The 72,089-nt window shown below is 34.1% G+C and overlaps 3 protein-coding genes, 1 long non-coding RNA gene, 1 other non-coding gene and 2 pseudogenes across 7 annotated transcripts; 5 read left to right on the top strand and 2 right to left on the bottom strand.

The window, feature by feature from the left end:
• Positions 1-3,953: 3,953 nt before the first annotated feature.
• On the top strand, positions 3,954-5,936 carry LOC106437956. 2 transcript variants are annotated; one of them, XR_001287363.3, is made up of 4 exons: positions 3,954-4,264; positions 4,343-4,421; positions 4,508-4,582; positions 4,915-5,936. It is a non-coding gene; the product is annotated as an uncharacterized LOC106437956 (long non-coding RNA). The 2 variants fall into 2 exon arrangements; XR_001287362.3 differs by lacking the exon at positions 4,508-4,582 and having other exon boundaries at positions 3,960-4,264.
• Positions 5,937-7,417: 1,481 nt separating this feature from the next.
• LOC106443552 (allene oxide cyclase 2, chloroplastic) lies at positions 7,418-8,500 on the top strand. The gene is made up of 2 exons (XM_013885106.3): positions 7,418-7,785; positions 7,885-8,500. Exons 1-2 carry the CDS (start codon positions 7,551-7,553, stop codon positions 8,409-8,411), a joined length of 762 nt encoding a protein of 253 aa, XP_013740560.1. The 5' UTR covers positions 7,418-7,550; the 3' UTR covers positions 8,412-8,500.
• A 197-nt stretch (positions 8,501-8,697) lies between these two features.
• Positions 8,698-15,207, bottom strand: LOC106441855 (annotated as a pseudogene).
• Positions 15,208-17,315: 2,108 nt separating this feature from the next.
• On the top strand, positions 17,316-18,408 carry LOC106437957 (allene oxide cyclase 3, chloroplastic-like). The gene is made up of 2 exons (NM_001315844.2): positions 17,316-17,664; positions 17,762-18,408. Exons 1-2 carry the CDS (start codon positions 17,427-17,429, stop codon positions 18,283-18,285), a joined length of 762 nt encoding a protein of 253 aa, NP_001302773.1. The 5' UTR covers positions 17,316-17,426; the 3' UTR covers positions 18,286-18,408.
• Positions 18,409-27,159: 8,751 nt separating this feature from the next.
• On the top strand, positions 27,160-30,126 carry LOC106443554 (transcription factor HHO1-like). Of its 2 annotated transcripts, none has more exons than XM_048740739.1 (5): positions 27,160-28,032; positions 28,307-28,596; positions 28,987-29,263; positions 29,369-29,442; positions 29,739-30,126. In XM_048740739.1, the coding sequence occupies exons 1-5, from the start codon at positions 27,888-27,890 to the stop codon at positions 30,024-30,026; spliced, it is 1,074 nt and encodes a 357-aa protein (XP_048596696.1). In that variant the 5' UTR covers positions 27,160-27,887; the 3' UTR covers positions 30,027-30,126. The 2 variants fall into 2 exon arrangements, with proteins under 2 accessions (XP_048596696.1, XP_022547696.1); XM_022691975.2 differs by having other exon boundaries at positions 27,214-28,032; positions 29,366-29,442.
• Positions 30,127-34,792: 4,666 nt separating this feature from the next.
• LOC125578681 lies at positions 34,793-34,899 on the top strand. The gene has a single exon (XR_007316763.1). It is a non-coding gene; the product is annotated as a small nucleolar RNA R71 (small nucleolar RNA).
• A 34,622-nt stretch (positions 34,900-69,521) lies between these two features.
• The window catches only part of LOC106437958, a 3,858-nt pseudogene continuing 1,290 nt past the window's right edge, over positions 69,522-72,089 (bottom strand).

A 72,089-nucleotide genomic window follows, 5' to 3' on the forward strand; every position in this document is an offset into this window, starting at 1 on the left:
TTGTCAAAGTATGTGGTTGAGAATGCAACTCTGACAGGTCACATATACCGAGGTATGTACCTTGCAGTATCACCTAACGGACAAATGATTGAAATATGAGCAGGAGATGAAACCTTAAAGTTCTGAAATGTCTTCCTGTCACTGGAAGCGGAGGTAAAACTGACCAGCAACTTGGTCCTTTCGTCTCTATACGCAGAATACAGCACTGAAATCAGTGAGAATATTAAGGCTGGCTGATATTTAGACCAAAACAACATGCACTGTTTTAGTGGACTCGACATAGCTGAGGACAGCAGTCACAGCACCAGTGTTCTCATCAGCTCCGCTAGGCATTCCCGCTGTTGATCAGTGAACTAGGGTCCCGGTCTGGGTCGGAAGTTTGGGATGATGTGTTTCAGCGTGTGAATCAGTTGAAAACTCATATATATACTCTGGCTATGGTAGAGAAACATGAGCTTCTATTGGGTTTTTGCGGGAGACTGAATATAGATCAGAGTTCTTACTAAATACATACAATTGTATTGTATGTAGCAACAGACCTATGAATCAAATATCTAAGTTACGATTTAAGTGATCGTACCCCACCAGTGTACCATAAGGGGAGCAGATGTTGAAGGCGCTGCAACAAGCAAGTGCTGTTGATGAACAATGTTTTGATGCTTGGGTAAGGATCATGACTATGACGATGACTATGACCATGATCGGGACAGATGCAGAGACAGCGACTACAATTGTGAAGCAGCTACGTAACTAAGAGAAACATATATTATTGTTATCACTTTTTAAGTTTAATGAATGGAGAAAGTTATGAATTTTTAAATCTGTTTGCTAAGTGATTTAAAAGTAAAAATAAAACGTTATATTTTATTAACATACTAAAATATATACATCAATTACATATGTAAGTGTTTATTGTATTATGAAGTCTAAAATTGATAAATTAACAACAATGTATAAAAATAAAAATTCAAAGCATATTTTAGCCATTCTATCTTTCAAACATCACATAAGTAACATAATCCATAAATTTGAGTTTGAGATTTTCCCTTAGTACACATAGAAAATTAATATGTAAGTATATAAAAATAAAGTAAGAAGCATTGTGAAAATTATATTATCAAATGATATAAAAAATAGGCTTTGTATTAATTTTTTCTATTCTAAAGTAAAATATACATTCTATATATTTTATATCGATTATGCAAATAGTACTTACAGTTACCTGTTACTATATTATATAAACATAAGGTTGTTTTTAAAAGCACAAAAGCACAAAAATTACTATAGAACTATTTTTTTTGTCAACGTTATAGAACTATTTTCTAAAATTTAAATAGCAGTACTTGGAAAGAAAAGTATTCAAAACTCAAAAAAAAAAACACGAGGTCCACATATTAAAAAATCCTAAAAAGTACAACGTTAACTTATTATGACATTAACACTGGCCTAGCAAACAATCCTAAGCAACTATGAAGGCAATATAATCATCCATCAACAGCCCAATTCGTAACCAATCTAAGGGCAAACAAACCTCCGCCTACTTACTACATAAAGGAGAATAAAAACAAATGTTGTCATTCAGAGAGAATGAGAAAAGGATATCGGTGCTACAACTACTGTTCTTTTTTTTTTTTGATACCACTTCTAATTATACGTTTCTTTTCAAACTTTTCCACCGCATATCCAACCACACAGTTACAATACTCACATATTCCCCTCTTAAAACTCTGATAATCCTGCCAATCTCAAAATTTTCATTGCTCATAGCGATAAATGAAAATTAAAGATTAAGTGGTCGAAAATATAAAATGTCAGTTTTTCAAATTTGTACCAAATAACACAGAAAATAACGTAAGAGTGAAATGAGAACATATCCAAAATACCTCACAAACTTTTACACACGTGGTGAAGGAATGCTGAATTACAAATTCTACATATACCAATACAATAAATTACAACTTTATTTGATATTGCTGATAATTTCACATTCTTTGACAAGCACAAAAAAATCTTCCAGTCACCAACAATTTTTATAAAGCCATTATAGAATTATATAAGATGAGCATTTAAATACAATCTCAAACTCCCACACACAATTATCCTAAATAAACATAAACCATTTGACATTTAACCTCACATGTTAACAATCAATTATCACAAAAAGACCAACGTCCATGGAAATACAAATCCTCTTACCCAAAATAAGCCTATATACAATTACATAACAAAATATTTTTGTCTCACATAAAACAACATACACAAACACAACTCACAAAAGACATTCCACATACGAAAATAAGCAACTTCAAAACAAATTAATACACTACGGTCGCTAATCACTATCAAATGGATCAGAAAAAATATCATTCTCTTTCAACATATTTTCATCTTCAAATTTTTGAACACATTTTTTTATTAAAACCACAAAATAAATTATAAATTCATTTAATAATAAAACATACGAACCTGGCGCATAGCGCCTGAAAACCACTAGTACTAGATAAAGCGAAAAAATTGTTTGGGTCTAATGCAATAATAAGACAAATGAAGCCCTTTTCTTATTTAAATGACAAATTCCATAAATAACATGTCATTCAACCTCTTAGCATTTTACTTCCATGAGCCCAGTTACTGTTGTCATTTTCAGTTTCAGACTTTATAGGCCCAAGAAGTAGTTTAGCTTACGGCTGCCCATATGATGTAATAGACGGCACTAACTCTACTGGTGTTGATCAACTTCTGATGTGCAACTTAAACATATACAAAATGCTTCTAATGATATGCATATAAAAAAATGCAGATCAAACATAAAATGCAAACACAAAATGCATATCAAGCAAAATAAATGCAGATCTAACTGGTTAAACTAATATATCTAACTATATATATGTGTGTGTGTGTTTATGAAATTTTAGAGAACTTTAATATATATATATATATATGTAAATATTAGATGATTATTAATTACATGCATGAACTTAATAATCTAATTTACGTAAAAATAAAAATTAATTAATTAGAACATAAAAATACTTATGTGTCATAATATAATTGTAGAGAATTTGTAAAGTTTATATTAGTATTATTGAATATAAATTCTAGTGTTTTAAAGAAAATAAATTTTTCATAATTCATTGAAGATGAAAGAGTTAAAATTTACTTTGATTCCAATTTTTAATACATGTTGATATATAAGAAACCTGAAAATATATTAGAAACAATTAATCACAAGATAAAAATATCATTTTAACATATTATAAAAAAATGGATAATGATTTATATATAAAACAAAAAAACCAAAAAACTTACATATTAGGGATATTTCTTAACTTGTGATTATGAAAAATGAAAAGTGTTTTGAATATAGAGACAAGACTGTGTTATAAGAAAATAAAAAGAAGTCAATCCAAAAGGTGTGGGCTGAGTGAGGCAACAGCTTACGTCCGTTTAGTGACCTGGCCCTGAGTATAGAGAAATGAAACATTGGACTTGAGCCCCTAAACTTTTTAAAAAAATTACATTGAAAAGGCTTCCAAATTTGTAAAAAAAAAATAAACTTAAATACATTACTAAAATGTTTATGCCCCAACATTTCAGGGACGTCCTACATTTATAATAATACTAGTTTATGTCTCGCACCTTGTGCGGATTAATAATCTATATATATATATATATGGTTGTCTCCTTCCTGGGCTCTCCACGTCAGAAACTCGAGTCTTGAGGAGTCGCCATGTGTCCAGCCGAGCAAAACACACCGTATCATTTAAACTCTACCATCGTGGGCTTCCATCGCGGAACTGGGCTCTGAAATAGGAAGATTTATCAAAAGAAATTGTGATACGGGGCTAGGTGAGATTTCTTTTTCCCGTTCAGTTCTTGATGGATCATTATTGGGCTTTGATTAATGTTTATCAAATCGGCTTTAGTAAATCAGGCTTTGTATATTGATTAAATGAAGCCCACATATACGTCTCCCTTCTCCAAAACTCCGTTGCAGCCGCGAAGAACCAACTCAGACCAGCCTCAGTTGGAGGAAGCTGTCTGTGACTAATCGATTTGAACTCTTTTCATTGGCAAACAAAATCATTTGGCTAATCGATTGGAGTTGTTTTACTGGCGACGAGATCCGGCACCGTTACGTAAGTCGACCACATTCAAGAATCACAATTAAGGCTCACATTAACACCATTTCTCTACTCCTCCCATGATTCTCATTCAATGATGCCCTCATTAATCCATTGTGTGAATCCAATGCTATAAATATGTGAGTTTCTTTTCGTAAAATTCCGCAGCTCTTCCTCTTAGGTTTTTGAGAGATTAGGGTTTGTTATGTGTTGTGTAGGTCCGACTGCAGATGATCTTTATCCTCTATTCGCAATGTATGGAAAGGTCGTGGATTTCTTTATTCCCAGAGATTGAAGGTTAGTGAGAAACTATGGTCTCATGTCTTTGTGATTGAATCATTTATTGTTTCTCTTCTTTGATGCGTGTTGTTTTGTTGTTTTAGACTGGTGATTCACATGGTTTTGCATTTGTTCTCTTTAAGTACACAAAGCTTACAAAGAAGTGGAAAGGCTTGATGGTAATATCAGTTTATGCACATGGTCATTGTTTCAGGAAGAGTTGTTTTAAGTTTTTTTTTTTTTTTAAGTTTTAATTTTCGTTTTTTGCACTAACCAAATTTTTAATCGATTCATGTTTCTGCTTTTATATTACGTTAATCCAGAACGGTATTTAGTGTTATTTCTAATTATTCATCGTGTTTTCGGTTACTGCTACATCTTCGCATGTTTAGTGTTTTCAATGTGATAAATGTAGATCGTTGAAATTCATTTATGGGGGATGATGAGTACGTTTTGGAAGTGGTTTGATCATTGAGTAATATTTTTGGTTCTTGGTTTTTCAAAATCGTAGAATGCAGTGGTCGAGTTTGTGTGGTGGTGAACTCGAAAGAAAAAGTTGTAGCAGAGAAGATGCATCATCTCACCCTGGAGATCATTGTGGTTGGGAAGAAGAAGCTTTATGAAGCGTAAGTGAACTTCAAGGAGTCGCAAGAGTTCAAGTCTGCCAATGACGATTCCCCTACCATTACTCCCTCCTATCTTGGCTGCAAATAAGATATGACTACAAACGTTACATATATTTATGCAAAACATAGATTAATCTTAATAAAAAATTTGATCGTGAAAATTTGGTTATTGTGGACAGATGAGCATGAATATTGATGGAGATAAAGTTTCATGAAATGATCATTTCTCTTTGCAAAACTTGCTCCATTTCTCACATTGGCATTGTTGGTTTTCTCAGGCCTGTGTGTTGATCCAATGGAGGATTAGAATCTGTTACGCGCAAGCTATCTATGGAATTCCGAGAGAACAAAATCATGGAGCATCAAGGATCAGATTTGATGTGGGGATGAAATGAGCTTATGAATAAGAACTCTGTTCTTCTTCTCACCAACTCATTAACACGAATCTGGACAGTTGTTTCATGTCTGATCTTTGAGTCATTGATGAGATTCAACATGGTGGTAATAGATCCGTCATCGCTCGGTTTTTTGTTATCAGCAACAACAACATCAACAGAGGTCTGAAACGGAGAGATCATGACAGAGACAACAACAACAAAAACCCAAGTCTTTGAAGATAAACAGAGACAAGACAGGAAGTCACTTATTGTTTCACCATCCTCAAGATGATTCTGAAAAAGGAAGTTCAAGCTCACATACGATGAGAATCAGTGGAAGTCTAAGAAACCAAGAACAGAGAAAGAAATAGTTGGTTCTTCAAACATTAGTTTCCAACATTTAACTTCTTCGTATGATAGTGTCGAGCCAGATGCAGAGGCGATTGGACGGATGAAAGAGATTAAGTGAAATGAAACATTTTTACAATTCAACGAATCAAACACATAACTAAAATTTAATTTTTTTTCTATTTGACTCTTCACCTTATATATAATTTTCAATAACAAAAATATCAGATATTTGGATATTAAAATTTTTGAAATTGGTAAGACAAAAAAATAACTGAAAATAATTTTATAATTTTCTAGAAACTTATATTTTTATAATATATTATATACGTACAGAATATATAATAAGAAAAACTAAGATTTAAACCAAAAACTCGGGCGTAGCCTGGGCCGACCCTAGTATATTATAAAACAAAATTATTTTCTAAAAATATTTAATTTGATACATTTTAAATTAATATTATATGTTATAATACTTCAATATTCATATTTGTTTCATAGTTTTATTATGTGATGTAGATTTTGGATCAAAATCTTTTCTATAGTGATAATGAAATTAAAACTTTTGGATTTGGAACTAAACATTTATTGTATTTGGGACTCAAAAAAGAAATCCAGTGGCATATATTAACTGATCCAACCTAATAAACCGAAGAAATCGATTAAAATATAATAGTATACTTATATATAAAGTTATAATAGTTTTTATTTGAATCAATATTTCTAATAAGAATCAGAGAAATTGGTTATAATATTAGTCATTAAAATCATAAAATAAATATAAGATAAACGTGATTATGATATTATACGTAGATATTGTTAATATCAATTGTTAATATCCATTTATTAATTAAATATCTTAAATATTATGATAATTATGTATTAAATATATTTTTAAAATAATAGTGTATATATATATTTATGTTAAAGTTTATTAATTATTTTAAATATCATGATATATATATATATAAATTAAATAATAATATTATTTAAAATAATGAATTATCCTAAATTCATGTAGGATATGTCAAGTAAACAAATTTACTAAAATTATGGAAAATATCACAAGTAAGCAAATTCACTTCTCAAATAATAGTATAGAGAACTAAATATTCATTATAATTATGTATTAAATATAGTTTTTAAAATAATATATATATATATATTTAGGTTAATGTTTAAATAATAGTATATATATTTAGGTTAATGTTTATTAATTATTTTAAATATCATGATATATATATATTAAATAAACTTTTAAATAATAATATTAATTAGACTAATGACTTATCTTAAAATCATGGAGAATATGATAGATAAACAAATTTACTAAAATTATAAAGGAAAAGATGATAAAATAAACAAATTCACTTTTCAAATAATAGTATAGATTTAGAATAACGTTAATAGTTGCTCAAAAAAAAAGAACGTTTATAATAATATTTTCTGTAGTTAGAATAGTGAATTCAAACTCAAAAGCAACACAAGTCGCACGTTTTTCATTTTTCTCCATTGTAATTTAGGGACCGTCCATAAGTAATCAAAGATCCGAAAACCTGGACCAACAATTTCCTACGTTTCCACGTGCCGGCCATGGAAACCAAATCCAAATTCCTCAATCCTTTATATCATTTTTGGTTCACTTTGGGAAATTACGCACGTCTTCATTACCATTCATCATCCAAATATGTATATATACATTCGTAGAACTCAACTCACTCACATATAAACCAAAGTTCCATCTTTTCTTCAAAATATAATCCTTTCAACCAAATCTCAAAAGTCTCTTTTGATCAATGGCTTCTCATGCTATGTCTCTCCAATCCATCTCTACGACAACTCTCAACGACCTCTCCTGTAATCACCAATCTCATCGTAGCTCTCTTCTCAGTTTCTATAAACCTTTCCAGAATCTTGGGATCTCATCCAACGTTCAAGATTTCTCCTCTCGTTCAACTTCCACTCCCAAGAACCTCTCACTATCTCAAGCTCTCTCCAAGAACTCTGGAGACACCGAACATTTCAGACCAAGTAAGTTAACTGATCAGTTTTTCTTCTTATTATTATCTAATCATGACCTCAAAGCACACAAATCGATTTTATTTTCCTCGCTTCTTATCAAATATTCAGGTAAAGTGCAAGAACTGAACGTGTACGAGATCAACGAACTAGACCGACACAGCCCAAAAATCCTAAAAAACGTAATGAGCCTAAAGTTCCGTCTCGGCGATCTCGTCCCATTCACCAACAAACTCTACACCGCAGACCTCAAGAAGCGCGTGGGAATCACCGCTGGTCTCTGTGTCGTGATCCAACACGTCCCGGAGAAGAAAGGTGATCGGTTCGAAGCTACTTACAGCTTCTACTTCGGCGACTACGGTCACTTGTCCGTACAAGGACCGTACCTGACCTACGAGGAATCGTTCCTCGCCATTACTGGTGGCACTGGAATCTTTGAAGGTGCCTACGGACAGGTCAAACTTCAACAGCTCGTTTATCCGACAAAACTCTTCTACACTTTCTACCTTAAGGGTCTTGCTTGTGATTTACCGGTGGAGCTCACCGGAACTCCTGTTCCTCCGTCGAAGGACGTGAAGCCTGCTCCGGAAGCTAAGGCTTTGAAACCTAGCGGAATTATTAGTAACTTTACCAATTAAATTCAGTAAAATTAGTCATATGTGCTTCTTGTGTCTTTGTACGATGATATATATTATTTTTAAATAAAGAAATAGAAATTTAAAATCTATTGTTGGTAACATTAGAGCATGAATATCGGTCGACTTTTAAATGTTTTTTAGCCTCTAGGGCCCACAAAAAGTTAAAAGGCAGTCCCAAAAAGTGTAAGATAAGGATCAATTGTGATGGTTTTTTTCGCAGACTTCACTGATACGTGACGGCTCGCGATTGATACATTTTCTAATTTTTTTTATCTAGATAAAAAAATAAAAAATGTAAAAAACTCTTAGGGATAATCATGGTCTTAGAGCATCTTTAGTGGTAGAGTATCTGCATTAAATGTTTTACAGATATTATATTATTATCATTAAGTAATTTAAATAAAGTTTAAATTTAAATAAAAATGAACCATTATAGCATGATTAACCATGGCGACCCATTAAAGTCTTTTAATGAATATTTAAGTATTAAAGTTAAATTAAGAATTCTTGTTAAGAGACATTTACTTTTTGTACTCCAATGCAAGAACTCAATTAAGGGTTCTTAAAAAAAAGCAGTTAGCTCACCTTGTTATAGCAGCAAATCATGCTTGGCACCAAGGATGAAAGCAAGAAGAGTGTCCTCACGGGTCTGACCACACTTGGAGATACCAGCCTCAAAACCACCAGTGCTCACCTTGTTATAGCAGAAAATCGTTCGCTTGGCACCAAGGGTGAAAGCAAGAAGAGCGTGCTCACGGGTCTGACCATCCTTGGAGATAACAGCCTCAAAACCACCAGTGCTCACGGGTCTGACCATCCTCTCTTTGCCCTATCTTCCATACTACCATCTTCCATACAATCACAGTAGCAAGTATTCATCCAAGCCTACAACAGAGCATGTACGGTTTGTCAACAGTGTAAATACGACACTGCAACATCTCCTGGTCTATTGAAGCCGTTACCTATACCTAAAGGTGTTTGGATGGATATATCTATGGATTTCATAGATGGTCCTCTCGGGTGGGAAGTCAGTAATACTAGTGGTGGTGGATCGTTTGAGTAAAGCAGCACATTTCATTGCCTTGAAACACCCTTACTCGACAGCTTCAGTGGCTCAAGCTTTTCTGGACAATGTGTTTAAGCTGCATGGTATGCCGCGTTCTATAGTCAGTGATCGAGATGCAGTCTTCACAAGTGACTTTTGGCAGGAGTTATTCAAGCTACAAGGATGCACTTTAAAACTTTCAACGGCTTATCATCCGCAGAGTGATGCTCAGACATAAGTAATAAATCGTTGCTTGGAGACTTATTTGAGATGCATGACGAGTGATAAGCCACAGTTATGGAGTAAATGGCTGTCTCTTGCGGAGTATTGGTAAATACAAGCTATCACTCAGCTACTAAGACTACCAATTCATCTCCCTTACTTGCCGAGAGAAGCTAGAGTTCAAGTAGTGGCTAAAAGTTTACAGGAGCAAGAAGATATGTTAATGATTCTTAAGTTTCATTTACTACGACCACAACACAGGATGAAGCAGGTGGCTGATAGGCATCGCAGTGAGAGATTTTTTGAGTTGGGAGATTGGGTGTTTTTGAAGCTTCAACCTTACAGACAACAATCAGTGGTTCAACGCTTTTCCCAAAATATAACACCGAAGGACTATGGTTCTTATAGGATCTTGGATAAGGTGGGAGTCGTGGCGTATAAGTTGCAGCTACCTACGTCCTTTCAAATCCACCCGGTGTTCCATGTATCTCAGTTCAAGCGTTTGGTGGGGAATGCAACTACATCTAATCAGTTGCCTTCGGTCTTATATGATGTGTCTCTCAAGGAACCTACGTTTTGCTTAGCTCGCAAGATGGTTCAACGCCAAGCAGCTACGATGGTATTGGTGCAATGGTCTAACCAAACAGCAGAGGAAGTGACATGGGAGTATATGTTTGATATGAAGAAGAAGTTTCCAGCATTTGAGTTCTAACCTTGTGTTCAAGGTTGTCAAAGGAGGGAAGTTGTGTTATAGGGAAAACGGAGGAGTAGAGAAAGACAGGTGTCAAATAAGGAGTGGAGGAAAGGGAGGAAGTCGTTAACCGCGTCATAGAAAGGAGGAGCTAATCAGAGTGTGACACGCGTCTCGTTTTGATTAGTCGAGTCCGTTTGTTCTGTTACGGGTATAAACAAAGTCATCGTCTCTTTCTTTTAGATTCATTCAGAAAAGTAGAGTTGTAATTTCTCAAATCTTGATACAATTCTGTAATTCGTTTCATAGTTCATTGTGGGAAAGATCGTTCTATCTTCGGGATCTTTTGTACTTGAGCTTCGATTTGGTGTTTCTCGGAACGGCGAATCGATCTTCATAACGGAATCACAATCTCCATTGGCAACTATATACTATCATTGGCAACTACGAGATCTGGATATACTATTGTTTCTTTTGATTATCGACACCTATATCAGTCAGTGATATGAAGAAATCTCTCGATCGTTTCTTTGCGAGGATACAATAGCGACTGAATACGAAAAATATACGAGAAGTAAGTCAATACTGAAGAAACGGTTCAGAATGGTGAACCTAGCGAGACTGAGAAGAGACGAGGAGGGAAGCACGTAACGAGACGATCCTTCGGCAACCAACGATGGCTACACGCACTGCAGCTCCGACTACCATTGATTTCAATCGAACAAGACGATGACGAGTGTACAGATCAGATTAGTATAAAATATCTTCTTCGATCAGATGAGTATAAAATAGCCAAGAGAGGAAGCATATCGGAGATGATTTGTCTCAGTCGAGAAGCGGACTCCGATTCTCTCGTCGCCGAAAACGATTCGATGGAAAGCAAGAGAGAGCGACGCGTGTCCTACAAGAGCTGTCTATTCTGTCGTTTGATTAAGAGAGGTTGCTTAAGGTAATTGGTGTTTTCCTTTTTTTAATCCTAATAACACTAAGAGACAAGTTTAAGCAACCGCGTTAATGATGCTCTTAAGATGATAACACATATGAGAAAAATTTCTCAAACTACTGTTGAACATTTCTTCATAGAGGTACATCCCTCTTCTTTTTCATGCTTCTCTCTTCTTTTTCTATTCTTTTTATTATTTTTAAGATGAGAGATAAGGTGAGAGACTCTCATTGCTCATGCCCTTAGAACATCATTAGTGGTAGATTTCTTTAGTATCATTTCTCAACATTTATATATTAATATGTTCAGGTAAACCAATTATCAGAATTAATTTAATGTTTCGTAATTTGTTGTGTCCAACACGTGTAGAACAATTTTCAAAAAGGGTAAGAAAATCTCTTCACAAGCATATGTTTCTTCTCTTTTCTTGTTTCTCTTTCCTTCTTTTCATTATTTTATTAATTTTGAAATTGAATTACTCTTATCAAATGTTACCACTGCTGGTGCTTTTACTAATTAAACTAGGTAATAACTCGTGCTTACTAATTAAAATGAAATTATTTAAATGAAATTATTTAAAAAGAAAAATATTGTAAAATTTATATAAACTATTACTATAGTATATAACTTATATTTAGTTCTTTAAATATATGTATATATATATATATGCATATAACGAATCAAATTGGATATCCGTTCCTATAAATATTGATATTTGTGATCTGCTTTTTTTTACGGATATTGCATTTCAGTATTTGATTTGCTTCGTAGAGTAACGGATATCCAGATATTTCGGTTTGAATCAAAACGGATAACGAATCAAATCAGAATTTATGAATAATTTGTCCAGTTCTATTTGTAAACAGTAAAATAACGCAAAAAAGAACCATGCATGTGAGTTTTATATTTAAAAAAAACGTAAAGTACATAGTATGAACATATTTATGTAGAATTTGGTTGGCTGGGAAGCTTTCTACATGTGAGATGTGTCACTTTTAGTGTAAACGCATTTATTACAATGCTTCTACACATGACATGTGTCCAGTTTAATGTGAACGCCTTTATTACAATGTTTCTCCTTTAATATATAAGGGATTCACAAAACTAGCTTATTTGCTTCTTGTGTCTTTGTCTAATGATCTTTTAAAATATTAAAAAAATAAATAGGAAATAACAATCTAATATATTGGCTATTCTAGTGGTATGTGCATGCTAGCGTCGTTGATATATCATTAGACAGATTCAAAGCTGCATAATGTATACTATTATTAATAAAATAAAAATAAACAAGTGCAATAGATATGTTTTGAAATAGAGTGAAACTGGAATTCACAAATAGAGAGGATCTACAAAGTGGAAGGCAAAGGATTTAGGTTATGAGGAAGAGGAGTACAATTAAGAGGATAGCCAAAGCCAAGAAAGCTCTTCCACTAGCCTCTTCCGTGTTAACTTTTCCTCCTGCAGTTTCCCAGTCAAAACACTGCACCATTACCCCAATTGCCATTCCTATTAAGGTATAACCTAGATTTGATCCAGGACATCACTGCATAAGCATTGATAACAATTGGTGTGCCCTTAGGTATGTAGAACCCTCTGATCTTACACCCTTGTTAAAACTCCCTTGGAAAGATTGCCCCCGGTGGGTGTAATATTAGGGACTCCTTGATGACCGCTTGCAAGTAAGGGAGTTTTGGTAGATCAGTTTCTTGGATCAACCTTCTTTTCCCTACTACGGAGTCGATTTTTCTCTCAATGTCTCAAGAATCTTATGGTTGTTGAGGATTTCAGCCATTGCCCATTTTGTTGATTTTGAAGAGGTGTCACCGGCTCCAAAGAAAAGCTCGTTTCGATTAGGATGAGATAAATACGCAAATCAACATAACATATTAATAATAAACTAAAATTTATTAAATTAGTTATGTTAATTATATATATATATATTCAAATTTGCTAAAATTTTGTTATTTATTAATTTTATACTAATTTTCTTATCCAAAACAAAACTAACTAAACTAAGCAACACTTAATGCTCTAAGCCTAGTTTGGATTCTCAATGAAATATCACACTCATCAACAAGGGGACTACACATTTACCGCTAGTAACGCCTTGATATGGTTCCTAGTGATTGTATAGTCTGCATTTCCATCTCGATAAGCTGCTAACAATGTGTCCATAATTTCACTACTTTGATGGTCATCCACTTTCCCTTAGTAATTCAGAATAATCTTTTCCAGGAGCTCGTCAAATCTGTATGAAACATTCATTACCTCCTTTTTAAATGGTGAGAACTCGAGCTTCTCAAGCGGCTTACGCAATACTTGTTGCAAGAAAATCTTCTGAGTCAATGCTCCGAGCTCTAGACTAAGCTCAGAGACTTTCACATCATTGTTCTCCTCAGAAAAACTCCTTCCCAGTGTCATCTTACCAAGGATACTGTTAACGAGTCTCAATGCTATTTTTCTTCATCGCCTTATCGAGCAGATTTCCGTATTCTCTCTCGACTGCACAAACCCCTCGTGACTGCTCCATGGCCTGGGGTCCGAGCATATTAGTGGTGATGCCCTTCTTCATGAACTTCCAGTAATCTCCATAGGGAACTTTGATGAAGCCGTAGGCTCCAAACACGAGGCACTCATCAATCCCAATAGGACCATGGGAGGAGACACTTATGTTGTGGTGTTTGAAGATCTCCTAGGCCACTGAGGCAGAGGAGACGAGAACGAAGGGGGCGTTGAATATGCGGAGATGGAGGAAAGGTCCATACCTTGATGATTTTTTTTGAAACAACGTATGGATTGATGCAGAGAAGAGAAGGTGAAGATGACCAATGATGGGAAGATAAGGAGGGCTCGGATATAAACCAAAGACATTCTTTTGTTTCTTGAAGAAGAATAAGAAGAAAAAGAGAAAGAAGGTCGAGAAGAAGACAAAGATGAAGCTATTTTCAAAGTCAACGCTGGTCATTGCTTCCATAGTTGCTCAAAAGTGAAGAAGAAGGAGATGAAACAGAGGACTTCTTAAGTTACATTTAGGTAAGATGGTGAATTTTTAGATATATGGTAGAGTAATAAGTGTATGCCCAGATGATAACTTGCGCGCATGCGCGGAGTGAGTTTTTATAATAATGTTTGTTTATTAAATAGTTTTAACATTTTGCAACACTACAATCTTTATCGATTATAAAATGACGAATACAAATGTTGGTCTCTTAAATATATCATCGTTGTTGAAGAGTTAACATATTACATTTCATTTTAATTATTTTTAAGACTTCATATGCACAAAAGAAAATTAAGTTTTGCGGCAGGCACAAATCACCAAAACCAAATAGACAACATTGATTGTATAATGACAAGAGGGAATTAGGTTTTCTGCTCTCGATTTGTTTACTATTGACTCTCCATAAGTGAGTTCATTTCTACATCTACAAAATTGTGCTTTCATTCTTGTCTTTGTTTTATTGATATGAGTTAAGCTTCTTTTTTTAACTTCTTCTATGAATTCGGTGAATTAAATAAGTGTCAATTTAAAAAAAAAATGGACATCTGTAAAAATTAGTTTTACTCCAGATACATATCTAAGAATCAAAATTTTGAGAAAAAAAATCACCGTCGAACTATATTAACAGATTAGTGTTCAAATCTAATATATCAAATTGTTATAGAATATATAAGTGCAGACTCAAAATATAAATGTCTGTCAAGTATATATTCACTAGCTCATTCTAAAAATCATCTAATTCTAGAACAACAAAGCAAATTATTTATTTCACTAGTTGGGGTAATATTTGAATCCAAACGGGTAATATCAGAACCCGAATGGATATCCGAAGATAACCAAACATAAGTATACTTAAACCTATATTTTTAGTTTACTTCTCTCATTTTATTCAAAATATTTATATTAGTGATGCTTATTGCTCAAAATTAGATAATTTACATATAATTATGGACAAAATTATTTGCTACTCACTTCATATATATATCAAGCTCTTGTTTCTTGCATTAACAAAAGTTGCATCTAAAATTTCAAAACAACAACTAAATTAGTGTCGTTATATTTTAAAAGTTTTATCTCCAAACCTATTAAATTAAAAATTAAAAAACCAGTTAAAATATATTTTAAATACAAAAAAGTTAAACAATGAATCATTTATTTATTTTTTCTTCAAAATTTAAATATCCGAACCCGGCCCAAAATATCTGAACCCGAACATAAAATACCTGAATCCGACTCGAAGTGTAGAAATATCTGAATGGGTTTTATACCTTTACACTGAAATACCCAGTACCAACCCAAACGTGTACGCGAACACCCACTCCTACGATATATTATCATCATTTGTATCTTGTTTGAACAAAAAAAGAGTAAATCATTGATGACAAAATTTTCAATGTGAGACTTTTACCATTTTTAGTAATTTATAGTCGTTTTTGAACATTCAAAATATAATATATAAGAAAAATTTTAATTTTTTTTATTATATGCTTAATGTGATTGTTTTATTTCATTTAATAGTATAAAATTAAGCAAAAAAGAGAGAGGTTAGAAAAATTGTTATCAAATATGTATTATTCATAATCATTAATTGTCATATATATGTTAACCTTATTAGGTAATTCTATAGTGCTTTTATTTAAGGAAAAAAAAATATTTTTTTGTACAATACTAATTAATTTGATAGTTAGTTTAATAAAAAATATAGTATATGTTTATATAGGTCAACTTATTTTTTTAACAACTTTAAGAATCATTCTCGTGATGGCAAATTGCTACGATAATATGTTGTAGTGTTGAGGATTAATATATTAATATATTGGGATGTTTGCAATACTCTTTATTAGATTAATAATTGGTTAAATAACTCGAAGGTGACAAGCTAAGATTAATATGGAGATTCGGGAATTTCTTTTCTCTTTGACATGTGAGAAAGTTGATTTGCTCATGTGGAAGAGTTGTGTCTGGATCTGCGTTCAACAGCGAGTTCCACACTTTGTTTAATATTAATAACAAAATAATAGTATATATTTTGTGAACCACGTTTGAAACGCATACCATAATTCAAAAAAAGGCAGTCAAACAATGTGTTGTTCAAATCCGTTCTATCAGATCTGAACATTTTCATAAATATTGTTTGGAGAAAAAATTATGTGGGTTAACTACTTTCCTTCGAAATTCGATTCTATCAAAATAATTTACACTAATAATGATGTCTCATCATTGTGAATTAGAACCTCAACATTTCATTTATAACGATGTTTCAACAAAAATGATACTTATATTTCGTAGTAGCAGAAATTAAAATGTTTAGAATATTTCCAATAGTTCATTCTATTTTTTTAACGTAGAATAATTGTATAGTAGAGTTAAATTTTACTTTGATGATATTCTACTTTAAAATAAAAATAGAATGATGAATAAAAAAATAATGAATTATTTTATTTATAGAATAAACTTAGTTTTTACTATATATCGAGTGAAAAATAGAATATCATTAAAACATTTTTACTTTAAATTATATTTTAGAAGAAAAAAATATATTGAAATTAGAAATGCTCTTATAGCTACGTCTTGTTCGACTATACCAACTAGTCACAAAGAAATATTTTACATCGCTGAAATATTAAAAGTTTTGTGACATACGACTGATCACTATGACTACTTGTAGAAACATGCCAATGAACAATATTTGGTTATTAGTTGCAATGAACAAAAAATTAACACAACTGAACAAAGTTACTAATGTCTTCACTAAAAACACTATACCGACCAGAGTTTTGTAGACATAAATTACGAAACGTATATCTTTTGCCTGTTTTGGTATCTTTCCATTACTTGGAGATCTCGTACTCTACTCTCTACGTAATGACTCGTTTTCAGTCAATTTCTCAAGCTTGCGCTTTGAAACCGTCCATGGGAAACCGAGTCGAAATTTCACCAAAGCCATCTTTCATTTAGAAACCGGCCACTTTCTAAATATACGCACGTGCAAGTTACATCATCCCCGCATCCGTAGACTAAACACACTCATTATATAAACAAGATCCTCCCAATCTCTACTCTCATAATCAATCAAACCAAGTTCCAAGTCTTCCCTTAACATACGAAATAAAATGGCTACTTCTTCTGCGATGTCTCTCCAGTCCATCTCTAAGACTTCTCTCGGCAATCTCTCCCATAATCACCACTTTCATCGAAGCTCTTTTCTAGGTTTCTCCAGATCTTTCCAAAACCTTGGGATCTCATCTAACGGTCCAGATTTCTCCTCCCAATCAAGATCTACTTCCAAGAATCTCTCCCCTACTCGAGCTTTCTTCTGGAACTGGGGAAAGTCAGAAAACGCCAGACCAAGTAAGTCAACTGATCCTTTGTTTTGTCTTTCCGTACATTTTCCACAGATTTAATTAGAAAATTACTCAATTTATAATATTGTGTCTTGTTTATTTAGGTAAAGTCCAAGAACTCAACGTGTACGAACTCAACGAAGGAGATAGAAACAGCCCAGCTGTTCTAAAACTCGGCAAGAAACCAGAGCTCTGCCTCGGCGATCTCGTGCCCTTCACCAACAAACTCTACACCGGCGATCTCAAAAAGCGCGTGGGAATCACCGCCGGTCTCTGTGTCTTGATCCAACACGTCCCGGAGAAGAACGGTGACCGGTTCGAAGCCACTTACAGTTTCTACTTGGGTGACTATGGCCACCTGTCCGTACAGGGACCGTACTTGACTTACGAAGACACGTTCCTCGCCGTCACTGGTGGCTCCGGGATCTTTGAAGGCGCGTACGGACAAGTGAAGCTTCGTCAGCTTGTGTATCCGACAAAATTGTTCTACACTTTTTACTTAAAGGGTATTGCTGATTTGCCGTTGGAGCTTACCGGGACGGCGGTTTCGCCGTCGAAGGATGTGAAACCGGCGCCGGAAGCTAAGGCGACGGAGCCAGGCGCAACCATTAAAAACTTTACTAATTAGTCTTGTGTTTTTCTCGTATTCTTTTAATAACTGTTTTTAAAAATAAATTACACTTTTATTTTGTTTGTAATCGAATCTTTTGATGAGTTGTATGAGTTTAGTTAACGCTGTGTTGGTGGAATACTATCTTTATTTAGCTGTGACTTTTGCTGTTTATAACAAATATTATACAACACGGAACTCTAACAAATATTAATTTGTAATGATTATGTACCTCTCAGTATTGCTAATTAAAGGGAAAATTTTGATTTTAGCTACGTGATTAACAAATTAATCATTAAAATAAATATTATTGTTTAAAATGTTGATACGTTAAAACAATTTTGGTGATGGAATTAATGGTACATAACGCATTTTTATTGTGTTTTGTTACAGTTTGACAGTGTTTACATGTTAATGCTACTAGTCTACTACTAAAGCAAGTAATCTACTTTTTATGTTGGCATACTTCAACGCAACTCATAATGTGTCTTACTTACCAGTCAAAGCATAAAAATCTGTGGGTGTGGCTAAATCTATGGGTTCTTAAAAGGATTCATGATTGATTATTATATTGATAAATTTGAAATGGTGTTCAAGTAGATATGAAATTTCCAAGAAGCTTGATCCTGTCCTGTTTAATGATCACTGGCTTGGTATGTTTCGATACTAGTACAATATTTTTGGGGGAGGTGGGTGTTCTGATCACTCTCGACGCTGAATCCATCTGCACTCTGAAGTTCCACGGCCTAAGCGCCTTTCAAATTTGAAAATACCACAGCGAGTCTGGAGGAGTTTAAGCCAACAGTCAGCCAGTTCTGGAGAGACACGAAACCAATTCATCAGTCGACTTTATCACTCCTCTGTTTCTCAAAAAAACTGAAGGGCTTAAAACCAGTCATTCAAGAATTAGCAGAAGATGGTCTAGGCAACTTAACACAGAAGTCAAAAGAAGCTCTGGCCATTCTCTTCGATAAATAGAATGTGAACCTAGCAAATCCAACACAGCAGAACATGGAAGCAGAGAATAGAACTTATAAGATATGGGATCATGTCTCTGATTTGGAGGAAAGCTTTCTGAAGAAAAAAATCAAAAATGCATTGGTTAAAGAAGGGTGACAAGAACAACAAATCTTTTAATAGAGCAGCCACAATGCGCGAGATCAGGAACTCTATCAAAGAGATTCAATGCGATGATGGCAGATTTATGGACTGCATTCGATACTAAGACTGAAGCAGAATGTTTTTCAAAGAATTTTTGCAGCATAAGCCGCATGATTACACTGGAATTACAGTGGAGGTCTGAGAGAGAGTTTTGCCTTATCGCTGCAGTGAAATAGAGCTGGCTCAACTGACAAAGGAGGTCATTGCAGAGGAGATTAGGGCAGTCTTTTTTGCAATGCCAAGTGAAAAATCTCCGGGTCCAGATGGGTATACATCAGAATTTTTCAAAGCGACTTGGGATATTATCGGTTCTGCGTTTACTATAGCCGTTCAGTCTTTCTTTACTAAAGGTTTCCTTCCAAAAGGAGTTAACACAACAATCTTGGCTCTCATACCAATGAAGCTGGAGGCTCGTCACATGAAGGTCTACCAACCGATCTCATGTTGCAATATTATCTATAAAGTTATTTCAAAGATTACTGCTAATCGGCTGAAAGTAATATTACCAGATTTCATTAACCCCAACCAATCTATTTTGTTGAAGATAAGTTTCTTATTGAAAATCTTCTTCTTGCGATAGAGTTGGTTAAAGACTATCATAAAGATTCGATTTCTAAGAGATGTTCGATCAAGATTGATATCTCGAAAGCCTTTGACTATGTTCAGTGGACTTTTCTTCTTAATACTCTTGAGGATATGGGTTTTCCACAGAAGTTTATTCACTGGATTTCAATCTGCGTCACTACAGTTTTCTTCTCAGTTCACGTGAATGGGGAACTAGCAGGTTTTTTCAAAAGTGAAAGAGGGTTGTGCCAAGGCTGCACACTTTCACCTTACTTATTCATCATCAGTATAAACGTCCTTTCAAAACTCCTGGATAAAGCAGCTCTGGATCGTAAGATTGGGTACCATCCGAAATAAAAGAATCTCGGACTCACCCATTTGAGTTTCCCTGACGATATTCTGGTTTTCACTGATGGAAATTTTTGATCAATCGACAGTATCGTAGAATTTTTTGACAATTTCGCAAGAATGTCAAGCCTTCGCATTAGCATGGATAAATCAACTATCTATTATGATGGGTGTCTTGATTCAACTCACCAAGCAGTCCAAGCGCAATACCATTTTGAATCAGGCAAACTTCATGTTCGATATCTCGGGCTTCCTCCTCCAACCAAATGGATGGGAGCTCAAGACTATCAGCCTCTACTTGAACAAATAAGAAAACGGATCAACTTATGGACAAATCGCTTTTTGTCGACGGCAAGACACTTACAACTAATATGCTATGTTCTCATGAGTATAACCAATTTTTGGATGTCCTCTTTTGATTACAGGAGAATGCCTCAAGGAAATAGATCGCCTCTGTTCTGCATTCTTGTGTCAGGCCATGTGTTGAATCCTAGGAAGACAAAGATATCGTGGGGTGTAGTTTGCAGACCAAAGAGTGAATGTGAGTTAGGTTTAAAGCCTCTGAAAGAAGCAAATATGGTGAGTTGTCTAAAACTTACATGGCGACTAACATCACTGCAGCCATCTTTATGGGATCATTGGGTCCAGACAAATTTATTCGTCAAGGAAACTTCTGAACAGTGAAAGAATAACACATCTATGGGGTCCTTGATGTGGTATAAGTTGCTGAAAGAAAGAGACAAAGCTAAACCTTCTGCCAAATGGATGTAAGAGATGGTCTATCAACTTCGTTTTGGTATGACACTTGGATATATATGGGATGCCTATCTGACTTGGTAGGTGCAAGAGGTTGTATTGAGATGGGTATTAGAGAAACTGCTTCAGTGGCCTCTCCTGTAGTGCGTAGGAAAAAAACTCACCGAGTAAAGATTTATAGTATGATCGAGACAGCCTTGGAGAACCAAAGGACCATGATGATTGTATCAGCTTATGTCCCTTTATGGAAACAAAAAGACAACACATACATGCCACATTTTAGCACCAAACGAACCTGGATTCTCATTCGACAGGTGCATCCGACAATGCAATGGCAGTATGCAACCCCAAAATATGCTTTATGCACCTGGTTAGCTATTCATAACAGACTAACAACGGGAGATCTTATGGCCACTTGGAACAGCAGAATAAGTTCTTATGTATTTTCTGTCAGCGGGAGACTGAAACTCATGAACACATTTTCTTCGATTGTGTGTTCTCTGCGGAAATGTGGTCACTCTTAACACGAGGGCTTTTAGGTTATCGATTTACTACGGTTTGAGGAGATCTTACTCACCTCAGAATGGACACAACTCAGGATCAAAAATTCAAGTTTCTGTTGCGTTACACATTTCAGATCACTCTTCACTCCATATGGTGGGAGAGAAACAATAGACGTCATCAAGCAACGCTTATGGTAGGAGGCTCTCCGGCTAAGATGATTGATAGGCATATTCGTAACTGGTGCTTAACGGTATCTGCGACGGGCCATCAAAATTATGAAGCTCTGCTGCAGCTTTGATTTGCTTCAAGGGTTTAGACTCTGTTTTTGTTTAATTGTTATGATTTTCTGGTTTCTAGAAAATCAATTAGGTCCAACACGATATATTTGATGTACAAAAGTTAGTTTTCTTTTTAATGAATTTTACATATATTGAAAAAAAGATATGAAATTTCTTCACCAAATCAAAGTCTTTGTGGGTGGCATGGGTTAAGAATCATAATGTTCCAAAAAAAAAAGCTTCTATCTCACAGTTGCGTTGAACTGTTTTTTGATAGCGATTAGAAGTATGCTTCAACTCAAATGTGTTTTATTAGATACACTAGGAGCATTGTCCCCGCGCAAGCGCCGGGTTGTAGACAGAGTTCTTGTTTCATCTCAATATTTGCTAGGGTTATTGTAGTTGTGAATTTTGCGTTTTGAGTTGTTTTTCAAGTTTTTTTTATTGTTATAGGGTTAGAATTGTGATGATGAACTGTGTATGCATTGTTGTCCACTTATGAAGGACTAAACTGTGTTAGTAATGTGATTGATATAGTTTGTGTTGTTGTTTGTTGTGTCACTGAGACTTATTGTTTGTTTGTCTTTTAATTTGTTTATTGTCTTGTTGAGAGTACATAAATTACATTAAAGTTGTTGAGAGTATTTTTTTGTTTCTGGATATTTTTTCTCCAGTTTAGTTGTGTAAGTTATATGTATTACTATTAAGAAATAATTTTTATTATCTTTATTATGTTTGTTATATTTTTTTGTTTTATTTTTAAATTTGTTGCTCTTACCGGACCTTTAAAACAAATACATGAAGTCTTTTAGAAATAACTATAAAATGAGTGAAAATTCTGAGTATTTGGGCTTTAATGAGTTTTAAATGAATTTATGTATTTCTCATAAGAAGACAATAGTATTGACTTGTTGACACGGGCATGTAAGCTATTTTTAATAAGACAAGAGGAGTGACCAGGTGGAGATGTTATTGCCGCCTTTGTGTTTGTCGGGATTGTCTCTTGTATCTCATGTTGTGGATGTGTTTGTTTATTTTTTATTTGATGGGTAATATGTAAACAAAAATTATTGTTAGCTGTATTTATCAGAGTTCATAACTTACTATGCTTTTTTTTGTTTAGGTAATTTCACTGATCTTTGTTGTCGTATTCGTTGCGAAAGTAAGTTTGTAAATTGTTAAATAGTTGGCTGTGTAGTTTGTATTTGTTTAGCTGACTCGGTGTATGTGTCGTTGCGAAAGTAAGTTTGTAAATTGTTAAATAGTTAGCCGTGTAGTTTGTATTTGTTTAGATGACTCGATGTATGTGTTGTTGAGTTTTAGTTGATATGATTGGTTTGGTATATTTGTTTTGAAGTTTATTTCTAAGATTAGACAAAAAAAAGAGGTGATCATTAATGATTCGTCTTATTTAGAATTCTAGCTTTTGGTGATTTGATTGTTTGGGTTGTTGTGGTTTCTTTTAAGCTGCAAAATAAAGGTTTGCGTAAAATTAGGTTGATAAGTAAGGGAGATAAATAGACGACCACAGAATTTGGGTAAGAAATATTTTTGATTATTGATGTTAGCACAATATAGATAATAATATAAAGGAAATTGTGTGTTGATTGTTTCTTACGGATCAATGAGGAGACGGATAACGACTCGATTTGTTTCTTTGCTAAGGTTAGAGCCTTGGACAGAACGGATTTGCTCAACCACATCTCAGAGTTTAAATATCAGTTATGATAACGAAACATATTATAAACCTAGATGAAATATGATAATATACCTGGGAGTTCTAGGTTTATGTTCGCAGTCACTTGGAAATTGTCAAACAGTCTAATTATAATTGGAGATTAATCTTAGGAGCACCCGTGATGACTTCATCAATAATAGTTGGTGAGATGAAACAAATGAGGAATGGATGATCAATTATTTTGTAAATGCTTGAGCACTTAGCAACCTCAAAACGATCGACTTTCACAATGGAACCGACTTTCAAAGATGGCATGTAATGATTAGCACGTCCAGTGAGAATAAACCCATGAATCACGGAATTTGCAAATAATATTATTTAACAAAGAATCAAGAAATCAATTAAAAACAATTATATTAAATAAGTGTGATAAATCGAAGATTAACTTACATTTTCATCAAGGAAGAGAACCGTGATTTCCATAAATTCACTGTCTTTCTTGAAGTTCAGGGAATCCTATAAGCGAGGAGGTTATAGGCTATGCTCTGACTACTACGACCAACACGGAGAGACTCGAAGGTTGAGTGACGGATGCCGGGAACGCAGGTTTGAGGAACTAGCGAGGGCAGAGAGACATTTTCTAGAAGATCGTTAAAGATAAGAGGAATCAATGAGTTTTGTGTTGATGCAGATTGAGTTCATCAAAGATGAGAATCATATATATAGGGTTTACAGAAAGGCTACAAATCAGGAACATTTAAGATCAAGCGATTTAAGATGGGGAGATGAAGAGTTCACCGGTGAAAAATTAGATTGTGAATAGACACACGGCGCAATTCTGTAACTCAGATTTATCTGAGACAATGATGAAAAAAACTCTAACTCATGTTAAACGAAGACAGTTTACAATATGAAAAAACTATAATTGTTGTTTTTTTCATATAACGTGATGAACCTCATTTGAAAATGAAACTCATAATATACTTGTAGGCCCGGCCCACAGAGAAAACCGAAGAAGCAAAGGTTTCCGATCTTCGTAAATATATATTAGTTTTGGCCATCAATGTACAAAGTATCATTTAGTTTAGCGGTATAAATGTTGGTGTTTATATCTCAATAACCGAGGTTTGAACCACAAGTTAGACATTTTCTTCATACTTTTTAAAAGTGAGACCCACCAAAATACTGACGTGTCACCTCAGGAAAAAAGAAACTGTACTATTATATTATAAATAAATTTTAAATTGTAGACTAATAATAACATGTGATACTAGATGATTTTTACTATAATTATATATGTAGTAGCCCCAAAACTTACTGATAATTTTAGTATACCAGTGTTAAATAGCTTCTGCTAGTTTATTTTTGCACCATAATCAATTGAATTCATGTTGATAATTCTGGTTTTTTGGTCAAATGGAGTATTAAGAATATTGGAGAATTGTGGAAGGGAAATAGTTTTCAAATAAATACAGCCCAAGTTATAAACATACATAAGGAAGGATTTTTGGAGTATTAGCATTATGGAGTTGTTTCGTTTGATAGTTTGAATGTTTGATAGCGGTCGTTGGCGATTTGATTTGAACCATTATCAACGGTGAGTATGGCTTTTTGAGACTCCGAAGGGACAAATTGTAATCCAATATTAATGATACACATATGTAACTCTAAACTTCATTTGACAACTAATTTATTAATTAAGAACACGTTACAATCTAATCAAAACAGATAAGCCCATCAAACACAAATCTCGAATTCTAGAGAAGACCATTTTTTGATACAGCTATTAGTTAATTATAATATTAAAACTTCACATAAATTTGAAAATAAGGATAGAAAAACAGCATCATATAAATGTATTAACTACATTATAATATGCCTTGATTGGGAAAGGCATTGGCTCGCCATTATGTTGGAAAGAAACATTCGCATATTTGGTTTACTCGGTGGTAAATTGACAATTTTAATGACCGGTCAAATCTCAGATTAGGCACTCTGGACTGGCATTGTATCTGAATATACAGATAAACATATTAACTAGGAGTGGGCACTTCGGTTATTTTATCGGTTCGGTTCGAGTTTGGTTCGGTTTGGTTAGTTCGGTTCTAGATTTTTTTCAGCTGAAGTAAACCATAGTTAGTTTGGTTTGGATCGATTTCGGTTCAGTTATGTTCGGTTCGGTTTATATTCGGTTTGGTTCATATTCAATTCGGTTTGTATTTCGGTTCGGTTCAGTTTAATCGGATTTTTCTTAGTTTATTTATTGTACAAGAAATTATGTTTTAATACATAAATGTATGGTTGTCATGAAATAATCATGTTGGTCATAATAAAAAATTAAGTATGTAAATTAAATTTAATATAAAACCAAAATAAAAACCTTTTAAAATGTTACAAATATAGTTTATAACTTTATAAGAATTCAATCAAACCAAAATTAACTAAATAAAAAGAAAAAAACAATTTTTGTCTCTTAAGAATTAAAAAAAGCATGTAATAAGTCATCTTCCATGTGATATCATCAAAAAAAGCTGCAACGAATCAATAATTAGTATATGTTATATATATACTATACGAGTATTTATCTATATTTTTACTATAACTCTACACCCACGATTCCATATTGTTCTTTTCACTAACAAAAATTGAAAACAGAACACGTCTTTGAGAGAAATACAATAATGGTTACACAAAAGCATGAAACCGTATAATAAATTATATTAGTTTCATGGAAATCAAATTATATTAGGATTTTCTTAGTGTAAAAGAAAATTACGTGGGCTTAATCTTAGGATTTTAATTTACTAATATTTTTAATTTAAATAACTATAAAACACTTCGGTTTATCGGTTCGGTTTGGTTTAAACTGAACTGAACTGAACCGTTCGGGTTGGGAAAATCTTCAACCGAATGATTTGAAATAAACTTTGATTTGGTTCGAATCAGTTTCGGTTCAGTCGGTTCAGTTTGATCGGTTCGGTTCGGTTTTTTTGCCCACCCCTAATATTAACATATTTGTATATATGGATAAGATTCTAAGCGAATTTAACAAAATGTCAAGGTCCTATGACATATAAATGTTTTCTAAGAAATAAGCTAGTTAGTATATGTAAGGCTTTTTCTTCTCCCATGTTTAGGCTATCTACGAAGAGACATTTGGCTTTTCATTTTGGATTGTTGCAAAATACATTTTCAACGTTTTGTGAAGATTTTGTATGTGTGAAATCAATGCTTATTAAAACAAAATAGCTCATGCACGTTTGAGTTTTTTTTTCCCACGTATTGAATTTAGAAACGATATAACAATCTACAAAAGTAAACGTGTATACAAATTGGATCAAGAACCGGAGTTTGTATGTGAAATTAAGAGAATTTATAAAATATAGGATTCAGCTGAAAGGCAGTTAGGGATTTATCCAGTTTAGACAGAACCACATATCACTCTCAGTTAGCATCAATATCCATAGCGGATACCATATTCATATCGGATCAAGTGGTTTTTAATACCATGTCTAAAGTTCATTGGGTTATAATCCATTAGCACAACATAATATATTATGTGAAATTCCTGACATAAGAAACCAATAGCTTAGTATTACATATTTTTGGTCGATATAAATGTAATTTCGGAAAACATTTCTATCCAACCCTGTCTGGTTTACATGGAATAATACTACGCTTTTGATACGATCCTCTTTTGCTAATGAATCCACATAGACATTTTAGTTCTTAAGAATATATGTCTTAAGCTCAAACTCCCAAAAATATCATGCAAAAGGCGAAACGAAGTTATCATTGAAATGAAGACCGGCCATTCGACCGAGTTTATAGTCATATCCATCAAATCTAAGTAATCAGTCTCGATTCGGATAGAGGGAATTTGCATATCTATCGCACACAAAATGACTCATAACAATCTATATATTGCTACAACTACATTTTTCCTGTATGTAACTATACACCGTGGTTGGATAAACCCAAATAATTTTATAAAAAAATTACAGAGAAACTTGCAACTAGAATGGCGTATATTCACCACTCCTTTTAATACTACTACAACAAGACAACCCACCTTCGTATTCTGATATTCTAACCTGTCAATTGTATTTTATACTAAATTTGGGGGATCAAGGTATATTACATATTTTATAAACAAAAGCTAAGATTCGACTTGAAATGCGACGGCTCGGCTTCTCTTTAAAGATATTGATCCTTGAGAAACCCTATAGAGCCATATATTTGTTCTCTTTATAAAGAGACACAACCCCATCTTTTTGTTTAAAGAGTACTGCATAGCTATAAAATAAAGTAGATTAATCTCTAAAATCACCATGATTAATAGCTTAAGCAATATGAAGAACTACAACGAGAAACGTGTAAGATGTTGTGAGTACATCAAAGCTCTTGAAGAAGAACGCCGCAAGATCAATGTCTTCCAACGCGAGCTTCCTCTTTGCTTAGAGCTTGTCACTCAGGGTAATAAATCTATAAATACATAGCATCTACGTATACGATATATATGTATAAACACAAGTACATGTGTAACTATTACATTTTTGCAGTATTTTTAATTTCAAGTTTGTGGTTTTTTGTATTTGAACTTTTCAATATGTATATGAACAAAAGTTTTTTTCATATGCTATTTAATTTTGATTTAAATATGTATGAGATCTATATATATATATACTGAAAGGGGTTTGTACCTATATATTTTTGAAGATTTTAATTATCTATGGATTTGGGAATTTAGCGATCGAGACATATAAAAAGGAGATATCAGAGGCGACAATGGAGAACTTGTGCGGACAATCGGAGTGCTCCGAGCAAACGACCGGAGAATGTGGGGGCATCCTGGATCTATTTAGACCTATCAAACACTCTTCAACCTCCTTAGAAGGGGAAGAAGAAGAGGTTGATGCTGATGATGAACATGAATCTAATGAAACTGGCCTAGATTGCGATGACAAGAACATGAAATCTGAATGGCTCAAGTCTGTTCAGCTCTGGAACCAACCTGACTCCGTTCTTTCTAAGAAATTGGTAAGATTCTACTTTGAATATATTTTTGTTATTTGTATAAATGTTTGATAAATGAATTTAATATGTTATTCTAGCTTTAAAAATGCCGATATATAATATTTGGACTGGAACAATCTGAAGATATTGAAATTTCTTTTTTTTTTCAGAATAAATATGATAAAACGGAAAGATTATGGCCTTGATTGTTTGGAATGCATTGCATTCGTGTTTTTATGAGAATTTTAATATTTGTGTTCTTTAAATGTAATATATACTTTTATATTTCTATTCACCGTTTGACTTTTTCATATGTAGTTAACAAAGAAAAGCCATATCATGTAAACGCAATTGCAAACAAGTATTAACTCATAACTCGAAAATCTTAGGTTTAAATCTGTCTTGCGTTTTCAGGAACGCTCACAACAGGAGACAGAAACGGTGGTAGAAGCGATAAACGGAAATGACAACGGAACAACGTCTCATCAGCCGCCATGTTATGAAACGAGCAACGGAAAAAGCGGCGACGATAAATCTCAGGCGAGTATTAGCGGTCGGCAAAAGATGGAGGCGGAAAAAGACATCAGCGGTGGTAGCGGCGGGATAGGGCGGAGAAAGCATAGGCGGTGTTGGTCACATGAGTTGCACAGACGCTTCTTGAACACTCTTAAACAGCTTGGTGGTCCTCATGGTGCGTTTCTTGATTTCATTTAACATTTTCAAGATTCATAATTTTGATATATAGGGTTCAGGGGATTCAATTAATTTATATTGTAATAACGACATTTTGCAGTAGCTACTCCGAAACAGATAAGAGAGCTAATGAAGGTTGATGGGTTAACAAATGATGAAGTTAAAAGTCATTTGCAGGTTAAGTCACTTCCATAATTGGTACAAAATTCATTTAATAGTAAAACTAGCTTATACGATAAAAATAGAATTTCCATAATTGGTACAAAAAAAAATAAATATGTTTCTTGCCAAATTAAGTCACTTCCACACGTGAATTTTTGAAGACTACAGTAAAAGTTTATCGATTTATTCTTTTTACAAAACTGCGACTTTTTTTTTGTCAAAACTGCGATTAGACCTTAAATTTATTTATTTATCTTCAAAAATTTTGCCCACATATTTAATTAAAATATTTCTTCTTGGATGATAAATAGAAATACAGGCTGCATACAAGACGACCTGGCCAAACAATTCCTAACAAGAGAGATTCTCAAACGCAACATTTCGTAGTCGTCGGTGGGATATGGGTCCCTCAAGCTAGCCACTCCACGGCCAATGCTGCCACAGCGGGTGAGACCACCATCGGGATTTATGGTCCGTTGCAAGCAGAGTGGCCGAGCCAATCAAATTTTGGTCGGACTATTTCGGAAGAAAGATCACGATGCTCTAACAAAGGAATTATTCGGTGTAGCTCTCCTGCAATGTCTTCTTCTACTCGTTGATGTTAAGAGTTTTCAAGGCTCCTAAGACAAATGTTGTAGTATAAAAGATTGTCGAACCAGTTCTGAGGGATATCAAAGCACTGAGAATGCAAGTACTCAATTAATCTAAGTGCAACCAATGATTTAGATGAGTTTTAAACTATGACTAAAACTAGAAAGCAATAACAGAATGATACTTTCTTAACTAAAGGAAAAGAGAACTCATGGGCATAGGGATTAGACCTTGGGTGATCAAGTATCGAACTAAGGATGGCAAATGATCAATCAAACTATCAACCTTAAGCCTAGACACAATTCTAAGCAAGCTCTATGTCTAGATGAATGCTCATTTGCTAACATATCTCAAACATCAAATGTCTTTGGTTGAATAATATGAAAGCAATCATTACTAACAAGTCTATTAGCTATCTTAGCATCTTTAACAACAAATGTCTTTGGCAAAGTATACTAAAAGCCTAGGAGAGTTGTCTCGGGCATTTCATCGAACACCTTTCGGGTGAGAAATGCCTAAGGATCAACAACTGAGTGGCCAACTCAGAAGATGCATTATGATTACTCTACTAGCAAGGAAATATGAATGATCTACACTAAAACATCCTAGCTCTAACCTAATCACCCTTAATCTCCCTAACCCATGAATTCCAAAGGTGATTACTCACTAATCTCCATGATTCCTCTTAAACCCATATTGGATTTCAGATTAATCATGTAGAGAAATAGATAAAAAATCAACAAGAACACAAGAACATAACAAATCAAAACCCAAAAGATGAACTTCTCAAGAGAGTTCTTGTGTATTTCTCAATAGATCAAAAGATAGAAATCTGCCTCTGGTGGCTACAAAAGGTTTAAAACATAGGTTTTAGAAATGTAAAACGTGCATAATGAAATGACCAAAAGGCCCTTAAGTAAAATAGAAATCGAGCAGATAATAGGCGCGGAGCGACCTCGGCATGTCGCTCCGGCCTTCGGGAGCGACCTCAGTGGGTCGCTCTGAGAGGTCGCTCCGGGCTTCGCTTCTTGTCGTCTCGCCATAGAGACGCGAGCGACCTCGGGGTGTCGCTTTGGGAGGTCGCTCCGAGAGGGATGTGAGATGCGAGCGACCTCGGTGCGTCGCTTTGGGCAAGTCGCTCTGGGCTTCCAACGGGATGAATATGGCGAGCGACTTCACGGGGTCGCTCTAGCTAGGTCGCTCTGAGAGGTGCTTTGGAGCGACCTCATGACGTCGCTGCGGAACCTCGCTCCCATGCTCTGCTCGTCCAATGATCACCTGTTTCACGTCCTTTAAGCTCCAAATGCATCCAAATGTCCCCAAGAACTCCATGTGGCACTCCAACACCTAATGAGGACAATGAATGCAAAATGCAACCTAGACATGGCTAAATCCTAATCTATATGATGAAAATGCTAATGGATGAATGGATAAAACAATGCAAATATGCAAGATATCAACTCCCCCAAACTTGTTCTTTTACTTGTCCACAAGTGAACTTTCTAGAACTCATAGGGAGAGAGGTTGAAGGAGGGAGCACATAGCCAAAAGAAACACAACTAGCACACTCTCTTATTACACTCTAGCTTCTCTAGGCCTATCTTAACTCTTTTTGTTCTTACACTCATCATCAAGCATCCACACATTCAAATCAACCAACTCTCACATTCATTAAGCACAAAACATCAGGTGAATTCTTGCAAATGGTCAGTTGGTCCAAGTCATTTGGTTGGGTAAGGGAAGGCTTTTATTCAAGTGATTCAAGAGGTTCAAAACATATGATCTTTAAGGTGGTTTACTCTCAAAACAAGTAGCCTTGACATTGCACATAATATATCTAAGAAAGGGACCAACTCATGCATACAATGCTCAATCTCCATTGTTCTACCCTTTTCCCAAACATACAATTACACAATCATTCCCAAATGTCAAACCCAACTCACATCTCTCACCAAAAGATCCTAAGAACTTTAACTCCTTCTCTTTGAAATCTACAAGGGATTTTTCACAACCTCAAAACATTTCTTAGCTCCTAACAACTTTGCTAGCCCCCTTTTTCTTTTTTTTTTTTTTTTTTTTTTTCTCTTTTTTTTCGTTTTTCTTTTTCCCTTTTTTTTTTTTTTAGGCTGGGGGCCAAGACTTTTCAAAACTTGAGCTAGAGGCTTCTATACTGGTCCCAATAAAACAATTCACTTAAGCACAAAGAGTCTATTCTTTTCCTTTTTCATTTCTCCCCAATCATAATCACAACACTCACCCCCACCTATAGCTAGACAATAGAGTGTCCAATCTAGCAAGAATGAAGATCAAGCATTGTCGTTCCCGATACTCTCAACATTATGCACATGTAAGACTTTCCGAAAAAGGCCTCACTCATCAAACAATGAAAGCTTTATAGGAGGAAAAGGTTTTGGGAGTGGTCTACCACTAGAGTTTGTCAAAAAAGATTGGTATAAAAGATGTGACAACTCAAGTGTGTATAGCCATGACTCAGTACACAAGGGACCATGAGCAAGAAGCATTAAGTTCGTTCAGTTCAAATAAGGTTGTAGTTGGCTTCAAAGACTGAGTTTCAGCAATCAACAAGTTTCAGGAAGAGTTTTCAAGGCTCGAAACATACAAGTCTTTTTGAGAGGTGCAAAAGCTAGTCAAGTGCAACGTAGTGTTCTTTACAAGGCATTCAAAATCATTGCTCCCAATGCAAGTGAATGCAACCTATATGCTCTAGACTCTCCTAAAAATGCAAATGGTGCAAACTAAATGATTGATTTTTTTTTTATCTATGCAAATAGGTATGCCATGCATGACTCAATGAAACAACATCAAAGCAAACATGATCAAATACTTGGTACCTCCCCCAAACTTGAGTTACACAGTCTCTGTGTCGTCAAGTAGAGAGAGATACCGAAAAGAAGACTAATATGCAAAAATGAAATGGTATATACAAGGGAGTGTGGTGGGTTACCTTCTATGGGAAATGAGTAGAGGGAGATGCTCCCTCTTCGTCGTCCTCAGGTGGTAACTCTTCAAGGTGCTCATCAGCAGGAGTGCCCATCTCTTCAATGTAGAAGGCTTGCCCGAACACAGTTGGTTTCCTCATTTTCCTCTTGATGTCAAAGTGGAGGATGTTCTCTTTACCCAAATGGAGATCAATCGTGCCTTCCTTCACATTAACAATAGCTCCTGCTGTAGCTAAGAATGGCCTTCCTAGAATCAATGGGTCTTGAGCCTCCTCACCCATCTCAAGCACCACAAAATCTGTAGGTATCTCATACCTTCCAATCTTCACAGGGAGGTCCTCTAAGATGCCCACAGGATACTTCACTGAACGATCAGCTAACACCAGAGAGAGTCTACACTTCTTGTACTGAGTGAATCCAAGCTTCTTTGCAACAGACAAAGGCATCAAGCTGACACTAGCTCCCAAATCGCAGAGACTTTTCTCAAATACCATAGGTCCAAGAGCACAAGGTAGTGTGAAGCTTCCTGGATCCTCTAATTTCTCTGGAACATCAAGCCTCTGGATGATGGCATTGCACTCATGGGTAAGAATCATCATGCCTTCCATCTCCTTCTTCTTTGCAGCTACAACATCTTTCAGGAACTTGCTGTATTGAGGAATCAACATGAAAGCATCGATGATGGGCATTGCAACCTGAGCTTCACTCATTTGCTTCTCAAACAGAGCCTTGTACTTCTCTAGCAGCTGCCTCTTGAATCTACCTGGGAATGGAAGCTTGGGTTCATAGGGAAGAGGAACAAAAGAACTTTCACTTGCTGGAATAACAACCTCACCATCCTTTACTGTCTTCTTCTCTTCCCCAACCTTTCCTTTACCTTTGGCTTCCACTATCTTCTCCAAGATCTCGTCATTGATCTTCTCATCAACAATCACCACTTCATCATCTATGTTGATGGCAACCCCCTCACCTAGTTTCTCAGCATCCTTGGTGAGGGTTCTAGGAGGTAACTGCTTACCACTCCTAAGGGTGATAGCTTTGGCCTCCTTGGGATTTTGGTCAGACTTTCCAGGTAGAGATCCTTGCTGGCGATTCTGGTGAGTGTTCATGGAAGCAAATTGATTCTCTAAATTCCTGACTGTAGAAGCAAGGTGTGAGAATTTGTTGTTGAGCTCATTGTAGCTCCCATCAATCTTGGAATGAAGGTTCTTCAACTCATAACCAACTTGCTTCTCACTTCTAGTCTGAGACTCCAAGATTTGTTTCAGTAAGGTATCAGTGCTGCTCTCTTGAGGAGCAGAGGAACCAGACGAGGGGTTTTGCTGAGGCTGATAGCTGCCTTGCTGGTTGTTTCTAGGCGGATAACCACTCTGTTGGTTGTTGGGATAGGATTTCTGTTGGTAGTTGTTGTACTGAAAGTTGGGCTCCTTTTTGTACCAGCTACCATTGTTGTTGATGAAACACAACTCCTCTTGACCTTCCAAACCCTCAACCTCATTGACAGCAAGTGGATCTTCCTGCTTGGAGTTACCAACAAACTTCAGCTGCTCTTGGGTTGCTTTTTCAGCAATGAGTAGGTCGATCTTGTCTTCCAAAGCTTTGATTTCTCTTTCCTCGTCTGCTTATCATCTGTTCTACTGCCTCTGTCGTGGTCTCCACTGTAGACTGCATCACTCTTTACCATGTTGTCAACCAGCTCTTCTGCATCCTCCTCAGTTCTCCCCAAGAAGAACCCATTGCTAGCTGTATCCAGTCTGGCTCTGTACTTAGGAAGAGCACCACGGTAGAATGTGCTCAGCAAGCTCTCCTTAGAAAAGCCATGGTGTGGGCATTGAGCTTGGTAGCCCTTGAATCTCTCCCAGGCTTCACTGAAGCCTTCCAAGTTCTTCTGTTGAAAGCTGGAAATCTCGTTTCTCAGCTTAGCAGTTCTTGAAGTAGAGAAGAACTTCTCCAAGAATGCTTTCTTGCAGTCATCCCAAGTGGTGATGGAGTCGCTGGGTAGAGACTTCTCCCACTGACGTGCCTTATCCCCCAAAGAGAAAGGGAATAGCTTGAGCTTTAAGGCATCTTCGGACACACCATTGGTTTTTGACAACCCACAGTAGCTGTCGAACCTGTCCAAGTGATCAAATGGATCCTCTAGAGCCAAGCCATGATACTTGTTGTTCTCAATCACATTGAGGAGTCCTGATTTGATCTCAAAGTTGTTGGCTGCCACAGCGGGTGCTCGGATTCCCAATCTATGACCATGAATGTTGGGGCGGTCGTAAGTGCCAATGGGTCGAGCTGCTCGCTGTTGGTTTTGAGGTATGTCTCCCATATCAGTACTCAATCTCTGCAAGTGAGCCTGTTGCTCTTCTTCTCTTCTATTTCTAGCACACTCTCTCTCTAAAGCTCTGATGTCTGCAGCTATTGGAACTAGGTTTGATGGACCCCTGCTCCTCAAGTTCATACACCTGTAGATTAAAGGGAGGTGAAGAAAGAGAATCAGTAACAAAAGAAAATAAAAATGACTTAGTCTCAAGCAAGTGACTAAATCTCAATGTTCAAATCTACTCAGAATTTGGCAACGGCGCCAATTTGATGTTAAGAGTTTTCAAGGCTCCTAAGACAAATGTTGTAGTATAAAAGATTGTCGAACCAGTTCTGAGGGATATCAAAGCACTGAGAATGCAAGTACTCACTTAATCTAAGTGCAACCAATGATTTAGATGAGTTTTAAACTATGACTAAAACTAGAAAGCAATAACAGAATGATACTTTCTTGACTAAAGGAAAAGAGAACTCATGGGCATAGGGATTAGACCTTGGGTGATCAAGTATCGAACTAAGGATGGCAAATGATCAATCAAACTATCAACCTTAAGCCTAGACACAATTCTAAGCAAGCTCTATGTCTAGATGAATGCTCATTTGCTAACATATCTCAAACATCAAATGTCTTTGGTTGAATAATATGAAAGCAATCATTACTAACAAGTCTATTAGCTATCTTAGCATCTTTAACAACAAATGTCTTTGGCAAAGTATACTAAAAGCCTAGGAGAGTTGTCTCGGGCATTTCATCGAACACCTTTCGGGTGAGAAATGCCTAAGGATCAACAACTGAGTGGCCAACTCAGAAGATGCATTATTATTACTCTACTAGCAAGGAAATATGAATGATCTACACTAAAACATCCTAGCTCTAACCTAATCACCCTTAATCTCCCTAACCCATGAATTCCAAAGGTGATTACTCACTAATCTCCATGATTCCTCTTAAACCCATATTGGATTTCAGATTAATCATGTAGAGAAATAGATAAGAAATCAACAAGAACACAAGAACATAACAAATCAAAACCCAAAAGATGAACTTCTCAAGAGAGTTCTTGTGTATTTCTCAATAGATCAAAAGATAGAAGATAATCTGCCTCTGGTGGCTACAAAACTGGTTTAAAACATAGGTTTTAGAAATGTAAAACGTGCATAATGAAATGACCAAAAGGCCCTTAAGTAAAATAGAAATCGAGCAGATAATAGGCGCGGAGCGACCTCGGCATGTCGCTCCGACAAGTCGCTCCGGCCTTCGGGAGCGACCTCAGTGGGTCGCTCTGAGAGGTCGCTCCGGGCTTCGCTTCTTGTCGTCTCGCCATAGAGACGCGAGCGACCTCGGGGTGTCGCTTTGGGAGGTCGCTCCGAGAGGGGTGTGAGATGCGAGCGACCTCGGTGCGTCGCTTTGGGCAAGTCGCTCTGGGCTTCCAACGGGATGAATATGGCGAGCGACTTCACGGGGTCGCTCTAGCTAGGTCGCTCTGAGAGGTGCTTTGGAGCGACCTCATGACGTCGCTGCGGAACCTCGCTCCCATGCTCTGCTCGTCCAATGATCACCTGTTTCACGTCCTTTAAGCTCCAAATGCATCCAAATGTCCCCAAGAACTCCATGTGGCACTCCAACACCTAATGAGGACAATGAATGCAAAATGCAACCTAGACATGGCTAAATCCTAATCTATATAATGAAAATGCTAATGGATGAATGGATAAAACAATGCAAATATGCAAGATATCACTCGTACAAAGACTAAAGATGCAAAACTATCATAACTTTATTTTAAAAGTTCATTACGAAAACCAAAGGGTATAGACATTGAAATTCATACGAAAATGTTTATATACTATTACATAGGATAAAATGGAATTTGTTACTTTACTGTGTACACATTGTTGTTAGCTGTCCCATAAATCAAAGATCCATATTAATTTACTGAATCTATAGTCGATATATGAAGCTCTAAATCATGAAGTTGATCGAATATATCTGACCACATCGTTCTGGACTATAGTCTAAAATATAAAAGTATATATATATATATATACAACGTATTCTTTCTAGTAAAGCTTTTTTTCTTGGTCGGCTCCAATTAGTTTTTTTTTTCAATGTTTCTAATTCTCCCCAGTCATTCATACAGAGAATCGAAATTATTGACATCAACATTTTTAGGAAACTTGAGCCACCACAAAGGAACAAATATAATAGTTGCGTCCCTAATATATATATGTCGGCCACGCTAGTTGTATACTACTGTAGTTATAAGATACGTAAGCCATTAGAGAAAAATAAATATTGTAGACTTGTAGTATATTATATCTTTAAAAGAAGAATTTCTTATTATTATTTTCATTCCATAAAAAAGACCCACAATTCGGAAGTTTTTTTTTTTTTTTTTTGCTAACTTTTGGTGACAATTCGGAAATTGGAAGACAATATATGGCCTCTTCATGGAAAGAATATACCGGAATGTGAAGAGCATATACAAATTTCCTATATAAAATAAAACTATGTATAACTTTTCTTGTAAAAACTATATTCTCTTGTTGTTTGAAAATTAATACAAATGTGCACGTTGTCTTCTTTCTCGTAGTGTTGATTTGTTTGTCGTCTTCAGTTTTGATATAAAAAAAATATCATTCTATGAATACGTAAATCTTAAATCGAAATCAGGATTAAGGATTTAATCAGAAAACCGGGAAAAGTTTGATTTTTCTTGCCATTTAGTTTTAGAGCTCATTTCATATGGCTCTTTGTGTGACATATTAATCTCTACTTCCATGCTTATTGGGTTTAAGTATTAGTACTATCTAATTTTGAATCAAAATGATGTATTTTAAGAAGATTTTTTTTTTTTTGAAAAAGAGGATTTTTAAGTTGACAACTAATTTACTTGAAGACCATCGGGAAACTTGAATCTAGAGAAAAGCTATTGGCGTTCTCGACATGAAGGTTTGATCTTATTTCAAATTTTCAATTATATTTTAAGTTTTCTAGGATTCTGTAGATATGTGTATATATTATTATATAGACAATAAATACAATAATTCGATGATAGATCCAAAAGAACATGAATCAGGTTAGGGTTTCCTTAAAGATATTGTTAATTAAAAGGCCAGGGTTGGGTTAAGCTAGTAAAACAGGTTCTTATGTGACCTTTCGCAGTCACTAAAAGCCTAAACAGCTCTTGATACTTGCTTTAGGACGATATTAAAACACGGGAAACAAAAGCAACCAATGCTTTTCGTGGCTTCTCGTATTACTTAATTAACAATATATAATGTTGTATCCATAGGGAATATTCGGCAAGACCTAAATAGTAATTGTATAATGCTAGTTCATTCTATGTTTATCAACGTTTGTGTCTCTATACATGTTTTAATCTTCTCTTAAATGGGATTAATTACGACGATTAAACCAAGTTTGACATTGTGATATTAGTCTTAATATCTTATATGATCAGTAGTATTAAATCAAACTTTCAAAGATTCTTTCGTTTCACGATGGTGACTAGGTCCAAACCAGTGGAAATGGAAACACTTTTTCTAAATATTACATGTTTCTATTAATATTACAGAATTAAGTATAAATTAAACAGTCTTAACCTGTCATACAGCTGCACGAAAACAAAACTAAAACAGTAGGAATATAAAAATCGTTCTTTGTTAAAATGGGAATATAAACTCTATTGAACATATCCACCTCAACAAATTAAATCAGCCAATGAAATATGATTTTGTTGCCATGTCACTATTTATAAAATATTTTATCTTCATTGTTCTTTATTTTTCATCGTCTGAAATTGTCGTTATCCTACATTTAAAAACCTCTATTTTTTAAAACTTAATTATCTTCGTTGATCCTTGCATGATAAGAGACGATGATGTTTCAATATCCGTTGTTTCTCTCTTTCGCTGAATCTTAGCCAAAGGTATCACTTCTTATAAGTTGGAATCCTGCTAAATTTTAGATGTAATATTCAGTTTACAAAATAAAATAAAATAATCATACACTACATTCTCATCTTTATTGTGTTAATCATGTTATTCTTTTTTGGTTTCATATGATAGAAACATATTTTACAACACATAATCCATGATACATTTGAGAAACTAAAAATAAAACTTAAGCCTTTTTAAAAAGTAAAAAAAATAAAAATAGAAAACTTTGTACTACAAAATATATACAGAACATGGTAAAAACCATTTGGTTTAAATGTGTCAGACAAGAATATATTCTAAATTTACACTAAATACAATCTAGAATGCAAAAATATACATACAAAAATGACAAGTTTTACCAAATTATACCATATCATTCGCGTGTAAATGTCCACGTAGAATATGGAATCATATGTTCAAATAATAGAAAAATTGTCTGATCACAATGATCCAAATAACATACCACTATTTTAAAATAATAGATAAATATGTAGTTATAAATTTTAAAATTACAAGTAATATAAGTTCCATTGAGCCTATCCACCTCAGCAAATTAAATCAGCCAATGAAATATGATTTTTTGCCATGTCACTATTTATTGAATCCAATAAAATACTTCATCTTTATTGTTCTTATTGATGTCTTTGAAATTGCCGTTATCCTACATTTAAAAAACCTCCATTTTTAAAACTTAATTCCCTTCGTTGATCTTTGCAAGATGAGAGACGATGATGTTTCAACTTCCGTTGTTTCTCTCTTTATAACTCTTTCGCTGAATCTTAGCCAAAGGTATCACTTCTTATAATTTGGAATCCTGCTAAATTTTAGATGTCATATTTAGTTTACAAAACGAAATAAAATAACCATACACCACATTCTCATCTTTATTGTGTTAATCATTTTATTCTTTTTTGGTTTCATATGATAGAAACATATTTTACAACACATAATCCATGATACATTTGAGAAACTAAAAATAAAACTTAAGCCTTTTTCAAAAGTAAAAAAAATAAAAATAGAAAACTTTGTACTACAAAATATATACAGAACATGGTAAAAACCATTCGGTTTAAATGTGTCAGACAAGAATATATTCTAAATTTACACTAAATACAATCTAGAATGCAAAAATATACATACAAAAATGACAAGTTTTACCAAATTATACCATATCATTCGCGTGTAAATGCCCACGTAGTATATGAAATAATATGTTCAAATAATAAAAAAATTGTCAGATCACAATGATCCAAATAAAATACCACTATTTTAAAGGAATAGATAAATATGCAAAGTTATAAATTTTAAATTTACAAGTAACACGTAAAATTGTAGGACAAAACAATTGAGTTCAATAAATAAAATTACATAAAGTTAACGAATTTTTAAAAATAAATGCAAAAAACAATACAAAATATACACCGCGCGTAGCGCAGTTAAATAATCTAGTGTCTTTAAAATGTTAATTATAGAAAATTTATTAGGTTACCTAAATATTTAAATTCAGTCACTTTAGATTGTAAATACGTGGAAACTCCTCTGTAGTTTGACTAAATGTTCATTAATACTTTTATACCAAGAAATCTGAATTTTGATTTCCAGAAAATACGAAATTATACGAATTAATGGAGAACAAGCTTATAAGAGATCTGCGGGAAGGCGCAAAAAGTACCGTCAAACGTGGATCCTGTGAATTGTAGGCTGTAAAATCGTCTGTAATATTTTTATAGTTTGTAATAACATAATATTTAACGTTAAAAAAAAGATAGTAAATAGTGGTTTCCGTTTGACTTAATTAAATTTTTATAATCATTTTTAGTTCTAAGTTTTGTTAAATTTACCAACTGGTGCATATTTCGTACCATCATCTCCTGTTATACTATTTCTTACTATTTCTAATTATACTCTCTCTTTTACCGTCTTTTATCATACGGCCATCTTTTATTACTGGCTCAAATCAAATCATTTTAACACATAGCTATTCTTTACTATCTCACTTGTTCCATGATTTTTCTTTGAGTAAAATTGAAATTTTGATAGCTTGAAAATCAAAATTAACCTGAAGAAAAGCTTTTTTCAAAGAAAAAAAACTCCATTAATCTCCAAAAAAAACAAGGCGTTGTACGTTTTATATAAATCTTTACACGTTAATTATTATTTATTATTAGTAATTTAATATCGTTGAAAAAAGATCTCAATTCACAAAACTTCTCTCGTAAAGCAAAAATTATTATTTTCTCACTCCTTTTTTTTTTACTTTTTTTATTCTCACTCTATTTGACTATGAATAACAGACGGCTGCAGAAAATAAACGGTAAATTTAGTTTTTTACGAGACCTCGAAGTTAAATTTTCTTCAGGGCCGGCTCAAAACTGTTAGTAGCTCTAGGGCGAAATTTTTTTTTTTAACTCTCTAAAATTTATATGCAGATAATGTTTAAAATATTTTTAAAATTTAATCAGTAATATTTTGTATATTTTGTAATGAAACTAAAATTATATACATATCAAATAATTTTGGGCCACTTTCAGTTTTATTTATTATATTTATAATTTTTTATATAAAAATATAGATTTATAAAAAATTTGATCTCTTGATTATTATTATACAGGGGAGACACGGATTTAGGCTTGGAGTGGTACACCGCTTGTTCCCCTAGTAAGCCGGCCCTGATTTTCTTTCTCCCTTTTGGTGGGAAGGTTTACTATCTTGTCACCTTGAAGAACAGATAATTAACTTAGCTTCTAAACGGATACGTTGAAACAACATAGATATTTGATAAGAGATTGTATGTATTTTATTAACGTTCCGCCCAACCTCCCTCTCTTGATCTCAACACTCAGAGAATCAAGCCAATATCCAAGACCTCACGTCTAAGGATCCTTTTACAAAATACTCAAAAGCTAATTACAAACACAAGACAAACTACTATTTATACTCTTCAGTCTCTCTTCTCTTCTAACGGCCATAACTGACTCGTAACAAACTCCTCAGCTCGAGTTCTCACTCTCCACGTCAGCATCCAAGATTCTATCTTCTCCTCCTCTCTTCTTACGGTAATATACCCTCCAGGGCCTATCATTACCTCCCCAATGAAACTGAGCTTGTCCTCAAGCTCGAATGTAGGAAAGTCTCTCTTCAAATCACGAACACGCATCCAAGACGTCTCATGTACTGGTAAGCCCTTCCATTGCACCGAGACCTCCAAATGTCCCTCAGAATCATAGCGACAACTTGTCAATTCCTCAGGCTGCAAGGTAATCTCATCATTTGCCGTAAACGAAGATGGTAAGTTCGTGACTGAATGATTCCTTCCCAGCACTGGTTTCAGCTGTGACACATGAAACACCGGGTGAATCTTACAATCCGAAGGAAGGTCGAGACGATAAGCCACTGATCCAATCTTCTCCAATACTGTGAAAGGACCGTAATACTTAGCAGACAGTTTCTGACAGAATGTCCTTGACAGCGTCTTCTGTCTATATGGTCGGAGTTTCAGAAAAACCGAAGAGCCCACTGAGAACTGAAGATCCCGACGATGCTTATCTGCGCTGTCTTTCATTGCTGCTTGTGACTTCAACAAGAACTCTTTAGCTTGGCTTAACATCTCGTCCCTGTTCTTCAACATTTCTTCTAACTCAAAGTTGGTAGTAGAACCTTCCTCATAGTGAAGTAAGGATGGTGGCTCCCTACCATAGACCAGCTTGAAAGGAGATGTGTGAATAGAAGTATGGTAGGATGTATTGTACCAATATTCACACCATGATAGGTATTTATACCATTGTTTCGGATTAGCAGATGTGAAACACCTCAAATAAGCTTCAAGACATCTATTCACCACCTCGGTTTGGCCATCACTTTGAGGGTGATATGCTGTGCTGAACTTGAGTGATGTTCCTACCAATCTAAAAAATTCTCTCCAAAATTTGCTCAAAAACACCCTGTCTCGATCGGATATAATCGAAGCTGGATATCCATGTAATCTCACTACTTCTCGTATGAATTTCTCAGCAACTGACGTAGCTGTATATGGGTGTTTCAAGCCGATGAAGTGAGCGTATTTACTCAAACGGTCCACCACTACCATGATCACCGTAAATCCCTCTGATTTTGGCAAGCAGTCAATGAAGTCCATAGAAACTTCAGACCAGATCACAGTAGGAAGTGGAATTGGTTGTAACAGACCACCAGGGTTCAAGGTAGAGTATTTGTGGGTCTGGCATACAGTACACTCCGATACGTATTGTTGAACATCGTCTTTTAACTTAGACCAATGGAACAACCTTTGAATCCTCTTGATTGTTTTCAACACGCCAGAATGCCCGCCAAATACTCCATCATGATATTCCTGGAGTATAATTCCAATATACTTTGATGTCCTCGGTATAACCAATCTGCTCTTATAGAAGAGCCGGCCCTTAATGATCGTAAGGTGCTTCTTCGACCCCTTCCCTTGAATAATTTCCTTAATTTCTTGTTGAATATCAGGATCAGAATCGACTTCCTCAAATATATCTTGCATCTGCAAGTTAGAAGAAACTGTCAAAGCACACAGCAGACTATCACTGTCAAACTTGTCTTCCGGTGAAATACGAGACAATCCATCTGCAGCTCTGTTTTCTGAACCTGCCTTGTAAATGATTTCAAAGTCAAAACCCAGCAACTTTGTGAGCCATTTCTGATAATCCATCGACACATCTCGTTGTTCTAGTAAGAACTTCAAACTCTTCTGATCAGTATAAACCACAAAATGCCTCCCCATTAAGTAGTGTTTCCATCTTTGAACTGCCAACACAATAGCCATTAACTCCCTTTCGTAAATTGGTTTCATCTGTTCCCTGTTCGTCAAGGCTTTACTGAAGTAACAGATAGGACGATGATTCTGCATCAAAACCGCACCCAATCCAAACCCCGACGCATCTGCTTCTATCACAAACAGCTCTTGAAATTTCGGTAAACATAGAACAGGCGCTGTAGACATAGCTTGCTTCAACTGATCAAAAGCCAACTGAGTCTTACCCGTCCATTCAAAACAATCCTTCTTAAACAGATCCGTTAATGGTCGAGCTATGACGCCATATGCCAAAACAAATCGTCGGTAATAGCCCGTAAGTCCCAAGAATCCTCTCAATGCTTTAATTGTTCTTGGAGACGACCATTTCTGCATAGCCTCTGTCTTTGCAGGATTTGTTGAAACTCCTTCTCGAGAAATTATATGACCAAGATACTCGACATGATCTTGAGCAAAGAGACACTTTTTACGATTAGCCAACAGGTTATGTCGCTTCAATGTTTCCAGTACAATACGCAGATGTTCGCAATGTTCCTCCATTGATTTACTATATACCAATATATCGTCAAAAAACACCAACACTAACTTCCGTAAGAACGGCTTGAAGATCGCATTCATAAGGGATTGAAATGTAGCTGGAGCATTGCTAAGGCCAAACGGCATCACAACAAACTCGTAGTGGCCTTCATGCGTTCTAAAAGCTGTTTTCTCAATATCTGCCTCCGTCATTCTGATTTGATGATACCCGGAACGAAGATCCAGCTTGGAAAACACTGAAGAACCGTGTAACTCATCCAGCAATTGATCGATTACAGGAATAGGGAATTTGTCAGGTATGGTGATCTTGTTCAAACTCCTATAATCAATGCAAAACCTCCAGCCTCCATCCTTCTTTTTAACCAACAATATCGGACTCGCATACGGACTTCTGCTTGGTCGAATAACCCCAGATTCCAACATTTGTTTCACCATTTGCTCAATCACCGCCATGTGAGCGTGCGGATAACGGTAAGGTCTGACTGCAACTGTTCCTGAGCCTTCTATTAACCGAATGCTATGTTCGAAACCTCTTTCAGGAGGTAATTCCGTAGGCTCTTGAAAGATCGACTCAAACTGATTCACAAGTTCTGAATCTGCTCCGGCATGTGAATCTCTAATGACCCCTTTTCTGAAAACTGAGACTCAGCATTTTGTAAATCTATACCCGAAATGATCGACTGTAAAGCTGAAACCTGCGTATGTAAAGCTCTGTCTCCAACCAATGTGACTGCCTTGCGCCGAATCAAACTCAAGCACCTGTGTTTCCCAGTTTACTTCACATTTACCCAAAGTACGAAGCCATTGCACTCCTAACACCACGTCTGCACTTCCCGGATCCAACACTATGAAGTCTGACTTGATCAATACTGACTGTAGCTGTAGTGAAACCCCTCTGCACACACCAGCTCCATTCACTGTTATACCAGTACCGACTAACACCTTAAATGCTGATGTCTCATCTATCTGTAGTTGAGATTTTTTCATAACTGTGGGTGATAGAAAATTGTGTGTCGCACCACTATCAATCAAAACAACCACTTTTGATTTGCCAATACGTCCCTCAATCTTCATAGTCGTAGGAGACGACCACCCCATGAATGAGTGTAAAGAAAACTCCATAACCTCTGTGGTAGTTCCTTGCAGCTCCTCGCACGAATCATGAAACTCTTCGTCTATCAGCTCTACTTCACAACCTTGTGCCACCACCATCACCTGAAGATGCCTGTTCTTGCAATTGTTGTAATGAGCTCTTGTCCACTTCTCATCGCAGGAGAAACAAATCCCATTCTTCTTCTTATGTTCATACTCAGCATCAGATAACTTCACTCTTCCTTGAGTCTTTGTATTAACCGCTGGAATTGTCGTTTTTGCTACTGGTTCTTGTTGCTTAGCCTTGTTCGTCCAAGCTTGGTTTGTTGGAGTAACTAAGGATTTGAAGCCTGAGCTTGTTGTCTGTTTCCCTTGTCGATTCTCGTGAACCTTTCCCCCTGAGAACAGACGACAAAACTCACTGTCTTCCATCTTGATGACCGCTTGAATGTGATCAGATAAGGTTTGAGGTTCCTTCATCATGATTACTTCCTTCATTTCTCTCTTTAAGCCGTTGAAAAAGATATCAATCTTGTGCGCCTCAGCCAGCTTTATTTGAGAAGCTAGCTCTTGAAATTCTCGAACATATTCAGCTATGGAACCAGTCTGTTGTATGCTGAACAATCGTTTCCCTGGAGTCTTCTCAAAGGACTCTGCAAATCTTGATAACAATCTCCGCTTGAAGTCAAACCAGTCCTTGAAATCTCCATACTCAATCTCGTAGTTAAACCAGCATAAAGCGTCTTCTTCCAGACTCAAAGAAGCCAGTTCTAATTGATACTCTGGTGTTGATTGCATCACACGAAAGTATCTCTCAGCTTGAGCTATCCAACCAAATGGATTGACACCCGAAAAGATCGGCATCTCGACCTTCTTATACAAGCCTTTTCGATTCTCATGTCTATGCTCTACCGGCCGATAACCTAGCTCAGATTCTCTCCGGTAATGTTCAAAATGACGAGGCGATACCTGATTCACGTTCTGCGGATCTGGTTGCATCAGATTAGCTCCGCTCGATTCAGGTTGCGAAGATCGTGGATTCTGTTGCTGAATCAAAGTGATGAAAGATGTCAGTGTCGACTCGAGACTCGCGAATCGCTCATCCATCTTCGTCTCCTTCGACTGATTGTTCACCTCCGTCGTCGCAACGAAACGATTGAATCGCTCATCAAGACTGTCGAATCGCCGCCGTAACTCGTCGACGGTGTTATCCAACGCTCCGATCCGTTGCATCGACTCTTCCAATCTCGTCATCGTCGTCTCGATCGCGTTGTTCGGGACGCTCACCGCGCCAATTGATAAGAGATTGTATGTATTTTATTAACGTTCTGCCCAACCTCCCTCTCTTGATCTCTACACTCAGAGAATCAAGCCAATATCCAAGACCTCACGTCTAAGGATCCTTTTACAAAATACTCAAAAGCTAATTACAAACACAAGACAAACTACTATTTATACTCTTCAGTCTCTCTTCTCTTCTAACGGCCATAACTGACTCGTAACAAACTCCTCAGCTCGAGTTTTCACTCTCCACGTCAGCATCCAAGATTCTATCTTCTCCTCCTCTCTTCTTACGGTAATATACCCTCCAGGGCCTATCAATATTTTTAATCCTTCTTACCATCACGGTAGCTAGTCACTTGCTCTCTCTCTCTCTCTCTCTTTATCGAAGATCATTTCCTCGTGCCATCTCAGGACTGAGTCGCCTCTTTCTCTCTGTACAATGCACGCCCAAGACTCCAATGACCTTTTGATTCACAAATCTACTCAATTTTTTCAACATTTGGTGAGATTATGAGAAGCTGGTTTTTGATTATCTATATAAGATAGCCATCCTCCTGTGATTATTCATCTTAGGTGCCTACCGGGAAGCTTCAGGAACTAATAACATCTTCGGTTTCTTTTAGTCTCCTTTGCTTTAGGACTGGTCAATGTAATTTTCTCAATATGCTTCCACCAGATTGTGACTAACCAATTCTAAAGGTATTTTTTACTCATTTCATTATCCCATTTATTTAGCATAACCCTTTAGTTACACTTTCCGATTAAAAATGACAATGGCAAGAAACAAATATATAACAAAATTATGATATATGTTTAGCATATATATTACAAAAATCTCCTTCACTGAAAAGGAATAATCAATTCTTAAAGACATCACTACTTTTCTCAAGTTATTACAAATTTCAGTTATCAGCATGCATACAAATTAAATTAAATATTTTAAACAACCAATAGAACTAAATAAATATTTTAATTTATTCCTGAATCTGCATTCACGGTATTATTTGATACATAGTCTACAATGAGACTGTGACTATGTATTTAATTAATAACAACGTGAAGGATCGAGGTCGAGGTAGTATCCATATAGATTCCACTCGTCCTTCACCGCTGCAATTTCATGCCAACATCTTGCTCAAATGAATATTCCATGGAGAGTACTTGGTATCGACCTGCGAAAGAAAAATCAACACACCAAAATATTTAGACATGAAAATCATCTGATACCAAAATATAAAAATAAAGCAAAGTAAATAATCAAACCAATTTTGCATTAGTATCAACAAAAAAATACGCGTCTGTGTAACTTATACAGTTGCATTATGATGATTTAGGGTAATAGTTTAGCTCTTTGCACATTTAGATTCCTTCTATAGATTGTTCATATTAAGAAACCCACATATATAGATACTTATAAGTTGAAAATCTCCTCAATAGAGGTGCTTTATAAATATCTGCTTTGCATGAAGTTATATTCATTAATTTGTAGTATTTTTATTTTAAAAATTGAAATGAACCCTATATAAACTAATGATGCATGTCGTAACTCAAACAATAATCTAAGTATAAAACCTTTTGTCAAAAAAAACAAACAATAATCTGAGTATATACATGTCCATATTTTTTAAGCATATGAACAACCTAAACCTAAATTGCAGATATAAGAATATATGGTAAAAGCAGTAACATCTTTTAGTTAAACGTTTACATAAACTTACAAATATTTATCAAAAAGAAGAAAAAAAACATTTACCAAGGTCGTATGATCAGCCTCTTTCAGAGATTTTTTCTTTCTTGCTCTCTTTCGCGGAATTTGAGTGAAAGACATCGTTTTCTATGTTGAAGGAATATGTTTTGAAGAACTTATAGAAATGGGGATCTAGTCGATCTACTTAAATAGGTAAAGCAAAGTTTACTAGATATATGTATATGTATATGTATATGTATATGCTGTTTGGTAGCAAACGACTATCGTAGTAAAACCAAGGTAGTCGAGATATTACAATTATAAGTTTCTACGCACTTTTGCCGTTTTTTTGGTGGTTGGGATATATGTATGCTCTAACCTCCAACCTTTTTCATACTAATTAGATGTATAACATATTCTGTGATATATAGTCAACGGTAACATTTAGTTTTATAATCTAATTACAACCGTATAATGCCATCAATTAAAATTTGTCTACATTAATAATGGCAATAGATAAATTCCCGCGCGCTTAGGTAATATCCATCAATTGATACCACTATACCAAAGAAGTCTTCCATTTACAAAACCGGTCGGTATTGGATATGTTCAAGCGCTATTCATTTCCCTTTTTTTTCCTAATGTTACATAACATTACTTTCCAAAATCTGTATATCATTATCTGTAGTTGTTATCTCTGCTGTTAAGCCTTCCACTCTACAGATGAAAGTGTCAGATTCGAATCTTAGCAGGATTTTTTTTTTTGGTAAAAATCTTAGCAGGATTTAACAACTCATACTTATTTGTGGCTTAATAAGATTACGAACTTCGGCCCGAAACTTCTTACAACTAAAGATGATGTACATTATTTTCAAACTACATTTTGCATACGAACTAAGTTGAATTCCCCAGAGATATGCATGGTCAAAATGCCAAATGGAAACTATGCCATATTAAGAGAAACATGCATGTCGTGTATGTGAGTGTTTACGATGCATTCTTGAGCCAACAATTGTGTTGGTCATGTAATTGACGGTCCAATGACAAGAACATATATCTACCTTGTAATTATCATGACATATGGTATTTCTCTATCGATTCTAATATTTTTTATCAGATTATATATATGTTTTTTATCATTTAAGATTTTACAATATTTTTTCCAAAAAAAGAAAGAAAAGATTTTACAATATGGTTTTGACTCTTAAGATTTTAAGTGAGTGTTGACCGTCCCAATATATATATCAATGGTTCGTTCTATACAATCTCAAATCAAACCTAACTGAAGTGAAGTTATCAGTATGATATAAATAAAAACAAGTCGTATATATTAATTTGTATTTTTCATTAATTTTTGTATAATTAGTTAATTTAATCGTATTTAAGTCATATTCATCTCAAATATGTAAAAAACTAATGTTTTGGTATTTAAACTATCCAGATAGAAAACCCCATAAATAGGAGTACACACATGGTATAGCTTAATCACTGATATCGACTGATCTGAAAATAACCGGTGACTCGTAAAAATCGAGTATCTTCTATTTACATAATAACGTTCTTAAATCAAGAGGATGTAGAAAAAGCAGATGGCAACACCCCGTCAAAGTTACAAATTAATAAAAATCGATCAAATTTCACGTGGGTGGTGGTGGATATACTCACCATTTATTTATTTTTCAACGCTATTTATTTTCTTTTCTTTTGAAGTTTTGAACATGCATACGTAAGATACAATTTGTAAAAGCGACGTTTTCGGCTGCAGTCAGAATTATTTGGCCGGTGGAACGCAAACAAAACTAAATGGACGACTCTGTTTGATTACAACTACACAACAATAGCTCAAACTCTAAAAAGGTCCTATTGCAAGTAAACTTTTATTTTCGTAACAAATCCAAGAAATATCAGTTTGAGAATATTGATGGCAATTGACCTATCCACGCGGCAATGAGCACGACCTTTCAAAAATTAGGTTCACTAATTTCTAATAAAATTCCATAAAACATACGAGGCTTTTTTTTGCTGTGATTGTAGGTTTTGTTTTTCAATTAGGAAACATCAATATTGAGTAGGGGGGGGGGAGGACTTTACCCGATACCCGAAGTTGCATCCGAATCCGACCCGAAAAACCCGAACCAAAATCCGAACCGAAGTAGCAAAATACCCGAACGGGTATTAAGTTAAGAGAGATTTGATATCCGAACCCAAACGGATAATATCCGAACCCGAATGGATATCCGAAGATAACCGAACATATATATACTTACCCTTATATTTCTAGTTTACATCTCTTATTTTTTTAAAAAATATTTATATTGATGTTACACATACTTTAAGATCATAAATAAATATATATATATATATATAATTATGGAGAGAATTGATATTCATTTAAAATGCATGTCAAATTTTTTGTTTCATGTATTAACAAAAGTTACATTCAAAGTTTAAAAACAATACCCAAATTAATATCTATTTATTTTTGAAATATTATCTCCAAACTTATTAATCATCCAATCTATAAAAAATAAAAAAAATCAGTTAAGTGAAATCTATATTTTTAAATATAAGAAACTTAAAAAATGAAAAAAAATATTTTTTTTTCTTTTAAAATCTAAATATCTGAACCCGATTCAAAACAACCGAACCCGAACCCGAACTAAAAATATTCGAACCCGACCCGAAGTACAGAAATATCCGAACGGGTTCTCTATCCCTATATACCAAAATACCCGAAAATCCGAAATACCCGACCCAAACCCGAACAGATATCCGAATACCCACCCCTAATATTGAGAGTAAAATTGCTATAAAAAGCTTTAGTTGATTAAAAAAGGATTATTTCAAATGTATTTTTGCTATTTTCTTTTGAAATAAATAATCTTTTATAATAAATGTAAAATTTATTCTAATGTGTTTTTAAAAAACAGTATTATCTATATTTAAAATAAAAATAGAAGAATGTTACCTTTTTTCCTCTAAATATAAAGTAAAAGCAACAATTTATATTTTAGACCAAAAAATAGATGTGAGTTGGAGTACATCTGTATTTAAATGCTATCATATAAAGAAATGTGGAAATATGTTAGAGATGATCTTACACTATAAATGGTTGCGTAGTCCGTTACGGATTGGACCAAGGTCCAAGTTTTATTTTACCATTCGCAAAGTCAGATCAGACCAAGAAAATATAGCCTAGTGGATTGTAAGAGGTGGACCAAAATTATACTATTGGTACGACCTTTTGCAATTTCCATCCACCTATGAAGTTTATAATAAATTATTGGTACGAACTCTTGCCATTTCCATCCACTTATGCAGTTTAGCATAGTGAATTGTTGGTCCGATTATTTCGATATAGAGTAGAGTGAACTGAACAACAACCATTCAAAACTTCAACTTAGATGTTTAGTCCGATTGTTGTCCAAAAAAAAAAAGATGTTTAGTCCGATTAGTTCGATATCTACCGAGAAGTTTTCATATATAACCAACATAATAAAAATAATAAAAAGAAGCAAAAGTTTAAAAAATTCATGGCCATTTGTCTCTCATTTAGTAGTTTTTTTTTTCTCTAAACTAAAATTTAACTATTTGATAAAATTATCTTTAAATATTCATTTTTGTTTTAAATAATCATTAAGGTTCTTAGGACCTCACTAGTTTAAACACAGTGGTTGCGATTGCGGGAATTTACGGATGCAGGTGGTTACGGTTCCTAGCGGTTTTAAGAGATTTGTACAACTGGTTCTGAGGTAAAAAATTGATGTGTTTGCGGGTTACTTATGACTAGTTAACTACCAAATACAACAGCAGTTAAATAATAAATTAACAATATTTATATAATTATAAAAATATCAAAATCATAATATTATAATAAATATAAAAATTATATTTAGAAAGTTATAGTTTTAAATTTTTAAAAATTATTGAAAATATTTTTATTTTTAAAATTTATAATATTAATTAAAATATAATAGATATATTTTACTATTTTTATAATTTCAATTTGAATTTTTTATTGAATATTTTTATTTTTGTATTTATATTGTTTTTTTTAAATTATCTTCCCGCAATCACAAACGCTAGCTGGAACCAGCTTTTGAATCTATGAGATTTAGAGCGGTTTGAAACGGTTTAGAGCGATTGTTGCAAAACGCTAACAACCGCTACCAACTGCAAAAACTGCGTTTTTGCGGCGTTTGCAGATAGTAGCAGAGAAACCATCATACCCTACCCTTAGTATATAAGAAGAAGCAAGAATAAGAATGACAATTGTAATCTATACAATACTAAAAGTAACATATCCTCAAAGGAGAGAGTGTCCACGTCATTAAAATAATCATCCAATCATGAAGCTCTATTGTGCTACGTCAAATCGGCTCTACTTTACACAGTTTAAATCTGGGCTATTTTTGTGGGTTGCCAATACATTTCTAATGGCCCATATCAAACCCATCTCTCCTATACCAATTTTCGTCTGAACTCTGAAGGGTTGATGGTTAATCGTCTCCGACTCTTCCATTTCGTCGTCACCGTTTCGGCTCTTTGTAATTCGCCTTTACTGCGACCCACTTTTATTAATCAATTATGTTCGTTACTCCTTTCGTCTCCTTTTATATAGAGCTTTCAGTTCCTGGACATGTTACCCATCGGGTCTAGGGTTTCGATCCAATCCCATCTATGTTGATTAATTTGTCACCCAAAAAGATTCAATAACGCTTGGAAGTTCTTCTTGGATTGCTCTTCCTCTTCTGGTACGTGTCTCCTGCAATCCAGTTTCTCTAAAAATGTTTGTTTGCTTTCAGAAAATGTTCTCTCTATTGAGCATGTGCAATAGATGAGAAAATTTCCAGGTTTAGGTCATTTAGCTAACGATCACGTCACAGAGATCAATGACTTTATTTCAGTTAATAGAACATTTCTTACATTATTAGCACATCCACTGATGGTTAACACTTCTAAAGGGAAAGTGGAAGGTCTACAGCTGTTTACCTAAATGTCCCTCAGAGACACCTTCTAAAATTATGACCTGTTCACAAGAAGCCATCGAAAACAAATCTATTTGACAATCAAGCAAGATAAAGCACGGTAAGAAATTCTCTACAGCCCACAAAAATTATTACCTGATCCTGCCACTTAAAGTCACTTCCAGTGAGTTTTTCAATGTCTGGGCTCACTTACAAATGAAAAAATATATATATATGTGTGTTTGAATTGTTTTTTGCTGCTGACGTAGTGATTCCTATTATAACTGTTTTTGATATTGAGATTGTTTTTGTGATTGTGTTTGGCTCTGAGACACAAAGCTAACGTTTAAGTGATTTGAACATATATTTAGAAAGAAAGCAGTTGGGGGCAGTAATAGCGATATCAACAACCTGGATGGTTTAATTGGTTTGCGAGGAGGTTTATGGAAGAGGGAAATAGAGAATGAGCTAGATCACCGGAGCTTGAGGATCAGAATCTTTCAGCTACGCCATCTGTCCTGAAAATGTGATTGCAGCGTCAGTGGTGGTGAAATCTGCTATGAAGAATGCAGGCCATGGAAACATGTCTTACACGTCGTCACTAATCTTGGGGCGATGCAGGTTATGTTGAAGCTGAAGGATTATAATGGATCTCATGTAGAAGGGTAAGCTTTGGAGGACTATATGTTTTTGAACTCTTCGTGTGTGCCTATGTGAAGCCACTGGAGTCTCCTAATCTTCAGAATTTCTTTCTTGAGAACAAGCTCGAGAATGCGCCGAAGGATACCCTGAAGATGTAGTTTAGAAATTCACAAAATTTTCCTATTGAAGCACTTGACATTCTCTTTACCTGAAGCTGAAGCTGAAGCTGCATAGGATACTTCTCTTGGACGATGATGTGGTTGTGCAGAAGGATTTAACGGGGCATTGGGAGATTGATATGGACAGGAAAGTGAATGGGGGCTGTAGAGACTTATGCCGGTTTGTTCCATTGGTATGCTCAGTACATGAACTTCTCGCATCCTTTGATTAAGAGAAGTTAAATCCGACAGTATGCGCATAGGTTTATGGAATGAACTTCTCTGATCCTGATGCTTGGAGAATAGAGAAGTACATAGAATAATACCACTATATTCAAAAACTGCAGCCGACAAGAATCTGCTTCTTTGTGTCTTATTGGCTTTGTTGTTTGTTTTATGAACTGGCCACGTGCTCACAGTTATACCTTTTTGTTAGTCTTTCCGTAACGATTTAAACAGCTTGAGAGGGGAAAGCTTCTGAATGTGGATCCATACTTGGGGTTAAGAGAAGCAAACATCACTTTCCCTACTGAATCATAATTTTCTGAGTCTCTCATAGTTTTACAGTTACAGTATTAGGCTGTTGAGAATGATTAAAGCATTACGAGATCTTCACTTCTTACTATATATGATTTTGCGTTCTATTTCATTAGAAGTACAGTTCCTGAAGCAAATTAAGTCTGAAAGATTGTAAAAATAACAGATGTGTTTATGGCTTTTGATTATGCTCATTAAATCGCATTGGAACGACGAAGAAGTTGTGCTATTCCCAAACTGCAAAACTGGAATCACCTGATTTGAAAGTGGGATAACTTCTTCTTGCCAACTCCTATGAGATTTATTCAACTTCCTGGTCATTCTCCACCACTTTCTGTATCCAAATCAAGCTTCTTACAAAGAGATTCATCCTGGTTTGATTGGAACGACGAAGAAGCTGTGCTATTCCCAAACTGGGAAACTGGAATCACCTGATTTGAAAGTGGGATAACTTCTTCACCCCACCTCCTATGAGATTTATTCAACTTCCTGGTCATTCTCCACCACTTTATTTATAAATAATTTTCTTAAAAACTGTTATTTTTGGAAAGTTTTCATTTATTAGAGAAATATTGTTGATTTGGGGTTTGTGATTTATAAATTAGGATAACAATAATATTTGTGGATAGTTGAGTACTCTTTCAGAATTTTTCATCAATATGTTATATATACTCGAAAATATATATATATATATATATATATATATATATATATATATATTTTTTTTTTTTTTTTTTTTTTTTTTGATTATTATATATCATACGGATCTTGGCCTAACGGGCCGCCGTAATGATCTTCAGGTTGCATAATGTCAACTTGTTGGTTGTCATCGTCTGTATCATCATGTTCCGCCTCAAATTGTGTCAGCATTTCGGCGATAAGTTTCTTCATTTTTTCTTTTCTTGATGATTTCTGGGAAGAGGAAGAGGTTGTTGAACTTGTTGGACTTGATGTTGGTCTTTTTTGTGGACTTGGATTTGTTTGGGATATTTGGGTTGGGTTGAGAAGAGGTATAGATTTGGATATAGTTTGGATTGCTGTTTTGGCTTGATTTGTAATTTGGAAATATTTTTGGATACCTGCAAGGGAACATCTGTCAAGGTTATATTTTTCCCACCATTTGACTCTGAATTCCCGGAGGAGAGAATAAGGCATGTCTTGGAGAGCGATAGCAAGGGTAAAATGCCATGAACATATCCATGGGATGCCCATGTCAATATGAAACCAGATTTTGTTTAGAGGCCCAACTGGTTGATCAAATACGTGTTTCTTGTAGAATGGGTAGGAGGTCTTGAGTACTTGGTCGGGGTAGATCGGATCTGCTGGTCCGTACCAGTACCACCATTCGTTGAACCATCCCGGTATCGTCTTTGTGCAGTTTTGATCAAAACTGAAGAACCAAGAGTGGTCATAGGGTCTGAGTAAAAAGGCTCGGAAAAAGGCATTTTTGTAATCGGTATAGGTGTAGCCGTCGATATGATAGCCTGGGGTAGAAAAAGGTTTTGTTGTATGATGATGTATAAAACCAAGGTCTTGGGTAGAACAAATTCGTAGGAATTTGCAGGTTGAATAGTTGATGAGGTTTGGGTTCGTCTTGTCTTTGTAATGGGTGATTTCTATAGACTTAGAGTCTACTAGAATATACTCATAAAAGGATTGGTTTTTGGTTATGTTATCTGTTGGCCAGGGACTGTCCTCGTAGAAGACTCGATTGATGAAGGTTTTGAGTTGGGTAAGGTTTACTGGTTTAGTGTATGGGGTCGTCATAAGGTGTTGCTTATAAGGTTTGGTGTAGTAGACTGGTTTAGTGTTTGGAGTAGTGTTTGAGGTTGTGTTTGGGGTTGCTGTAGATGATTGTGCTTCCATCTTTGATGACTTTTCAGAGACTGCTTTTGAATAAGATAGAGGAGGATATTCAGCTAATGCTGAGTAAGGGTTTGGAGTTAAAGTCCTTCCTTGGAGATGTGGTTGGTTTTTGATATAATCTGATGCTGTCATCGGCTTTTTCATCTTCTGGTCACTCATTTTGAATATCTTGTTGTTGTTGATTATCTGTGGATTTTCCCTGCAAATATTCTCTTGTTAGAAAGTCGGGTAAAGAATTTTTTTCTCCTTTAATATATTGAATATCGAAATCGAAAACGGATAGTATTGCTTGCCATCTAGCAAATATTTGTTTTGATACTAGGTTTTTGACATCTTTTTGTAATATTTCTTTTGCTGATTTGCAATCTACTCTTAATAAAAACTTTTTGTTGATTAAGTCGTCTTGGAATTTTGAGATACAATTAACAATTGAGAGAACTTCTTTCTTTACTGTTGAATAATGCTTTTGTGGTCCTAACCAGACTCCTGAATGGAATCGAACTATAGATTCTTGTTTTGATTGTGGTAATTTTTGCTTAAGAATTCCTCCATAACCTATTTCTGAAGCATCAGTTTCAACTATCATGTCAGCTTCAGGATTTGGTATGGAAAGGCATGGAAGAGTTTTAACCTTTTGCTTAACTTGTTTGACTAAAAGGGTATGTTGATTAGTCCATGGTTTTGGATTCTTTTGTAACCGTTGAAATAATGGTTGAATTGTTTTCCTAAGATTGGGTAAGAAGTCTGAAACATAGTTTAGACATCCTAAAAATCTTTGTAATTGGGTCTTTTCTCTTAACTCGTCAGGAAATTTATCTGCGAATTCAATTGATCTTGAAATAGGTGTGATTGTTCCTTGATATATATTATGTCCTAAAAATCTTATTTTTGTTTGGAATAAAGAAATTTTCTTGGCTGATATAACTAATCCATGTTTTTTAACTATACTGAGGAATGTGTTTAAGTGACTAATGTGTTGGTCTATTGAAGTGGAGTATACTAACACGTCATCTATGTAGACAATTGTAAATTTTGAATAATTATTGAATATATCATTCATTATATGTTGAAATTCAGAAGGTGCGTTTTTAAGACCAAAAGGCATTACATTCCATTCATAATGTCCGAATGGTACGGTAAATGCTGTTTTATATTTATCTTTTTCGGTAATTTGTATTTGCCAAAAGCCACTTTTCATGTCAAATTTTGAATAAATTCTTGCATTATAAAGTCGTTTTAATAAATCTCTTTTGTTAGGTATTGGATATCGTATCCATTGTAATACATCATTTAATGGTTTATAATTTATTACTAATCTTGGTATCCCACGTTCTTTTTCAGCTTGATTATTTACATAAAAGGCCGAACAGCTCCAGGGAGATTTGGATGACCTGATTAATTTTTTGTCTAATAAATCATTTATTTCCTTTTTACAGTGTTCTAATAATTCCTTATTCATTTGAATAGGTCTTGCTTTAGTTGGTATATTTCTTTCGTTAAACTCTTTTATATATGGGAGTTCAACTGTATGTTGTTTTCTTTCCCAGAAAGCGTTTGGCAATTCTGAACAGATTTGGTTTAATATATCGTTTTCAATAGCTTTTATCTTGCTTATTATGTAAGGCATCTTAAGTTGTTCTTCTATTTTTTTGTATGCTATTTCATTTTGTAGATATTGTATATGATTTTGTTTCCCTTTTATTAAATTAATTGTTTTTTGAATAGAATTTTGTTGTAAGCTTAGTATTTCTTTGGTTTTCATAGGAGATAAGAATTCAAATGATAATTTTGTTCCTACTACTTTTGTGGTTACTCCTATTTCTGTTACTTTGAATGGATATATTTGAGTAAAAAATGGAGTTCCTAATATTACTTCTTGTGTTAAGTTTTTTACTAGAATAAATTGATTTTTGAAGCAATATCCTTGGTTACATATTTTTGCACATGATAGTTTATATTGTACCTTTAAATTACTTCCGTTTGCTCCACTTAATTTTTCAGTAGTTTTTTCATAATATTTAGTTGGTATAATTCCTTCGCGAATACAGTTGTAATCAGCACCTGTATCCATTAATGCTATTATGTTTATTTTGAAATCATGTCCCACATGTAAGGTAATATTTGTATACCATTTTTGATAATTGATTTTATTAATTATTTGAATATAGTCTTCGGTAGGTCCGATTTGCTTATTTTCGTCATTTTCTAGATTTGTATTACTTGTAGATGCTTGATTTAAACTACTTGTAGATGTTGGAGTAGTATTTTTTGCTTCTATTAATGATAATCTAGCATCTGTTTGCAATTGTTTTAATTCGTGTTGATTTACTATTAATTGTAATTCTTTAATTTGCGTCTTTAATTGCTTAACTTCATTTTGTAGTTCTCCCGTAGTTACTTGCTTAAATAAACTTTGTGTAGGATATTTGTCAAATATTTTATTTAAACTAAAGGGTTGAGGGCTAGATAATTGGTTTTCTTGATATATTATATCTTTTAGTTTAGTTAAATATTCTTTCTTAATTTTTGGATCGTCAATTTTATCAATTATGTCTAGTAGAAATTGTTTATCAATATCTTTTGTTATAACGTTAATAATTTTACAATTGCATAGATTATCAGACAATTCTTGTGATTCTATTGAAGTATCACTAATATTTCCTATCTCATCTATAGAGTTATCACTACTCGATTCTTCTGATATTTCTGATTCTGATATTAATAGTTTAGTTAATTTTTCTTGTATATCTGGTTGATTTTGAAATATTTCATTTATCTTCTTTTTCATTTTACATTCCGTGGATTTATGTCCAGGTCTTTTACAATTCCAACATACTATTTTCTGCTTATTATTTGATTTGTGCTTATTATTCTTTGTATAGTATTGATTTGTTGATTTTTTATTAAATTTATTATTTTTATGAAAATACTTAGTTTTATTATGCCTATGCTTTAGTCGTTTAATTCTTGATGGAGGGTTAAGTTGATTATAGCCATACTGATCACAGAATGATCCCATAGTTATTTTAAACTTAAATTTATCATTTCGTTTTTTATCTTTATGTTCTTGACATATAGCTAATCCTTCTTTCTTTATAAATGCGAATAATTGTCCGTAAGTAATCGTATTCCAAGGGATTGGTTGTCCTCCTGAATACTCTTTTAATTTACCAATTACTCTTTCTGCAAAGAAAGATGGTAATCCTGAGATAAACCGTTCTTTCCAAAATGCTTGATTACAATCGTTTCTTTGGAATATGTTTGTTATAAAAACATCCTTGTACCATTTAAAATCTCCTAATGTTGGACACCTTAAATTTGTTAATATAATTTTTTTACTTTCTAATTCTTCTTTAGGATTTCCAATAAAATGCATTGTTAAAGTATGTATTAATACTTCTACTGCGTTTTGTACTTCTATATCATTCATAAATCCTTCTTCATCTTCTTGTTGTTTTATTTCAACATGATTAATTATAGATTCTTGTGTAATTGCGTCTAATGAGTTATCCCACCAATATCTTAATGCTCCAGTAAATCCAGATACTAACAAAATGCATGATTGTTGATCATTATTTCCTCTACCTTTGTAAGCCATTGTAGCCATTACCATTTCTTGAAATAAATTTAGCATTTCATATTCTGATCGTCCATCTATATTCCATTCGTATATACTTTCTCCAGAGTATTCTTTACTAGTATATTTGTGATGTTCTTCAAATAATAAATCAGGTGGAGTATGCCTAGGATAATATGGTTTTCTTGATTTATTTTTTATTCGATTTATTTCTTGTATATCGTTTTCTGATTGTGAGGAGGTTTGGATAGATTCATTGTCATCTTCATCTATAGTGTTTATTCCTTTTCCTTTATCTAACCTGTCTAATCTGGTCGAAATTGATTTTAAAATTTCATTTTCAGGAAATTTGATTTGTCTTGTTGTTGGTTTAAAGATTGGGTAGGTCGTTGATGAGAAAGGGTGTTGAGTGTGTTGGTCCACTTTTCCTTTTTCATTAATATTTATTTTATTATCAATGCTATCTATCTGTTTAGAAATTGTATGTAGTATTTGACTTTGATAATTGTTCTGTTGATATATAGATTTAATATCTTGCATTAATACTGGTTCTTTATCATCTTTGTTAGCTCCAGTTTTAAAGGGTGTAGCTAAAATTTGTCGGTTTAAAGTATTTATCTTTAAATCATTTAAAGGTGGATGAATTGCTTTAATTTTATTTCCATCCACTTGTTCCCATACTTGGCTTAATGATACACTCGCATTAATCGTCTTGAATGGATAATTGATATTATGAGCTATTGAATAAATTTCAAACCATACGAAAAATGGAATATTCATTTCTTTTAGTATCATACAATCATACCATTTTTCTCTGTACTCATTGGTTTGTTGTTTAGAGAAAGTTTTAAAATACCAACTTCGTTTTTCTTCATTTTCTTTTGAATAAAAGTCTTCTCTTATATATTGTTTATCAATTTCGTATTTTTTAGTTATAACATTTATTGATCTAAAATCTGATGGAGTAGGTGATGTTGGATATGCATCTTGATCTGGTTCTGCTATTGGTGCTTTAAATCTTATCGGTTCATCTTGTTTAGTATTTTGATTTACACTTTCCGTTTCTGAATTTGTACTGGATTGACCCGTACGATATTCAGAAAAAGAGGCTCTTGAATGATACGAACTTATTCTAGGTGGAAGTGGATCCCTATAAGATCCAAACCTTAATAATATTTTTCCATCTTTCTGCTCAATTATTTTGGATATATTCTTTTGCTCAAAATTTCTAGGCGGTTGAGTAATTTCAATTTTCCATTGATCTGGAATAGTTATTTCATCCCATTTTAATTGCTTTGGTGTGTATGTAGCTGTTGGTGTATCTTTACTATGGACTGCTAGAATTGTTGTTTCTCCTTTATCATCTTGTAATAGACATCTTGGGTTAAACTCAGAAGTTGATTGCTTAAAATAAACTCGATAAAGTAGAAGATATCCATGTCTTTCATTTTGAAATTTTATTTCAGGTAAATGTACATTTAAAGTTAAAGTATTGAGTATGGTTGGGTCATGCAAGCTTACTTGAAAGTTAGGGGCACAATTAAAATATACAGCACCATTGCATAAATTTGATTGTACTGCTCCTAAAAGAGAGTCTTCAAATTTTAAGAGAGTTTTATCTCTTAATAACATTAATATTGGCGAGTCTATACCTGTTCTTGATAAGGGTTTTATAGCAATTTGGATTAGACCAAAATGAATGTAATTAAATCCTTTTTGCTTATATTTTTCCAAAGCTAGAGAAGATAATAACTTAATTTCTTCAAATTCATTTTGTAGAGACAAAGTTTGCTCATGTTCTTTAATTGAATAAGCTGTTTTAAAATCAAAAGTTCCTATTTGATATATATGTTCTGGATTAATATGCGGTAAATGATCTCTTGATATTTCTTGATTAAACGTTGTTATTTTTGACATAATTTCTCTTGAGTTAATTGTTGAATTTGAAGAGGTTGATGCATTTTTTGATTTAAAAAGTTTTCTAAACGAAGACGCCATGATTTAATCTATATTTAAACTCATTATAGAAGAGATACTAACCGATTCTAATTGGACACAACTGAGGTTTACCAACGGTCTTACTGCCTTCTCTGGACTTGCTGCCTGGAACACCTACAGTAACAGTGTTTCTTTAGATGGTGAGGATCTTATCTTGACAAGTTTAAATCAGATTAATACACAGAAATCTTGTTTCTAAAACCCTTTAAACAAATTGCATCGTTTGAATAATCGTTTGGCTCTGATACCATTTTAATATAATGATTCCTTAATAATTTGTTTTAATTATTGTAACGTTATTACTATTTTGATATACAAAATTTTAGAATTTGCTATTTATAAGAATTTAAGCGTTGTACACAGAATATGATTAAAACTTACTTTTATTTATCTTGAGTTGTGATACAATCTTTGATACAAAATTACAAACTTAAAACTTAGAAAACACAGGAAATTTTAGAGAGGAGGGAGAGCTTTTAGAGAGTGAAGGTTTTTTGAGAGTGAAATTTGCTTGTGCCCTCTTCCTTGAACATAATTACGTATTTATAGGCAAAGAGTGCTTGAATAAAGTCTTGCAACGTGTCGTCTTCTAGTGGTGCCGACACTTGATTTAATACGTGTTGAGTCTTGAGTGGTGCCGACATTGCTGTCAAAAACTGTTGTTGTTTTGTGCAGAAGTCTTCGTGTGGGTCCCATGTGGGTCCCGCCATTGTCGGTTGGATTCTTTCTCGAGATTCTTGCATAGCTTTTTCGCGAGTCTTGTTATACAGATATACTCTGTATATTATTTTGTAGATAGTAGTAATAAAATACAGAGAAGAAAATACAGAAATAATGTACAGAGTCTACTAGAATATACTTAAAACCGAAATTGTAAATATAGACATACTTTTTTTTTTTTTTTTTTTTTTTATATATACTCGAAAATATATATATATATATTAATTAAAATATAATAGATATATTTTACTATTTTTATAATTTCAATTTGAATTTTTTATTGAATATTTTTATTTTTGTATTTATATTGTTTTTTTTAAATTATCTTCCCGCAATCACAAACGCTAGCTGGAACCAGCTTTTGAATCTATGAGATTTAGAGCGGTTTGAAACGGTTTAGAGCGATTGTTGCAAAACGCTAACAACCGCTACCAACTGCAAAAACTGCGTTTTTGCGGCGTTTGCAGATAGTAGCAGAGAAACCATCATACCCTACCCTTAGTATATAAGAAGAAGCAAGAATAAGAATGACAATTGTAATCTATACAATACTAAAAGTAACATATCCTCAAAGGAGAGAGTGTCCACGTCATTAAAATAATCATCCAATCATGAAGCTCTATTGTGCTACGTCAAATCGGCTCTACTTTACACAGTTTAAATCTGGGCTATTTTTGTGGGTTGCCAATACATTTCTAATGGCCCATATCAAACCCATCTCTCCTATACCAATTTTCGTCTGAACTCTGAAGGGTTGATGGTTAATCGTCTCCGACTCTTCCATTTCGTCGTCACCGTTTCGGCTCTTTGTAATTCGCCTTTACTGCGACCCACTTTTATTAATCAATTATGTTCGTTACTCCTTTCGTCTCCTTTTATATAGAGCTTTCAGTTCCTGGACATGTTACCCATCGGGTCTAGGGTTTCGATCCAATCCCATCTATGTTGATTAATTTGTCACCCAAAAAGATTCAATAACGCTTGGAAGTTCTTCTTGGATTGCTCTTCCTCTTCTGGTACGTGTCTCCTGCAATCCAGTTTCTCTAAAAATGTTTGTTTGCTTTCAGAAAATGTTCTCTCTATTGAGCATGTGCAATAGATGAGAAAATTTCCAGGTTTAGGTCATTTAGCTAACGATCACGTCACAGAGATCAATGACTTTATTTCAGTTAATAGAACATTTCTTACATTATTAGCACATCCACTGATGGTTAACACTTCTAAAGGGAAAGTGGAAGGTCTACAGCTGTTTACCTAAATGTCCCTCAGAGACACCTTCTAAAATTATGACCTGTTCACAAGAAGCCATCGAAAACAAATCTATTTGACAATCAAGCAAGATAAAGCACGGTAAGAAATTCTCTACAGCCCACAAAAATTATTACCTGATCCTGCCACTTAAAGTCACTTCCAGTGAGTTTTTCAATGTCTGGGCTCACTTACAAATGAAAAAATATATATATATGTGTGTTTGAATTGTTTTTTGCTGCTGACGTAGTGATTCCTATTATAACTGTTTTTGATATTGAGATTGTTTTTGTGATTGTGTTTGTCTCTGAGACACAAAGCTAACGTTTAAGTGATTTGAACATATATTTAGAAAGAAAGCAGTTGGGGGCAGTAATAGCGATATCAACAACCTGGATGGTTTAATTGGTTTGCGAGGAGGTTTATGGAAGAGGGAAATAGAGAATGAGCTAGATCACCGGAGCTTGAGGATCAGAATCTTTCAGCTACGCCATCTGTCCTGAAAATGTGATTGCAGCGTCAGTGGTGGTGAAATCTGCTATGAAGAATGCAGGCCATGGAAACATGTCTTACACGTCGTCACTAATCTTGGGGCGATGCAGGTTATGTTGAAGCTGAAGGATTATAATGGATCTCATGTAGAAGGGTAAGCTTTGGAGGACTATATGTTTTTGAACTCTTCGTGTGTGCCTATGTGAAGCCACTGGAGTCTCCTAATCTTCAGAATTTCTTTCTTGAGAACAAGCTCGAGAATGCGCCGAAGGATACCCTGAAGATGTAGTTTAGAAATTCACAAAATTTTCCTATTGAAGCACTTGACATTCTCTTTACCTGAAGCTGAAGCTGAAGCTGCATAGGATACTTCTCTTGGACGATGATGTGGTTGTGCAGAAGGATTTAACGGGGCATTGGGAGATTGATATGGACAGGAAAGTGAATGGGGGCTGTAGAGACTTATGCCGGTTTGTTCCATTGGTATGCTCAGTACATGAACTTCTCGCATCCTTTGATTAAGAGAAGTTAAATCCGACAGTATGCGCATAGGTTTATGGAATGAACTTCTCTGATCCTGATGCTTGGAGAATAGAGAAGTACATAGAAGAATACCACTATATTCAAAAACTGCAGCCGACAAGAATCTGCTTCTTTGTGTCTTATTGGCTTTGTTGTTTGTTTTATGAACTGGCCACGTGCTCACAGTTATACCTTTTTGTTAGTCTTTCCGTAACGATTTAAACAGCTTGAGAGGGGAAAGCTTCTGAATGTGGATCCATACTTGGGGTTAAGAGAAGCAAACATCACTTTCCCTACTGAATCATAATTTTCTGAGTCTCTCATAGTTTTACAGTTACAGTATTAGGCTGTTGAGAATGATTAAAGCATTACGAGATCTTCACTTCTTACTATATATGATTTTGCGTTCTATTTCATTAGAAGTACAGTTCCTGAAGCAAATTAAGTCTGAAAGATTGTAAAAATAACAGATGTGTTTATGGCTTTTGATTATGCTCATTAAATCGCATTACAATTTTTTTTTTAATTGTTACCTCATGTCTATTAACATACCATTAGATTTGTCCATAGTTTATTTATAGTGTTATACCAAATAAGTTTGTGTAAAGATCAATTTATGTTAGAGAATCACTAATCAATGCATTTTGAGATTGCTTAAATTTTAATATAAAATTTCTGATTTGCTTCTAGCTATTCCAACTCCATCTTAAGCGGTTTAATAATTAACTTAAGAGTCTAGAATAATAATGGAAACTAGAGATTGATCCACGCGGATATTGATTCTTACATTTTTATATATTGATATTTATTTTTCATAAATAATGTTATATATTTTAGATGAATCGTAATATAACTAATTGTATTCAAAAGATCTCGACCGAATCGGATAATAAGGTAATATGGTTATTTTTATTCCAAATATCTGAACCCGTTCAGATACATTTGTTATCTAGATATTTTTAGGTTCATATACACCAGAACCAAACTCATCTAGACCCAAACTCATCCATACCCAAATGACTCAACTCAAAATCCTCACATAAATTTATAATATTCAAACAGAGCCTAATTAAAAAAAAAAGATATACGGAAAAAACAACATGTCCCTAAATGGATCTAATGTTCATGCCTAACTTATTTTATAAAATAATAAAAAGACTCTTTCTATGTGTTTGGCTAAATTAAGTAAAATAGACAGAATTTTTTATTTAGTAAAATAATTATATCAGTAAAAAATTAAGTGACAATAAATATAACACAATGTTATTATTTTGATTTAAGTTATTATTTTATTCACAAAACATGTTTTTGAATTATGTTTTTTTCTAAGTAATTTTCCAGATCGATTGAAACTAAAATATTTTTTTTAGTAAAACAAACTAAACTGAAAGTTTAACCATATGCAAAACTCAGTTATTTTTTATTTTTTATTTTATAATTGGCACAAATTTAATGTTGATTAACTAATAAATAAAAAGATGCATTATTATTATTATGGTAATATAATTAATGATGTGATGTATTGTTAAGGTAATATAATTAAAGAAATTGTTAAACTGATTGAAATATGGAAATACAATTAATGTAATTATATTAATGAAATTACTAAAATGACATTATACTTCTTTTTCAAACAATTTTCATTTATAATGTTATCCATATTTCCAAACATGACAAAAAATATTTCAGTTTTAATAATATAGATATATTTCTACGCTAACATACAAAGTTCATATTTAAACCTCCTACATAATTCACATTTTTATCATACTGTAAAACATTATTTACAAAATAATAAATACCAAAATATATTATTGAAAAAAAGATTATAGCTTCAAAATTTAAAGATTTATTTAATCATCTTTATTGGTCTTAAAATTTGCAGATTTAAATATTCAAAAGGATCACACATTTACGAAAATATGTATGTATATGAAATTAAGGTTATCAACCTATTCTTTAAATAATAATTTTAAACTAAATCAGATGATGCATAAAAATATATGATATACAAAATTAATAAAAATATTAAAACTTTTATAAATATAGAGTATTTTAACTCTTAATAAATTTTAAACATGATTACCAAAAGATTAATAGAAACTGTAACTATGTTTACATATAAATTATATAAATTAATGATATTCTAAACAAAAAATATTATCTTTCAAAACATTTCAGTCTAATTTTCCAAATATTATATCAAAACAAGTAAATGATATAATATAACACAAAAATAAAATTCATTTATTTTAAACCTTGAGGTTTAATTTATACTTCCTCCATTAAAAACTTGCAGTAAAAAACTCAATAAATTAATAATGTTAGGGTTCTCATATTTTATTAATTTACAAAAATATCCTTTTTAAATTTATATATTTTAATGTATGTTACTATGTTTTAATTAAATATATGAAGAACATATGATTTCACGGTATATGTATTGATTAAATTTTTTAAATAGAAATTCTATATTGTTCTTATTCGATTATATAGGGTATACAATAAATGTAAATTGATTTTAAGTGTAAAATGAAAATAAGATTAAAATATTTAGAAATATTAAGAAAACTAAATATAAACTTTACTGTGAATAGAAAACAAAATATACAATATATTGGTTATATTCATATCATATTTATATACATTAATTTTTAATTTATATTTATATTATGACCATATATTTACATAAAGTTTTCCAAAAATTTAATCTTATTAAATTGTGTCATATTTTATATTAGCTCAACTCACAAGTTTTTTTCAATTTATAGTGGTTATTAATTTTTCAAGTATTAATTTAGGTTTTTGGAGTTTCACACATATTAAAAGCATTTTAAATTTCAATTATAATTATATTATTTTTGAATTTTCTATTTCCACAAATTTTAGCCACTCAAGTTCAATAAACAAAAATAATTTCTTTTAAATTCACAGTTTACTACTATTACCTTATAAATACACTATTGACAACGTAAAGTGCATTTGAAACATTTTTTTTCTAAATTTATATTTTATTAATACAGAGATGTATTTATTATTAAAATTATGAACGAACAAACCGCGCGTAGCACACTCAATATTGAGCTCAAGATTAAAGAAGTCATGGAGTCCAGTTCGGAAATAGGGAAACGAGGATATTAGTTTTTATATTGCAACGAGGATATACATCCATGCTTTGTAGTCAGAATATGAGACAGGAATAATATGCATTTTCCCCTACAACTCCACTAATTATGTGGATTATAGATTACCTTTTGCATAATTTTACCATCGGTAACAAATTGAATATTCAAGTTCTCTACCCTAAAACACATGTAGCTTAGTTTCTATGCAACAAGTGTCTACTTTTTTCCTGTCTACACACTGGACGATTGATGTTGGTTTATATTCTCTATATTGTATCACATGTTGTGACACATACCCACTTTTAAACAGTTTGACTCATGCAACACCCCAAAGAAAGAGGAATCAAGACCAATTATTGTCTTATTTTGGTTTCCAACATAAACACTTCACCACCTTTAACTAACTCAGTTTTCCTAAACTAATTACAAACTTTCAATATATGAAACTACTACAAGCTCAACAGCACAAACATAAACATGCAACTGTAAATTACAACGACAATAAGCACAGTCAAATTTCTAATGTTAGTTATGCAAGTCATATTTTTTTGGTTACATAGACTGCACATAAAATTCACAATAACTAGCGTAGTAATTACTAATATACAGCAAAGCACCAAACAAACAAAAATGAATCAAAATTAAGTTAAAAAATGATTCAATAATATAACAAACCAAAATTTATTTTAAAAGACATATCCAATCAAAATAGATCACATTGTAATTAAAAATTAAATAAAAAATATTTAAGGCTATTTATTTGAGATGAGATTCCGATTTTTTAAACTAAGATAATTTATGTTTTATACATAACTCTAAAATCTCGGACTTGATTCTTCACATTTTGTTAGTTAATTGTGTTACATATAATAGAAATACTTAATTCAAAATAAAAATATAAAAAAAATCAAATTAAAAAAATTAGTTATATATAATTTAATATATAAAAACTCACATACAAATAAAAATGATAAATGTAACAATTTTAAATATATCATCCGCGCTATGCGCGGAAAAAGGATCTAGTGTATTGTAATTGAAAAATACACACACTGCGAAAAATGTTCATTAACTGAAGAAGTTTTCAAAACAAAACTAAAAGTGAACACACTAGTTGCAAGACTTGTGTGTAATAAAAACAGAACACAAAAGTTCTCTCTCACTACATACGTTACAAAGTCTCGAGATTTCACAACTTTTGCATCAAACAGAAAACCAGCCAGAGACAGACAAGATCTAAAAGTGTGTTTTCTTTAGCTAGACATCATCACATTATCAATAGATTGAAGAGCTTGGTTTGCAAAAAATCTTACATCAACATCTGGATCCTCGCTTAGCTCCACAAGCCCTGGACGAATCATGTTCTCTACAACCTTTTAAATTTCACCACCAACCCAAAAATTAAAACAAAACCATATGGATTTTGCGCAAACCAAATGAATGTTCCAAGTGATTAGATTATTTACTTACTGATTAATCCACTATTGGAATGAGGGACTGAAGCACTTTAGCGACATTGAATTTGATGTTTGGAACTCTGTGGTAAATAAAAAAACCTTGTTTATTATACTTAAGATGTTTAAAGTACAATGATTATGAGTCTTAATTTATAGTGAGAACTTGCCTGTCTTTAGATGCAGTGATTACCACGGGCAAGAGTTTTGAGCATGTGATCTCTGAGCCTATCACTGGTGCAAGAAGAGAAACCGCACGCAAAATGGTCATACGGTATAGATAGTGAGGGTTGTTAATCATCTCAAGAAACTGCAGATTAATTAAAAACGTTTAATTGAATCTAATTTTTGCTAAGTTGCAAAGATTGTAGACAAACCTGAGGAACTATATGTTGCATTGCCCACTCATGACCAAACTCTTCAGCAAGCCGCTTCAGATTGTTTGCAGCAGCATCACGGATCGAGTGAACCTGATGAGAGCAACCGCAAAAAGGGTTTCATTTGTTGGATAATCTAATACTTTTTCCCCAGTAAAGGATAGAGAGAGAGAAAGCAAAACCTTGTCTTGTAACCATTGCATGCAAAGAGTCGAAGAAGCCACCACCTAACTGACTTGCTAACAAAGGGATATACTCGATTATAGCAAGTCTTACTCTCCAGTGTCTATCTTCAAAAAGTTCCACAATTGCTGGCAACAAGGACCGTGACAGTAGATCAATCCCAATAACCTGCCAAATATAGAAAAATTGGAATCATCAACAAGCAAAGAAGGATGAGGTCAAGTTAAAAAGAGTAGCATGGTCAATAACAAACCTGATTCACTTGGTCAAGTTTGCTGATAATGTTCAAGCATACATCTGGAAACTCATCTTTCAAAAGAGAAAGAAAGATTGGAAGGAGATGCTCAATTGTTGCATCCTGCAATGAAAATCAATGTAAAGTCAAAATCTGCAACTTTCTTTCTCCAAGAACATCTTCCACCACAGTAGAGTCAAACACATGTTGTATATTTGCAAACGCTCTTACCTTACCCAGGACTGGAGCCATTCCCATTATAACTGAGGCCAATGCAGACTTGATGTGCTGAGAAGAGTCAGATGATAGTTCCTACAGGTTGAATTACAAGAAACTATTAGTAATAGGGATACCTTATGTAATAACTTTGAGCACAATGGGTTTTTCTTAAGCATGTACCTTTACAGATGGGAGAATGTGCTGAATAGCAAGTTCAGGGTTTAGGATCCGACAGAACTTGGTAACTTTTTCGGCAGCTGCTATGCGTACTTCAGCCTCATTATCACGGAGTAGACGCACATATGCAGGCACCAGCTCCGTCCTTAATATATAAGGTAAAGTAAATAGTATTAAGAAGAAGTAAAGGGCATCGTCAAGATAGATCAATAAACATTAAAGATAATTTAATGTTATCCCATGAGGCTAAAGACAACCAGCATTTAGGTCTAACAAAACATCCTTACCTAGTAGGTTAAGGTCCCACAGCTTCACAAAGCTCATAGAGCTGGTTTGCAACCATATAAAGCACACGCCAGGACTTGTCCTGCTCAGTAACAAAAGTACTAATTTTAAACATCTCATTACTGTAGATTTTTCAAAGATAATCAGGGTAAAAGCCTATATGTTTTACATGCAAAATTACATGAGAGAAATTAACAATCAAGGGAAGAATGTGTGCGACACAATCCTGTGGCTCCAACAATTTCCCAAGAGCAGCACAACCCAACTGCCAATAATCTAACCGAATCTTGATCTGATTTTTTTTTTTTTTTTTTGTTCAAATCCGAATCTTGATCTGATATGAGAGCAAAAATGGAAAATTAAGAAATGCATGCTTTAACAAGCAAAGCTAGAGTGTGAAGCAAATCATCAGATAAGAAATTACCATCTTGAGTAAGATCATCAAACATAGACATAATGCCAGTCTTCAAATGCGCTGATTCAATAGTAGCAACAAACTTTCCCGGATTGGTTGTTGCAGCTCTCCGCACCATTGGCATATCATCTTGACAGAGCTAGGTATAAATTGATCTTAACTCGGTCTTCAACGTATTTGGGGCGCTTGGGTATGCAATATGGAAAACCCCACAAGTTGAAATTCTAGCTGTGAACCATTCTCAAGCTGCAAGTCTCTGTTAAACAT

The sequence above is a fragment of the Brassica napus genome, chromosome A9 (genome assembly GCF_020379485.1).
Source record: "Brassica napus cultivar Da-Ae chromosome A9, Da-Ae, whole genome shotgun sequence".
In the NCBI taxonomy this organism is placed as follows: domain Eukaryota; kingdom Viridiplantae; phylum Streptophyta; class Magnoliopsida; order Brassicales; family Brassicaceae; genus Brassica; species Brassica napus.

Excerpts from the sequence above, each read along its gene's own strand:
- LOC106443554 (XM_022691975.2), top strand. The coding sequence starts at position 27,888 with ATGATTAATAGCTTAAGCAATATGAAGAACTACAACGAGAAACGTGTA. Across the intron at positions 28,033-28,306 it reads CTTAGAGCTTGTCACTCAGG|CGATCGAGACATATAAAAAG; the intron begins GTAATAAATCTA and ends TTGGGAATTTAG. Across the intron at positions 29,443-29,738 it reads AAGTTAAAAGTCATTTGCAG|AAATACAGGCTGCATACAAG; the intron begins GTTAAGTCACTT and ends GATGATAAATAG.
- LOC106443552 (XM_013885106.3), top strand. The coding sequence starts at position 7,551 with ATGGCTTCTCATGCTATGTCTCTCCAATCCATCTCTACGACAACTCTC. Across the intron at positions 7,786-7,884 it reads CACCGAACATTTCAGACCAA|GTAAAGTGCAAGAACTGAAC; the intron begins GTAAGTTAACTG and ends TCAAATATTCAG.
- LOC106437957 (NM_001315844.2), top strand. The coding sequence starts at position 17,427 with ATGGCTACTTCTTCTGCGATGTCTCTCCAGTCCATCTCTAAGACTTCT. Across the intron at positions 17,665-17,761 it reads GTCAGAAAACGCCAGACCAA|GTAAAGTCCAAGAACTCAAC; the intron begins GTAAGTCAACTG and ends TTGTTTATTTAG.